At 43.3% G+C, this 60,948-nt stretch overlaps 1 protein-coding gene across 1 annotated transcript; it reads right to left on the bottom strand.

Moving 5' to 3' along the window:
• Window positions 1-10,902: 10,902 nt before the first annotated feature.
• Window positions 10,903-53,981, bottom strand: GCSAML (germinal center associated signaling and motility like; the record flags this gene model as incomplete). Its single annotated transcript, XM_080672806.1, has 4 exons — window positions 10,903-11,145; window positions 12,054-12,082; window positions 36,708-36,757; window positions 53,953-53,981. The coding sequence occupies 4 exons, from the start codon at window positions 53,979-53,981 to the stop codon at window positions 10,903-10,905; spliced, it is 351 nt and encodes a 116-aa protein (XP_080528932.1).
• Window positions 53,982-60,948: the final 6,967 nt, after the last annotated feature.

Raw genomic sequence — 60,948 nt, forward strand, 5'->3', positions numbered from 1 at the left:
TTGGAAACCGGTATTATTGAATTTATGCAAAGAAATGTATTGCCATGATTTATTTATTAAGTATTGCCAAATTTCGGAGGAATTGTATAAGGAGAAAAATACACTGACCTGCTTTAAGATAGAATTTTCCTTGCCAGTCCTTTTTATGGACTTTCCAAAGTAATATTTTCTGAATAAACAGTAACTGTTAGATTTCTTTTTTTTTTAAAATAAATCTTTATTCAGATTATTACAATTATTTCTCCTTTTTCCCCCCATAGCTCCCCTCCACCCCTTTCCCACCCCACCTTCTGCCCTTACCTCCCCCCCACTGTCCTCATCCATAGGTGTATGATTTTTGTCCATTCTCTTCATGAACCCCCCATACCCCTTTCCCCCTGAGAATTATCAGTCCACTCCCTTTCTATGCCCCTGATTCTATTATATTCACCAGATTATTCTGCTCCTCAGGTTTTTAATTCGCTTGATTTTTAGGTTTGCTTGTTGATAGATATGTATTTGTTGTTCATAATTTTTATCTTTACTTTTTTCTTCTTCCTCTTCTTTAAGAATACCTTTCAGCATTTCATATAATACTGGTTTGGTGGTGATGAACTCCTTCAGCTTTTTCTTATCTGTGAAGCTCTTTATCTGCCCTTCAATTCTGAATGATAGCTTTGCTGGGTAGAGTAATCTTGGTTGTAGGTTCTTGCTATTCATCACATTGAAAATTTCTTGCCACTCCCGTCTGGCCTGCATAGTTTCTGTTGAGAAGTCAGCTGACAGTCGTATGGGTGCTCCCTTGTAGGTAATTAACTGTTTTTCTCTTGCTGCTTTTAATATTCTCTCTTTGTCTTTTGCTCTTGGCATTTTAATTATGATGTGTCTTGGTGTGGTCCTCTTTGGATTCCTTTTGTTTGGGGTTCTGTGGGCTTCCTGGACTTGTAAGTCTATTTCTTTCACCAGGTGGGGGAAGTTTTCGGTCATTATTTCTTCAAATAGGTTTTCAGTATCTTGCTCTCTCTCTTCTTCTGGCACCCCCATAATTCTGATGTTGGTACGCTTGAAGTTGTCCCAGAGTCTTCTTACATTATCTTCAACTTTTTGGATTTTTTTTTTTTGCTTTTTGCTTTTTCGGTTGAGTGTTTTTTGCTTCTTTGTATTTCAATTCTTTGACTTGATTCTTGTGTTCCTCTATTCTGTTTCTGGGTCTCTGTATAATATTTTTTATTTCAGTCAGTGTATGTTTAATTTCTAGTTGGTCCTTTTTCATATCTTCGAGGGTCTCGTTATATTTATCGGCCTTTTCTAGGATATTCTTAAAAAGTCTTATAACTGTGGTTTTGAATTCTATATCCAGTCGTTTGTTTTCCTCCATTTCTTTCGTTTGTGATCTGATTCTTTGACCCCGCATTTTCACTGATTCCCTGAGTTGGTAAGGTAGATATTTGTGCTAGGTTTCCAATATGGCCCAGTGGGTCTGCTTCCCCAGTTAACCTGAGGTGGACACTCTTGGTGCACCCCTTTGTGGACTGTGTGTACAGCCTTGTTGTAATTAAGTCTTTATTGTTGTTGATATCACTGGGAAGAATTGACCTCCGGGTCAGCTGGCTGTAAGGATCAGCTGTGTCTATGCTGGGAGAAGCCCGGTGCTGGAGACAGTCCTATAGGATTAGACTTGCCAAATTGCAATAGCCTCTGTGCTCAGCTTGGATGGGGTGGAGCCTCAGTCTTGGCTTCCTGTCAGCCCCGCCCCTGCGCGCACCTGCGCTTTCAGTCCTCCGCCTTCCCCAGCTCGAGTCTCCGCCTGAGAGTCCAGACTCCCCCCACAAGAGCGTGGGTCCCCAGGGGCTCGCCTGGAACCGGGGTTCACTGCAGTCAGAACTGGGGCACAGTGCCGTCAGGAGCCTCTGACTCCCCTCCACCAGGGAAAGCCCGCGGCAACCTCCGCAGCCCTTGTGCGCACCGGCGCGGGCGCGCTTTCAGTCCTCTGTCTTCCCTGGCTCCCGAGTCTCCGCCCGAGAGTCCAGACTCCCCCCACAAGAGCGTGGGTCCCCAGGGGCTCGCCTGGAACTGGGGCTCACTGCAGTCAGAACTGGGGCTCAGTGCAGTCAGAATCCTCTGACTCCCCTCCACTAGGGAAAGCCTGTGGCAACCCCCGCAGCCTTTGTGCGCACCGGCGCTCGCGCGCGTGTGCACTTTCAGTCCTCCGCCTTCCCCGGCTCCCGAGTCTCCGCCCGAGAGTCCAGACTCCCCCCACAAGAGTGTGGGTCCCCAGGGGTTCGCCCGGAACTGGGGTTCAGTGCAGTCAGAACTAGGGTTCAGTGCGGTCGGAGGCTTCCTTCCCCCTTCCGCCAGAGGAAGTCAGCCAGGCTCTCAGCCGCCCTTCCTCTCTGTGCGCACAAAGCCCCTTTGCCGTACCTCCAATTCTCTGTGAGCTTTTCTCCTTCCTTCTAGTTGTAGAATTTTCACTCAGCAAGCTTTCCTGTGGTTCTGGATGGTGTCCGTTCTGTCTTTTAGTTGTAGTTTTGAAATTGTTGTGCGAGGCAGCAGTTTAGGTGTTTACCTATGCCGCCATCTTGGTTTTTCCTGTTAGATTTCTTTTATCAGTCCCTCCCTAAGTACTTTGGCATAACTATTTACCCTCTGTTTAGGGAGGCAGAATGTAACTTATTTACTCTTCCTGGCTTACTGGCCTGTATTATTTGATTTCCTTTCAACATTTGTCTTCTCCTTCTTATTACATACACAACCTTTATAAATTTTACACATCCAAATTAGCCTTCAAACCTTCTTTCTATGCCCTTTAAAAATGCATAACCATGCCTCAGACCTTCTACTCAGTATTCTTTATTCTTTGAAACCTCAATCCTTTAATGATTCATAAAAAGTAAACAGCCAGAATTTCTTAGATTAACATTTATGACTTAGACCTTCTGTGATAAAACTAAGAGTAGGTAAAAATATTTCTTTTTGAGAGACAGAGATTTTTACAACTTAAACTAGTTGTAACATTAAAGATATTACATCTTAAAGTTCCTTTGCTGAATATTCCACCACCGCCCAAGAAGTACCCAGTAACCCAGCCCTGCCAGGCTCGGACAATGAGATTTTTCTTTATGTGTATTGGAAGGGTTAAAAAGAATAAAATGGGCAGAGGAAGATCCACTGTGTTTTGTAGAAAGCCTTGAGTCTAGCATAGTTCAGATAAGCAAGAAACCAAGGATGCCAGCAGAGCAGGTTGTAGCCAGCAAAATCAACAAAAACCTATCTCTCCCTGCTCTCCCAGCCGATGCCTCCCCCACCTTTCTGCATTAACCATTTACTCTGTCCTTAGCAGGGGAAATAAGGCAAGCAGTCTGAGATCCTGTATAACCAGGCTTTTTACACTTAAGGAACAGCTGCTCTCCCTCCCAGATTTTCCTTCCTTACTCCAAGGCGCCAGAAGATCTCAACCTTCACCACTTCTGATATCTCCAACCATCCCCTGTCCCCCAGCCTAGGGCTCCTCTATCTCAGCAGGCTGAGAGTGAATTCCACTACCTCTACCCTTTCTCACACCTGTTCCAGAGCAGTTTTCAGCTCTTTTCCTCCCCCAGAGACCCACTGTAAATCTATCAGGAAGGGCAGGCAGGTCAGAGTTCTCAGGACCACATGATTCTCTGTTTGCTAACAGGGCTGAAAAAGGCAGCCTACAAAGCAGTTAATTATGACTAATCTTAACCCAACAAGCCTTTGTTTAAACTTCTCTGGATTGGCAACCTTCACAAATTTTATACCCTTAAATTAACCCTAGAATTCCAAAATTTTAAACTAATCCGAATGATGGGGTCTATACTCAGTTCCACTGTGGGTGAGGGGCGGACTCATTGGGCCTTCAGGGGGACCCACAATTGGGGCAGATGGATACGGGGGAGGTTCCGTCAAGAGGGGGTCCTCTGGGGGTGGTGGAAGGACAGGAGGCTGTTTCTCAGTCTTGGGGCGGGGCAGCGGCTCGGACCTCCAGGCCAGCATGTGGCGGCGCTCCTGCACCAGCACTTCTCTGTTCCCATCCCACACCTCCACCCCCTCACTCACTCCTTCCCGCCCTCCCCGCAGCACTGGCGCAGCTGGCTTCCCCTCAGTCTCTCTGGGAGGAGGTTTAGTGATGGGAGGTTTAGTGAGGAGGATAGTCCGTCTCCGTCTCTGTCCCAATTTTTCCTTCTTCTGGGGAGGTTTTTGTCAGTCCTGGAACCACTTGGGATTGTCAGTCAAGTTGTCTATCCAAATTTGGATATAAGGAATTTGGTCCGGGTGGCCAGGATTGTCAAAAACGGCATGTTGGTCGTTATATGCCAGCCCTAGATTGGTAGACCCCTTCGGGGGCCACTCACTGAGATATAGGAAAGTTGGCCATTCCTGCTCACAAAACTTCTGTAAATCAAAAGCGTTAATGGAGGCTCCGTAGTCATCCGCTCGCCGCTTGATTTCTTGAAAATTTTTCAAAAAACATTGCAGGGGAGTACAGACAGAACATGAAGCAGACTGACTCATTCTAATGATAGAGACAATTAGACCACAATAATACAGAATAACAAAGACAATGACAGCCAACTGAGGATCACCGGGCACTGTCGTGCGCCGGGATCTGGTCTCGGAAGTAGCGCTGCATCCAGCCTTCCAGAGACCCTAGATGGGCACCTACAGAACCAGAAATAAGTTTCTTACCGGTAAGAACCAGATCCAGGCGGCTCCGATCAGAGTCAATCAGGAAATTTAGCAGGAGGGGTCTCTGACCTTACCAGTCCCGGGGCTGAGGAACGTCTCTCAGAGATCTCCCCCTGGGTCGGAGAGTCCGGGGATCCCAGTGGGCTCCGGTCACAGGACCAGTCAAAGGCTGGTTATCTCGCTGGGGCCTCCAAATGTTGTGGAGCAAACACAAGTGAACAACCACTGGAGTCCAGACCAAATTAAAATTTAGGGAGCCTTTATTAGCCATCCGGCGACTGCTTTGCCTTTCTCCACACAGGGAGTCCAGAGAGCAGCCCCGACCCTTTGTGCAGGACCACTTTTAAGCACATTTACCACATCTTGTTTTTGCAGAGCAAGTAATTTAAGACAAAACAGTTTTTCTTAAGTAATGTCAGGGTCATGTTATTGATGACCATGTTATTTACAGGGTCATCCTGTTCTTCAGAAAACTGACAGTGTTCTATCTTGCAAGGCTATTTTGTGAGGTGCAGCTGGGATTCAAGACTAAGTCGACTAGGAGGAAGCATGCTCAAAAATTTCTACTCTTTAACAAGGGAAAGCTTCCTCCATGTTTTTGCTCAGGATTTGGAGAAAAATAGACTCCCTGAGTCCTGCACCCGAAATGTCTGGAAATAAATGGTTTTTTCCTGTGCTTCCGGTACTCCTGCGTGTTTTTCAGTCGCCTGGTAAATTCTGTAACACCCCCATCCTGCCTCTAACCATTACACAGGAGTTCAGTCCTGCACTGGGACAGTCCAGGGCACACTGGGAAGGAGGGGACCCTGACTTCATAGCACTGCGTCTTTGCTTAGGAAGTGCCAAATTTTTATTCATACATGCAATATCTCCCTGATTTGAATAATCCCCTTAACACTAACAAACAAACAAACATATTTACTCTTGTTCCAAGAACTTTGTAGGCATTGCCTAATTTAATCCTCACACTGGCCCTGCCAGGTGGTTACTGTGATTGCCCCCCATTTACAGATAAATGCACAAATGAGGCTTAGAGAGGTTGAGGAGTAGGCTCAAGCCACACAGCTCTCCAGTGGCAGAGCTGAGATTTGAACCAGGAGGTCAGGACAGAGCTTAGGCTTCATGGCTGGGTGAAGCCGCATCTCCTGAAGCAAGGGTGTGGCCCTCACCCTGCTCGCTTCTCCAGGACGGTAGCCACTAGGTCCAGCTGTCCCGGAGATCAGCATTTAGGTAAGCCCTTTGCTCTGGCTGACTGCCTTGGCTGCCTCCCAACAGACTCCCTCTGTCTCCAAATATTCCTGACCCTGGATCAGATCCTGGAGGCAGGAGGGGAATAGGTAAGAGGGAAGAAAAGGCGCTTCTGGAGCCCAATCGAAGTCCACCCTGGGGCATTCGAGTATGAAATGGAAACATTGTCTGTAATGCTGCCACTGCCCCTCCTGCTCCCCCTCTGCTCAGCCACCTCTTTCCACAGACACACCTCATCTGCCCTTGCTTTGATTCCTGAGTGGGAGTGGAACTGGAGCAGAACAGGGTGGGGACACTAAGAGGCTGTCTCAAGGAAGGAAAGGGGATGCATCTGAGGAAAGCAGGAGATGGCAGACAAGGATGACCTCAAGTGACGTGTGGCCAGGCACTGGCACTCTTGGTATCGCCGAGTCTGACTATGGGTCCTGGGGGCTCGGCTGGGGTTGGAGTGTAGCTGAGGTAGTGGGGGTGAGGGTAGGCAGACAACAGATGCTGAGCCTATGGGTTCAATGGACCAGAGGGGAGAGTTGGAGGACAGAGCTTTTTCTCCAAAAGACCCTGCGCCCTCTCCTTTGCTTCCTCCTGCCTCTAATCTATCACCAATGGATTTCATGTAACCCACCTACGTCTCCTCCTCTGATTGTAATGTATAAAAATAGGTGAAAAGCTGCCATTCTCTGGAGCATTATCCCAATCCTTTGAGATTCTACTACAAGGTTGGCAAAATGATGCAGAATGCATAAGATGAACATTGCATGATCATTTTAGTGTCTTTGTGTATTTATTTATTTAAATATATTTTATTGATTTCAAACAGGAAGGTAGAGGGAAAGAGAGAGAAAAACATCAATGATGAGAGAGAATCATTGATAAGCTGCCTCCTACATGCCCCCTACTGAGCATCTAGAAACCTGGCCATGTGCCCCTGACTGGAATTGAACCCAGGACCCTTCAGTCCGCAGTCCCAACACTCTATCCACTGAGCCAAACCAGCTAGGGCTCTTTGTGTTTTTTAAAAAATCATTGCAAAATTATTGAACTACTAGAGGCCCACTGCATGAAGATTTGTGCAATAGGTCTTCCTTCCCCTGGCTGCCGGCACCGGTTTTCCTCCAGCACCCAGAACCCAGGCCTTCTCCGCTCTGGCCACAGTGAGGCTTGGCTTCTCCACTCTGGCTGCAGTGGAGAAGCCAAGCCTCTTCAGTCTTCAGTCTTCAGCTGTCTTCAGTCTTCAGTCTTCACTTAGCTGGAGCCTTCAGTCTTCGCTCCGTGCCTGCATATACAAATTAACCCACCATTTTTTTTGTTGGGTTAATTTGCATACACGTTCCTGATTGGCTGGTGTCACGCAGATGTATGGTAAAATTTGCATATTTCTCTTTTAGTAGTGTAGATCAAGCTACCCAGTCATGTGGGCATTGACATTCAAAGATCACTGTAATTAGTTTCGTTAGAGCACAGAGCTTAGCTAATCAGCCATTATTTTTCATTTCTTTTGTTCAAAGAGTATGAAAATCAGTTTAGTTTAAATGTCTTTCACTTTCTGTTATGCCTTTCTTACAATGAAGAGATGATTCCTCTAGTTTAATGTTAAAAGTTTTTGAAGTGTTTCAAAAATATTTTACTTACCGTAAACCTAAAATTATTGTCTTTTGGTTTATGAAGTATGTAACTTCTGATATTTGCCTATTTCTTTTTAATGGGGTCAATAATGGACTTTCCAGTTTAAGGTGTTTGATGGATTTAGCCATTTTTGCTGCTAAAGAAATTGTCTGCCCTTTCCCCCTCACCTCCTCCATATATGTAAGATTGAGATTAGAGGGAAACCATTTTCTATACCAATTGTGTTTAAAGCTTTCAAGCAAGTGATTTAGCTAACTTAGGGTTTAACAAAACTTTTTTTAAACAATGCCAAGGGCTAATGCTATTTTGAGATTCTAAAATTAGATGAAAAACTTATTTCAGAAATGCATTTAATGCTTTTTTTCTTGTGAGTTATGCAAATTAGCTTGAGTTAATTTTATCATGAAGCCACAAATCCTCCTATATAATAAAGAGGTAATATGCAAATTGACTGTCATGCCCTCACAAGATGGCTGCCTATGACAAGGCTGACAGGGGGGTTAGTGAGGGATGACCAAACAACTGAACAAGCAGGCTGCATGGGGCGACCAGGCCGGCAGGGGGGTTAGTGAGAGATGACCAAGCAACTGAACAAGCAGGCTGCATGTGGAAACCAGGCCAGCAGGGCGACCATGAGGGGTGACCAGGCTGGCAGGGGAGGCAGTTGGGGGCAACCAGACCAGCAGTGAGGGGGCAGTAAGAGGTGACCAGGCTGGTGGGGGGGCAGTTAGGGGTGACCAGGCCGGCTGGGGGGGGTGCAGTTGGGGGTGACCAGGCTGGCAGAGGGGGTCAGTAAGGGGTGACCAGGCTTGTGGGGGGGGGGAGTTAGGAGCAACCAGGCCAGCAGGGAGGGCCAGTTGGAGGTGACCTGGCCATCAGCGGGGGCAATTAGGCCCAACCAGGCTGGCACACAGAGGCAGTGAGGAGTGATCAGGCTGGCAGGGGGGGACAGTTAGGGGCAACCAGGCAGGTAGGCAAGTGAGCGATTAGGAGCCAGTGGTCCAGGATTGTGAGAGGGATGTCCAACTGCCAGTCGGACATCCCTCTAGGGGTCCCGGATTGGAGAGGGTGCAGGCTGGGCTGAGGGGACCCCCCCCCATGCATGAATTTCATGCACCGGGCCTCTAGTCTATATATATAAAAGCCAGAGTGACCGAGTGACCAAGCAGCTGAGCCACTGAACGACCGAACAACCAGTCGACTGGTCACTATGATGCACACTGACCACCATGGGGCAGACGCTCAACGCAGGAGCTGCCCCCTGGTGGTCAGTGTGCTCCCACAGCGGCAGTGCCGCTCAGCGAGCTTACCAAGCAGCAGCAGCTGCAGGTTCAGTAGGGCCGGGATGAGTGGAGCAGTGCTGGCTCTTCCCCAGCTACCTGTCTCTTCGTGTACTACTACCTCCCTCAGGGGATGTCGGTTTTGGCCCAGTCCCAGATTGTGAGAGGGCACAGGCCAGGCTGAGGGACCTCACCAGTGCACAAATCCATGCACCATGCCTCTAGTGTATTATAACAAGGCAAACTGTAATCTATAATAATAAAAGCATGATATGCTAATTAGACTGGACATCCTTCCGGACATCCTTCCAGATGACCTTCCAGATGAAGCCGGGGCTGCGAGGGAAGCCCTGGTCTTGGGTGCTGAGGGAAGCCAGTGCTAGCAGCCGGGGGAAGGAAGGCCTATTCTTGCATGATTTTCATGCATCGGGCCTCTAGTATATATATAATCCTGAACTCATGACCATGTCTCAGTTGATTTTTTTTCTTGGATTGAAAAGTACTGAAATTCAATGTGACATTAAGATGAAAAATTTCTTATTTATTTGAGTAGAAAATCACTTACCAGTGAGTCATATATTATTTTAAAATACTTTCTTTAAAAATTGTGGTTCTTAACTGGTTGTAAATTAGATAAGCTGGGAGTACATAAAGTGTGCAGTTACAATCTAAATTTTTTCCACTTCGTATGCATCATACGCATGTTTATAATATTTTTAAAAATACAATTACTGATGCTACAGGGATTTCAAGCCTATGGTGAATGTTAGTATTTACTATAGGGAGTGGATTGGGTTATGGGTTTATCGATTGAGTTCTGCTTATTATACTCCAGTGGAATTTTTCCTCACATACTCCCTGCAGATGTCTGGGCCTGGAAATGTTTTTTTTTTTTTTTAAATATCACTTTTATTATGCACAATAAAATATTTCATTAGCTTGAAAAAAAATGGAGGATAGTTATCCACAAGGATGGCAGGGCTTTGTCAATTATAGCCTTTGTGTCGTTATTAGGATGTTGGCATGTCATTTAAAAATTCCCTGGGAATGAAAATAAAAATAAATGGATTATTTATCAGTGTACCTAAAATTTAAAATCAGAGCCCACTCATTCTTCATTAGTAGAAGCTACTAATCATAGGTAATCACCTAGTACAGTGATTGGCAAACTCATTAGTCAACAGAGCCAAATATCAACAGTACAACGATTGAAATTTCTTTGGAGAGCCAAATTTTTTAAACTTAAACTTCTTCTAATGCCAATTCTTCAAAATAGACTCGCCCAGGCCATGGTATTTTGTGGAAGAGCCACACTCAAGGGGCCAAAGAGCCGCATATGGCTTTCGAGCCGCGGTTTGCCAACCACTGATCCTAGTATGTTGTGAACAGAGCTATCGGCACAGGTTTACTTTTTTTTTTTTTGCTAATATTTGAACAAAATTATCCTATTTACTATTGGAAAGAAAGACAATGGGCAACTATGCTTGATGCATTTATTCTTTTATAATTAATGGCATACTCAGCTTCTCCTCTCAGAAAATCCAATATTAATAACTTGATTCTTAAAACACTATCACAAGTAAAATTTAAAACACATAGAAAAGACAAAATTGAAGTAAGTATCAGGTTATTAAAAGGTCTCATTACTAGTCTTACATTTTAAACGTTTATTGAGTAGTTTATATATGAAAAATAAAATGCATAATTAGAAATAAAAATATCGGCATTTGAAATTTGGAGAGCATGGTTGGAATTGAATGTTTTAGGTCATATATTTTAGGTCATGTTTATTGTCCTAGGAAGGTTTCCCCACCATCTCCATATCTTCAAACCTTACAAACAAAAAGATGTAGAATACTTTATATCATCATGCCAATATATACGGCTTCATACAAATCACAGAGATACCATGTTTAAGAGTTTCCCAAGGCAATATATTAAAAGGACTTCATTTCTAAACTCTGGACAGAAATGAATGTTTTATGAACTGCTGAGAGACAAACTTCCCCAGAGGGCATCACTCTGTACCGTCTTTGTTACTGGAAGACAAAGAGGCATGAAGTGTCTAGTGGGGAAGCACAAGTTCATAATCATGCTCCGGGATGCAGTGCGAAGGCCTGGTGATGCATGCCATCCTGAGGAGGGCATATTCTGTTTCTGATCCTTCTTTAAACGATTTCACTCTCTTTGTGGTGGAGTCAATGTTCTCATAGCCGTTGTCATTGGAACTCACGGAGGGCTTGTGATGAGAGCGGGGACTAATGACTGTGTAGCACACTTCTTCGGAACCACTGACATCCTCATTTTCCTGCCAAGCACAAAGAAGAAAGAAATCAAGGATCCAGCCATCCATCAAATTTGAACTCAATCCCTCACCCCTCCTCCTTTCTTCTCTGAAGATCTTGCACTTCAGGTGTCCCAAGACCGTGCTGCAGGCCCTGATGTCTTAGAGACCTCATTGAGCAATGCATGTTATGCTCTGAGTTGCTACTCACTCTGCTTTCACTTCACCTCATACAATAAAAGAAAAAGGAAGCACAATGCTATCCCTCAGAAGACCTACAGAAAAGCAGTGGTATCCTTTACGTCTCACATGTTGAAATAGAATATATGCAACAATCAACACTCAGCAGGTAATCAATCAAGTTATGTAACTATAAATATCTGTAAGATAAAATACAATTAATAAAATTTAGATTTTTAAATAAACTTTCAATTGCATAGACTATGAAATAAAAATGTAAAAATTAAGATACTACATAATAAAGTTAATAAAATGCTTGCGATGTAGAATTAAAAGGAATAAACTTTTTTAGGAGCCTGTTGCTATCCACCATGTTCGTAAATATGAATGTTAATTCATGGACATAAAGATTAGAAACAAATGGATAGTTAAAAAGAATGGATGTTTTATGGTGGTCAGATTATATATGTGTATTTATTTGATTAACTTATTTTTGATATATTAGTTTTAAAAATTAAAATAAGGCTTCAGTAGAATTATAACCAGAAATTTCTAATCATCTAAATCAAAGCATTTAAAATTTTTTAAATTTATTTTTGTTTCTGCATTAAAATTATCAAGAATATTATTTAAAATTTGAAAGACATGATCAATGCATTTAGAAATTTCAAGTAAAGGCAGACCTACAAACATGCTTATATAAAGGCATCTGGATTTTGACATTTATCAGACAAAGGTAATGTTTTTATTACCTGATTAGAGGTGGATAAAACTTCATTACCTAGAGGATAAAAAATAAAAAGAAACCAACCTAAGAATTTTGGACCATCACACTTTGGGGTTGGGGGCGGTTAAAAGGGTAGAATGCAATGGTAAACTGTAAAGCCACCTGACGTTGAGCCTTATCATTATAGAGCTTTTCAAGGCTCTAGGACAAGATCACGAAAGAACATATGCTCTGAAGCAGCATCCATACTATGTTTCTGTGTAAATGATACACAACAAAGCTGCTGAAGAACAGTGGAATTTGGAATTGGGTAACACAATTTTGCCCACAAACATGTTATGAAAACAGAGTATGGCAAGTATGAAGGAAGAATGATTATAGTTATAAATGTAAGATATAACTTCTATAAAAGTATCACAGGAAAATCATATTTTTTAAGATGAATAATCATTATAGAGATAGGTACTGAAATAAGAGTAAGTTCTTCAGATTAAATACAGACCATTACAAAAAGAATGCGGAATGTAGACACTGACCTGGGATCCAATTGCTCCTGGAGTACATAAGCAGAGAATATGATACATTCATTCCTTTAAAGTTGTGATTCAATAAATAAGGCATAGTTCTAATAAGTAGACATTGATTTTTAAATGTTATTTTCACAACCAGAATCTAAAGTTGTAGTATTTTTTAATTTTAAGAAGATTTTCCATATGAAGAAACAAAAATTTAAAGAATGTAAGTAACTTGCCTCAAAGGGCCTGTCACAGGGAGTGCCATATATATGACAAAGAACTTTGGTAAAATCCACAGCGCAGAAATAACAGACACTGGCACTTTAAAGATGTGGTGGAGTCGGTAGATCTGGCTCTCAGCTCCTCCCAGAACCAAATTGGAAATACAACTAAATTGGGGAACAATCACCCTGAATTACTACCTAAAAACTATCTGAAGAGGAGACTTATTTATTTATTTATTTTTTAAAATATATTTTTATTGGTTTCAGAGAGGAAGGGAGAAAAAGAGATAGAAACATCAATGATGAGAGAGAGTCATTGATTGGCTGCCTCCTGTACACGCCACACTGGGGATTGAGCCTGTAACGCAGGCATGTGCCCTGACCTGGAATCGAACCATGACCTCCTGGTTCATAGGTTGATGCTCAACCACTGACTGGGCTGAGAAGGAGACTTTTAAACAAGGACTGACGGAAGAAGCCACCTCGAGGATGGTAGGAAGGGTGGAGATGTGACAGGGGCTGGCCCTGCTCCCACAAGCAGTGGCTGAGGTTATGGAGGGATATCTCAGCAGCAAGAGGTTCCCCTGAGAGGCATGAAGGCTAAACACCAAGCCAGGCTACCCAGCCCAGAGCGCCAGAGCTGGGAACAGGTGCCCATATAGCATCCAGCTGTAAAAGGTGGCAGGGTTTCTGTATGCCAAGGAGCGGTGCAGCCCATTTGAGACAAGGGCACCCCCTTAAAGGGCCAACTCACAAAATTTTGTTTGCAGCCACTCACCGTGGACTCAGGTGACTCATGTCTGTCACCCGAGGAGAATCTGGGGCTGTGGCTTTGGGGAACTTGTGGGGGAACAGCCACCAGGATCCCTGTACTGAGTCATCCTCCAATACCGCAGCAGCCATCTTTCTGGGGCAGAGAGGTCCTCTCTGAGCGGTATCAGCCTGGGGAAAAGCAATTAACCCACCCTCTGGAATCCTGCTCCCCACAGAGCAAATATTAACCCTGCTGAGGAGTCAGTGGCACCAGCTGGGACATAGCAGTCTGGGAAGACTCAGGGGGTGTCAGTGTCCAGCTGTGGGATTAGGTCATTCCCTCCAATTTCCCCTGAACCTGACTGGTGCTTCCCTTTCATGGGGATCTGATAGAAACACCCTCCCAACTCCAGAGGCCCCACCCACCTGACTACTAGGGGCCCTGCTCTGCCAAGGTCAGGGAAAAATCCGAGACAGACTCAGATGTGTTTTTATGGAAGGGGACTCCTCTTCCAAACAATAACATCCCTCCATTCCTCCATCCCATTTCTCCATGTTCAGTCATTAATAGCTCTCAACATTAAAGGCAAGTTCTAGTATGTACATACACTTTCATTTTTTACTGTAGCTTTTATTTCCTTTTTGTAAAATTTTCATTTCCATTTTATGTGTTTTTTTAAAGTGTTTATAGATTAAACAGTACATTAGACATGCACTGTATACAAGAAAGGTTAAAACAGGGAGCCATTTGGGGGTCTGGAAGGATTAATTCAAATTTACATTATTTCTAATGGGAAAAAATGATTCTGTTTTTTAACAAATTGCTTCTTAAACAGCTTTCTGGAATGAATTAAGTTCAAGAACCGAGGTTGCACTGTAGAACAATCAACTGAATAACCAATCAAAGACTAGTTGAACAGAAGTCTTATAACCAAGGATCTACAGAGGAAGCCACGTCATGAGTGGTAGGAAGGGTGGAGGTGTGAAAGGGCTGGCCTTGCTCCCATGGGTGGTGGCTGGGATCCCAGAGAGATATCTCAGCTGCAAAGGTTCCCCTGGTAGTTTTTAAACAGGTTGCTCAGGGCCTGTCACAGGGAGTGCCAGACATTGACCTGCACCGGAGTCCCTCTCCAAAGGCCCCAGAATAGACAGAACCAGTGCTAAGGAGCTTAGTAAGAACTTAAACAGCATGAAGAGGACATAAAAGGACCCCAAAAAGAACCAGTCAGAAATGAAGAACACAATATCTGAAATAAAGAATACACAGGAAGGAATAAACAGTAGGGTGGATGAAGCCAAAGATTGAACCAGCAATTTGGAAGACAAGGTAGCAGAAAACACTCAATTAGAGTAGCAAAAATTTAATTTAAAGAAATGAGGATGGTGTAAGGGACCTTTGGGACAACATCAAGCATAACAACATCCAAATCATATGGGTACCATAGGAGAAGAGAGAATGCAGACTGGTGGAAATGCAGACTTGTAACTGAACAACCAAGGGGTCCAGACTGCCTGTCACTACTTCAGCCAATTAAGCAGAGACAGGGTTGAATCATATATGAGCGTTTATTCCAATAATGCCAGCAGTATGGGAGAGAAGCAGGTCATCCACAAAAATCTGCTCTGCCTCTCCCCATAAGCCAGCTGCTTATATTGGGTAGAAGGACAAAGATTATGTGGAAAAGTAAGAATTACAGGCATGAAAAAGTAGGCACGGAATTATCATCATGTGGGCTTGGGGAGGAGGGTTGCAGGAGGATAGGCACCTCTGTGCACCCCGGGACCAGATTACAGGCAATAGGGGCTGGGATTGTAAAGAGCAGATGCCTCCTGAACTAGATTGTTTCAGCCATGAAGATGTAACTCTTTCCATAATGATAGGCAATTCTCAGAAGGAGGATGTTAGCTCCCATGTCCCAGGGTGTACAACTCTCATTGAGTTTAGGATGTGCTTTTTCTAACCAGAACAGAACCGCCATGGTTAATATTTCTTATAATTGCCACTGGTCCCCAATATTCTATTTCTGCCCCCAACAGACTTGTACAGCCACTGTGGAAAGCAGTATAGAGTTTTCTCATAAAATTAAAAATGGAACTGTCATAACCCAGTTATCCCACTGATGTGAAAGAATATATGCACCCATATGTTCATTAAAACATTATTTTCGATGGCCAAAATTTGGAAGCAGCCCAGTTGCCCATCTACACTAATAAAAGAGAAAGATGCAAATTGACCATACCTTCACGACGTCCACCAGCCAATCAGGAGTGAATATACAAATTAACCCAACAAAGATGGCGGGTTAATTTGCATACGCAAGCACCGAGTGGCCAGGGGCAGGCGTTTCACACTGCCCCAGCCGCTCCAGGCCTCTGGGCATTGTGGGAAGGCAGAAAGGTGGCTCCAGGACGGAGCGAAGGCTGTGCCGTCAGCCAGGGGAAGAAAGGCCCATTCTTGCATGAATCTTCATGCATCAGGCCTCTAGTCAGTAGATAAAAGGATAAAAAAGCTGTGGTACAGGTCTAGCCGATTTGGCTCAGTGGATAGAGCATTGGCCTGTGGACTGAGGTTCCTGGTTCAATTCCGCTCAAAGGCACATGCCTGGGTTGTGGGCTCAGTACCCAGTAGGGGGCATGCAAGAGGCAGCTGATCAAATGATTCTCTCTCATCATTGATGTTTCTATCTCTCTCTCCCTCGCCCTACCTCTCTGAAATCAATAAAAATCCTATCCTATATAATAAAAGGGTAATATGCAAATCAACCGAATGGCAGAACAACCGGTTGCTATGACATGCACTGACCACCAAGGGCCAGATGCTCAATGCAGGAGCTGCCCCCTGGTGGTCAGTGCACTCCTACAGGGAGTGCCGCTCAGCCAGAAGCCACCTGAGGGCTGGCTAGCACAGCAGAGGTGGGAGCTGCGGTGGCGGGATCCTCTCCCGCCTCCACAGCAGCGCTAAGGATGTCCAACTGCAGTTTAGGCCTGCTCCCTAAGCTGTCAATCGGACATTCCCCGAGGGCTCCCAGACTGCGAAAGGGCAGAGGCTGGGCTGAGGGACTCCCCCACCCCCACCCCCCAAGTGCACAAATGTTGTGCACTGGGCCTCTAGTATATGTATATATTTTTTAAAAAGCCGTGGTACATTCACATAATGGAATAGTAATCCACTGTAAAAAAGGAAATCTTACATTTTGCAATTGCATGGGTAAAACTGGAGTGTATTATGCTAAGTGAAATAAGCCAATCAGAGAAAGACAAATACAATATGGTTTCACTTATATGTGGAACCTAAGGAAAAAATAAACTAACAAAATAGAAACAAACTCATAGAGCCCAGCTGGAGTGGCTCAGTTGGTTAAGTGTTGTCCTGTTGGACCAAAGGGTTGCCAGTTCAATTCTCCGCACATACCTGGGTTGCAGGCTTGATCTCTGTAGGAGACAGGCCTCTGTGATCCATCTTCAGCATGGTCAACTTTTAGAAAACAAACAGCATGTGGCCAGTGGGTTACTGAATTTCCCCAGGGTACTGGGGGGAGAGGGTATAAGAACAAAGAACTGTGCATGTGACCAGGAGCACATTTTCCAGGACCATCCGCCTAGACAAAGGGAGGTGGGGACAACTACAAAAGGCCTCAGCCCATTTTTAAAAATAACCCAATAGGAGACAATAAGACCGAGGTGACTCGGGGAAGAGACTGTTAACTCCATAGTACTCAGCCAGTGATGACCCAGAGGGACTCTCACACCATAAGGTTAAATTGCCTGTGATTGCTGCTCTGTGTGTGCCTGCCCGCAGACAGCCGCTCTCAAGAACGTATTAAAGGTCTGGTTTTGCCATCCTTCATGTCTCCGAGTCCCTCATTTGAATTCAGACAGATGAGAATTTCTCACAATCTCCAATTGGGGAGGATATGGAAGGCAACGGGTCAATGTTTCTCTCATATCAATGTTTCTCTATCTTTCTCCCTTCCTCACTCTAAGTATGTCCTTGGGTGAGGATTTAAAAATGTTTTTTACAAAGGAACAGACTCATAGGTGCAGAGAACAAACTGCCCGTTATCAGAGAGGAAGGGGTTGGGTGAAAAAGGTAAAGGGACTAAGAAAAAAAGTGAGAGGCAAGATGGCTACAGACTAGCTGGATGCTCTTGTTATATTGTAAATCAGAAGATGCCTTAATCAATAAGCCAAATTTATTTGGAGTCCTGTTTCGCTAGCACTAGAGGACCCAGAGGAAATCTTGCTTCTCAAATTCTGGGCCCAATATGGTGGAAGTCTCCCTTATTTATGCGTTTTTCAGCTCTTTGTCTCCCAAATTTGGAATGAGACTTCTGGACCTTCTGAGAAAAAGTCCTATGTGCTGGGACTGGGCTGTGAGACCACATCTCAAGGCCTGGACTGGCGCCAGCACTGACAACACTGTCTGGGGCATAGCTTATGGCCTCTCTGGAATGGGGACTAGTCTTATTTTCCCTATTATTTAAGCAAGCAAGCATTTACAGAAGCCAGAATAGCAGGGTTAAATTTTAAACAGCAGTTTTTACCCAAGATGGAGGTTACTATGCTTCACTGTGTCACCTTGCTCCCAGCCAGGGCACAGATCTACAGTGAAACTACAGCACAATCAATTGGAAAAACCAAGTGAAGTGCAGCTGACCAGAAGTATTGTATCCAGGGAGCACAGAAGGAGCCACATGGAGACTTACAGGAGGACTGTAGTTGTGGAAAGGGAGGACCCACCTCCATGCCAGCATGTGTGGCTGCTGAGAGGCAGAAGGGATATCATGGCTGCAAAGCTCCTTCCCTCTGGGGATGTGAGGTCTCAACCCCACACAGGAGTCCCACACCCAGAGCAGCAGAGATGGGAAGGGCCTGCATAGTACTGGGCACAGGGAACCGGGGCTCTGTCTGCCTGGGAGCCTTGGTCTGCGCCTTCCCAGGGGAGGAGTTCTTGTGTCAGTGGCCCAGCCTGAGAACTTGGCTCCCGGACTGATGCTGGAGGGGCTTCACTGCCATGACTCCATCTGGAAGAGGAGTCTGCGGGCTGCACCCAGCAGTGGCTTTGAGGGATCCTCTACTTTTTTTAAAAATTTCTTTATTGATTAAGGTATTACATATGTGTCCTTATTCCCCCATTACCCCCCACCTCCCATTAATGCCCCCACCCCCCTGTTGTCTGTGTCCATTGATAGGCTTATATGCATGCATATAAGTCCTTTGGTTGATCTCTCCTCCTTAACCCCACTGTCCCCTACCTTCCCTGAGGTTTGACGTTCTGAATGATGTTTCTCTGTCTCTGGATCTATTTTTGTTCATCAGTTTATGTTGTTCATTATATTCCACAAATGAGTGATATTTATCTTTCTCTGCCTGGCTTATTTCACTTAGCATAATGCTCTCCATCTCCATCCATGTTGTTGCAAATGGTAAGCACTCCTTCTTTTTTTCCGCAGCATAGCATTCCATTGATGTACCACAGGTTTTTAATCCACTCATCTGCTGATGGGCACTTAGGCTGTTTCCAAATCTTAGCTATGGTGAATTGTGCTGCTATGAACATAGGGGTGCATATATCCTTTCTGATTGGTGTTTCTAGTTTCTTGGGATATATTCCTAGAAGTGGGATCACTAGGTCAAATGGGAGTTCCATTTTTAGTTTTTTGAGGAAACTGCATACTGTTCTCCACAGTGGCTGCACCAGTCTGCATTCCCACCAGCAGTGCACAGGGTTCCTTTTTCTCCGCATCCTCGCCAGCACTTGTCATTTGTTGACTTGTTGATAATAGCCATTCTGACAGGTGTGAGATGGTACCTCATTGTTTTGATTTGCATCTCTCTGATGATTAGTGACTTTGAGCAGGTTTTCATATGTCTCTTGGCCTTCCCTCTGTCTTCTTTCGAAAAGTGTCTATTTAGATAAGTTGCCCATTTGTTGATTGGGTTGTTTATCTTCTTTTTGTTAAGCTGCATGAGTTCCCTGTAAATATTGGAGATTAAACCCTTATCGTTGATATCATTGGCAAATATGTTCTCCCATGCAGTGGGCTTTCTTGTTGTTTTATTGATGGTTTCCTTTGCTGTGCAAAAGCTTTTTATTTTGATGTGGTCCCATTTGTTTATTTTCTCTTTAGTTTCCATTGCCCTAGGAGCAGTATCAGTGAAGAAATTGCTTTGGCATATGTCAGAGATTTTTCTGCCTATGGATTCCTCTAGTATTTTTATGGTTTCCCATTGTATGTTTAAGTCCTTGATCCATTTTGAGTTTATTTTTGTGTATGGTGTAAGTTGGTGGTCTAGTTTCATTTTTGTGCATGTATCTGTCCAATTTTCCCAACACTATTTATTGAAGAGACTATCTTGACTCCATTGTATGTTCATGCCTCCTTGGTCAAATATTAATTGAGCGTAGTGATTTGGGTCGATTTGTGGGTTCTCTATTCTATTCCATTGGTCTATATGTCTGTTCTTGTGCCAATACCAGGCAGTTTTGAGAACAGTGGCTTTGTAATACAGCTTGATATCTGGTATTGAGATCCCACCTACTTTGTTCTTCTTTCTCAGGATTGTTGCAGCTATTCGGGGTCTTTTTTTATTCCAGATAAATTTTTGGAACGTTCGTTCTAGGTCAGTGAAATATGCCGTTGGTATTTTAATGGGAAGTGCATTGAATCTATAGATTGCTTTGGGTAGTATGGACATTTTGATGATGTTGATTCTACCAATCCATGAACACGGTATGTTCTTCAATCTGCTTATGTCTTCCTCTGTCTCTCTTTTCAGTGTCTTGTAGTTTTCCTCCTATAGGTCTTTTACCTCCTTAGTTAAGTTTATTCCTAGGTATCTTAATTTTTTTGGTGCGATGGTAAATGGGATTGCTTTTTTAGTCTCTCTTTCTGTAAGTTCATTATTGGTGTATAGAAATGCCATAGATTTCTTGACATTAATTTTGTATCCTGCTACATTGCCGAATTCATTTATTAAGTCTAATAATTTTTTGATGGAGTCTTTAGGGTTTTCTATGTACAGTATCATGTCATCTGCAAATAAGGACAGTTTTACTTCTTCTTTTCCAATTTGGATGCCTTTTATTTCTTCTTCTTGTCTGATTGCAATGGCTAGTACTTTCAGCACTATGTTGAACAGGAGTGGTGAGAGTGGGCATCCCTGTCTTGTTCCTGTTCTTAGGGGAAATGGTTTTAGTTTTTGCCTATTGAGTATGACGTTGGCTTTGGGTTTGTCATATATGGCTTTTATTATGTTGAGGTATGATGCTTATATTCCCACCTTGCTGAGAATTTTTATCAAGAAAGGGTGTTGGATTTTGTCAAATGCCTTTTCTGCATCAATTGATATGACTATGTGAATTTTATCTCTCAATTTGTTTATGTGATGTATCACATTTATTGATTTGCGGATATTGTACCATCCTTGCATCCTTGGGATAAATCCTACTTGATCATGGTGTATGATCTTTCTGAGGTACTGCTGGATCCGATTTACTAGAATTTTGTTGAGGATTTTGGCATCTATGTTCATGAGGGATATTGGTCTGTAATTCTCTTTCATTGTGTTATCTTTATCTGGTTTTGGTATTAGGGTGATGCTGGCTTCATAGAAGGAGCTTGGAAGTGTTCCTTCCTCTTGAATTTTCTGGAATAGTCTGAGGAGGATAGGTTTTAGTTCTTCCTTGAATGTTTGGTAAAACTCCTGGCCCCGGGCTTTTGTTTGCTGGAAGCTTTTTGATGACTGCTTCAATTTCTTCCATAGTTATCAGCCTATTGAGATTTTTAGTATCTTCCTGAGTAAGTTTTGGAAGGTTGTATTTTTCTAGGAATGTGTCCATTTCCTCCAGGTTGCCTAGTTTGTTGGAGTAGAGTTGTTCATAGTATTTTTTTAACAATCCTTTGTATTTCTGTGGGGTCTGTTGTTATTTCTCCTCTTTCATTTCTGATTTTGTTTATTTGGGTCCTCTCTCTTTGCTTCTTGGTGAGCCTGGCTAGAGGTTCATCAATCTTGTTTATCCTTTCAAAGAATCAGCTCTTGGTTTCATTGATCTTTTTTTTTTTTTTTTTTTTTTTTTTTTGGTCTCTATGTCATTTATTTCTGCTCTGATCTTTATTATCTCCTTCCTTCTGCTCACTCTGGGCTTTTCTTGTTGCTCTCTTTCTAATTCTTTAAGTTGTAGAGTTAGATGACTTACTACCATTTTTTCTAGTTTTTTGAGGTAGGCCTGTAGAGCTATAAACTTCCCTCTCAGGACTGCTTTCATGCATCCCATAGTATTTGCATTGCTGTGTTTTTATTGTCATTGGTCTCCAGGATGTTTTTAATTTCTTCTTTGATCTCAATGGTAACCCAATCATTATTTAATAGCATGCTATTTAGCTTCCAAGTGTTTGAATTTTTTGGAATGTTTTTATTGTAGTTTATTTCTAATATTATGCCATTGTGGTCTGAGAAAATGCTTGGTATGATTTCAATCTTTTTTAATTTGGGGAGACTTTGCTTTTGACCCAATATGTGGTCTATTTTTGAAAATGTCCCATATGCACTTGAGAAGAATGTATATTCCGTGGCTTTGGGGTGAAATGTTCTGAAGATGTCAATTAGGTCCATCTGATCTAGTGAGTCATTTAGAATTGCTGTTTCTTTGCTGAATTTTTGTCCAGAGGATTTATCCAGTGATGTCAGTGGTGTATTAAAGTCCCCTACTATGATTGTATTGTTGTCGATCTCTCCCTTGATATCTTCCAGAAGGTTTTTTTTATGTATTTGGGTGCTCCTGCATTGGGTGCATATATGTTTATCAGGCTTATATCCTCTTGTTGTATCAATCCCTTTAGTATTATGAAGTGGCCTTCCTTATCTCTTGTTATGGTCTTTACTTTGTCAGAAATAAGTACTGCTACCCCAGCTTTTTTTTCATTTCCATTTGCCTGAAAGATGTTTTTTTATCCCTTCACTTTCAGAGTGTATGAGTCCCTTTTTCTGAGGTTGGTCTTTTGTAGACAGCATATATATGGGTCGTGTTTTTTTTATCCATTCAGCCACTCGATGTCTTTTGATTCGAGCATTTAGTCCATTTATGTTTAAAGTTATTATTGAAAGGAACTTATTTGTAGCCATTTTTATTTTTTGTGTCTGTGTTCCTTCTTACCTTTTAATTTCTTCTTTTCACACCAGTCCCGTTAGCATTTCTTGCATTGCTGGCTTGGTAATGATAAACTCCCTTAGCATTTTTTTTTTTTTTTGTCTCTGAAGCTCCTTATTTCCCCTTCAATTTTGAATGATAACCTTGCTGGATAGAGTATTCTTGGATTCAGTCCCTTGGTTTGCATCACTTTGTAAATTTCCTTCCATTCTTTTCTGACCTGATGTGTTTCTGTTGAGAAATCATTTGATAATGTAATGGGAGCTCCCTTGTATGTAACTTTCTGTCTCTCTCTTGCAGCCTTTAAGATTCTCTCTTTGTCCTGAATATTTGCCATCATAATTATGATGTGTCTTGGTGTGGGTTTTTTCGGGTTCATCCTGTTTGGGACTCTCTGTGCTTGTGTGACTTTTTCTTTGCCACATCAGGGAAGTTATCCGACATTATTTCTTCAAATAGTTCTTCCAACCCTTGTTCCTCTTCCTGTTGTTCTGGCACCCCTGTTATTCGTATGTTGCTTCGTTTCATGTTGTCCCATAGCTTCCTTAGGCTCTCCTCCTGTCTTTTAATTTTTTTCTCCAGTTGCAATTCAGTTTGGCTGTGTTTTGCTTCCCTGTCTTCTAGTTCACTAATTCGGTCCTCCACTTCTCCTAGTCTACTGTTGAAACTTTCCATGGTGTTTTTTATTGCAGCTATATCACTCTTCATTTCTTCTTGATTCTTACATAAATTGTTGATTTTTTTCTTCCATCCGGTTTATGAACTCTACGACCCTTATTCTGAATTCATTTTCTGACATATTGCATGCCTCTGTTTCACTTATCTGCTCTTCTGGTGATTCCTCCTTTTCTTTCCTTTGGGGGTATCTTTGTCTACCCATTTTTGGTCTCACCAACTGATCTAGATGTCGAGCTGTGCAGGGGCTGCTCCTTGGGTGACAGTGGCTTCTCTGGCTGCAGTTGCTCCTCGGGTGGTTACGATAGCAGCTGCTTCTCAGTTGGCAGCGGCTCCTCTGGTGGGGTGCTGTTTGCAGCAGTGGTGCCTCCTCTGGCTGATGGGGGAGCCTGCTTGTATAGCTGCTGTTCCTTGGATGGGGGTGGGCTGATTATGAGGTTGCTGCTCCTCAGATGGGGACGGGTTGCTCATGTCCGCTGCTCCTTGTATGGGGGCCAGCTGCTCACGTGGCTGCTGCTCCTCGGATAGGGGCGGACTGCTTGTGTGGCTGCTGTTCTTTAGATGGGGGCTGGCTGCGTGCTGCTGCTGCTCCTCAGATGGGATGTGATGCCACCGCTCCTTGGACAGGGGCAGGTTGCTTGCAGGTCTGCTGCTCCTTGTACGGGTGTGGGTTGCTCGTGCAGCTGCTTCTCCTCGGATGGGGGGCAGTCTGCTCATGCAACTGCTGCTCCTCAGATGGGGGGAGGCTGCTCGTGCGTCTGTTGCTCCTCAGAAGGGGGTGGGCTGCTCACACAGGTGCTGCTCCTTGGATGGGGGCAGGTGGCTCACACAACTGCTGCTCCTCGGATGGGGGCAGGTAGTTCATACAGCTGCTGCTCCTTGGAAAGGGATGGTCTACTCACACAGCTGCTGCTCCTTGGAAGGTGGCTGGCTGCTCATGCGGCACAGCTGCTGCTCTTTGGACAGGTGCAGGGTGTGGGCTGTGAGCAGCTGCTGCTCCTCAGTGGGGGGACGGCTGTGTGGGGCTGCTGCTCCTCAGTAGTGGGTGGGCTGCTCAAGCGGCTGCTGCTCCTCAGGTGGGGTGAGCTGCTCGCGTGGTTGCTGCTCATCAGACAGGGGAACTGGCTGCTCACACAGCTGCTGCTCCTTGGACAGGGGCAGGCCATGTGAAGCTGCTGCTCTTAGGCCTGTGGCGGGTTGCTCGCAGGGCTGCTGCTCCTTGGACAGGAGTGAGCTGCTCACGAGTCTGCTGTTCACGTGGTTGCAGTGCCCTGGGCTAAAGCGTTGGGCCAGTCAGAGGGGATCCTGCTTCCGAACTCACAGAAGCCTGCGCCCAGCGTAGCTGGAGCTTCGTTGACCGTGGGATCACAACCTAGGTAGCATGTCCCTGGCAGGGATGGCTGTAGAGTCCCAGGTGTTATCTGAGGGCACTCTGGGTGGAGTTGAGGCTGGGAACCCAATTACAGCAGCTCTCCCCTTCAAAAAGGCTAGGCCTCTAAGGACAAGCTGGCCTCCCGGTACTGTTTGCAATGGTAGCAGAACCTGCCTAGTTAGGCGAGCCTGATTAGCCTGCCCCTGCAGGTCCTGTGGGATCTAACTGTGCCTCACTCACTCTCGCTCACACACACACACACACACACACACACACACACACACACACCACCTGACCACATGCTCCTCTTTTACTCCCTCACTCACTCATGCTCTTTCCCTCACTGCCACATTCTTCCAGCCTCTATAGTTGGGTCTGGGGTGTTATTGACCCATTCGTGGATGGAGTTTCCTCTCTAGGTGTCTGGTTATGTGGCTTGCTCTCAAGCCCCTTGACCAGACAGGATAAAATTCACCTCAACAAGACACAACACAGAGGGAACTAAGCACAAATGTACACACGATACCAATTACCCCAATATAAGTGACCACCTGAGCAAAGAGAGTTAGGGCAGAGAAAAGAGAGCACAAATGCTATCGAAGAGAGAGAAAAGATAAGGGATAAAAGACAAAGGAATAAAAAGGAGAATATATATAAGACAACACAGAACCAATAGATAAACAAACAAACAAAAAAAATACAAACACCACACACCCAGCAAAAAGGATTGGGGCAGAATCTGTAGAGGCTGAGCTTATATAGTGAAAATAAGATTAAGAATTGAATGAATATGGGGAGGCCCTCAATTTAGTATTGAGGAAGTAGAAAGGGAATAAGTGGATGAGAAGAAAGAGAATGAGAAGAAAAAATAATAAATTTACAAAAAAAGTGATTTCAAAAATGGTATAAAAAATTTTAAATAGCAAATAAAAAATAGTGATGGAAAAATAATGTGAAAAGAAATAGAAAAAAAAGCAACAAACAAAAACAGGAAAACAAAGAAGAAAGGAAGGAAAAAAAGAAGAAAAAAAAAGAAAAAAGGGATAATAAAAAAAATGAAAATAAAAGTGAAAAAAGTGGAGTGTCGTTCCTTTGGCTGGCTTATGATTCCAGTCATCTGTACTGTACTGTTTCTCAGTTTCCAGTTGCTGGGGCTAAAGATTTCTCTTTAGGTCTGTTCCTATGACCTCTGGGAGTATTCAGATTCCTTTGTATTATTCAGGGTGTGATCTGGGTGTGGCTATATTGTTGCCTGGAGACTGGAGGGAGGGGCTATCTCTCAGGAGAAAATGGTGACTGGGGCTTAAATATGACTTAGCACCAGACTTGCTACCACCTCTCCTGGACCACCGCCTACTCTCCCCAGATTCCACAAGTCCACACCTTCTCCCCCACCTCAGCCACTGGTAAGTGTCTGTATCCGAAAGGTCCTACGAACTAGGTTCATTGGAGAAAGTCACAGGCCCCAGCGCGAGGAGGGACTGTGTCTCTGCAAGCTCCTCTCTTGCCGGCACTGTGCGGTCCGGCCAGTCCTTCAGGGCTGCCTCTGAGCTCAGATCCAAAATCCAGACTCCAAGGTCCAAAATCCCCTACCTCCTGCAGTCCCGTGGTCCTTTTTTTCACAGTCAGACACTTTGCCTGTCCTCAGGGACGTGGCTTAGCACCCTGTAGTTTCTCCCTGACCCTCTGGGCACAGAGGTCCGGTAGACTCTCTTGCCTAGATCCTTGATTCCACCTTTATCCAGGGGACCTCTGCCCTTCCCGGCTGCAAACTGTCTCACCAGCTGTGTCTCCTTCGCCAATTCGGACTGAATTCCCCTTGTTTCAGCCGTTCACTCTATTTGCTCCGGGACAAGGTTCTGGACACGTCCATCTATTACGCCACCATTTTGTCTCCTTCCTTCCCTCTACTTTCTTGAAAGGCATGTGCAGAGCCCATCAGTGACCAACCTGTGTGGCTGGGGGAAAGGGCAAAGTGTCTCCCGTTGCAAACCCTCCCCCACTGTGGGGCCTCAGGGCCTGACGTCCTGCGGGGCTGGCAGCAGGAGGAGCAGATTTGGGGCCTGCACTGAGGACTTCAGCACCTGAGCAGAGCCTGGAATTTTGGCTGAGATCAGTGGTGTGGAGAGATTGGTGTCCCACTGGGGGCTGAGTTTCTACCTCTTCCTGTTGGCTGGTGGTGTGGGGGCCCTTGTGCCACACAGAGCCTGGGTGTATGGACTGCATCCCCTGTGGAGGCTCCTGTCGGGGACACAGATGGTGAGTACTGAGCTCTGCGACTACATTGTGGGGAGGCTGATTCACGCTCCTGTTGTGAGAATAAACAACCCATCTTTTCTGTCAAAGAACAGTTTAGACAGCTGCCATTTTGGACTGTGCGACTACAGGGTGCCAAGCCACGTCCCTGAGGACAGGCAAAGCGTCTGACTGTGAAAAAAAGGACCACGGGACTGCAGGAGGTAGGGGATTTTGGACCTTGGAGTCTGAATTTTGGATCTGAGCTCAGAGGCAGCCCTGAAGGACTGGCCGGACTGCACAGTGCCGGCAAGAGAGGAGCTTGCAGAGACACAGTCCCTCCTTGCAGCTCCCCTGGAGGCCGCCATCTTGAAACAGCAAAGGCCAACCCCTCCCTTTGAATTAGCCAATCCTGAAAGACTGTGTGCCTGAGCTCCAATCAAGAGTGAGAGACGGGTCACCTGGGTCAGGATTAAAAAGCCGAGCAGACTGCCTGCTCAGTGTGCTTGTGTTCCCAGACCATGTGTGCACACCCTTCTGCACAGGAGGAAAGATATTTGCCTTGCTGCCTGGCTCCCAAGTGTGCTTTGTGTTCTACCAGGACCCTTGAATTTGGGGGGTCGCCTTATTTCTTACACTGTGAGTTCTGCCAGGCATCCCTGCGAAAGAGAGGTAGACCATCTACGCCCCACCCCTCAAGGCTGCAGGCATCCCCCACTCTCAAGAGACTGTTTTGCTTCAGTTCTATGAAGTCCAGGATAGCCCCACTGGGTGCAGTTCTGTGGGGTACAGGAGAGCAGCTCAGAGTGGGACATTTAAAGTGTGAGACCCTCAGAGGCTATTGTCTAGGACCAGGAGGAAGTGCTTAGCCCCCTCGTGTGGGCTGGGCCGGCAATATCTTCAACCTGGGAGTCTTTTGATTTATCCCCCTGAGCGCAGGGCAGCTGAACCTGCTCCATAAGAGGAGACTGCAGGCTATACTCAACCTGAACCTGCAGCAACCCTCGGGGGGAACTAGAGTTGGAGCCTCTGGTAGAGGCTGAGGAGTTCGGCTTTGAAACAGAGACTAACTTCCCCCTATTGAGTGCCTGGCTGCCTCATCTCCAAGCAGGGGGCCCACTAGCCTGAGTTAGCCTAGCTGGGGCTCATCCTACAGACTCTCTTTGAAGACTCTGTAGGGAGACCAGGCAACCTCAGGGGGAGGAGGAGTAGGTGACAGGTGGAGGCGGACTTCAGAGAACCTTGGTCTAAACACAGATCTCAAAGCTAAAAGAAGCTGACCCATTTACACAGATTGGTCCCTCCCATGCACACACAGGTCTGGTAGATGCAGAGACCAACAGTGAACAGAGTGGTAACTACACAAAGGCAGACTAAGGCCTGTTACACACAACATCTGCATCTGAAACCCACCCAAAAGGACCCAGAACCAACACAGCAAGTGGTGGGCCTTAGACCACACCAGAGATCAACCCAACTAGACACACAAATAGCACACACAAAAGTAGATCCCAGCAGGCGCCAGACCCTACTGGGATCACTCCTGTTTTGGGGGAAGCCCCTGCACAGCGTCTCATGCATGGTGATAAAGCTTTACCTTTATAGATACCCAGCCCGAAGAGTTACTGGTTGTGCCACTGAGCCCATCAAGACACCTCGAGACTACCTGCATAGCAGGTTTGCACACCATTTACTATTGCAACAAAAAATAAGGTGTCTAGGAATAAATTTAAGCAAGGAGATAAAAGACCTATACTCAGGCCCTGACCGGTTTGGCTCAGTGGATAGAGCGTCGGCCTGCGGACTGAAGGGTCCCGGGTTCGATTCCGGTTAAGGGCATGTACCTGGGTTGCGGGCACATCCCCAGTAGGAGGTGTGCAGGAGGCAGCTGATCGATGTTTCTCTCTCATCGATGTTTCTAACTATCTATCCTCTCCCTTTCCTCTCTGTAAGAAATCAATAAAATATAAAAAAAAAAAAAGACCTATACTCAGAAAACAATAGGACATTGAAGAAAGAAATTCAGAAAGATACAAATAAATGGAAGCATATACTATGTTCACAGACCGAAAGAATTAACATCATTAAGTGTCCATACTACCCAAAGCAATCTATAGATTCAATGCAATCCTGATTAAAATACCAACAGCATATTTCACAGATCTAGAACAAATTCCAAAATTTTATATGGAACAAAAAAGGACCCAAAAATCCTCAGCAATCTTGAGAAAGAACGAAGTTGGAGGGATCACAATATCGGATATCAAACTATACTACAAAGCCATTATAATCAAAACAGCATGGTAATGGCATAAGAACAGGCATATAGATCAATGGAACAGAGACCCTACAAATTAACACACATTTATATAGTCAATAAATATTTGACAAAGGAGGCAAGAGCATAGAATGGAGTAAAGACAGTCTCTTTAATAAATGGTGTTGGGAAAATTGGACAGGGAGATGCAGAAAAATGAAATTAGACCACCAACTTACACCATACATAAGAATAAACTCAAAATGGATAAAAGACTTAAATGTAAGTTGCAAAACCATAAAAATCCCAGAAGAAAACATAGGCAATAAAATCTCTGACATTTTCCATAGCAATATGTTTGCTGATATGTCTCCAAGGGCTAGGAAAATTCATGAAAGATAAACAAATGGGTCTATATCAAAATTAAAAGCTTCTGCATAGCAAAAGAAACCATTAACACAATGAAAAGAGAATCCACTATATGAGAGAACATATTCACCAATGATACATTTGATAAGGGGTTAATTTCCAAAATATATAAAGAATTTATATAACTTAATGTAAGGGAGACAAACAATCTAATTTAAAAATGGCCAATGGACATGAAAAAAATGCTCAACATCACTAATCATCAGAGAGATGCAAAGTAAAACTATACAATGAGGTATCACCTCACACCTGCTGGAATGGCTACCATCAATAGCTCAACAAACAACACATGCTGGTGAGGATGGGGAGAAAGGGGAACCCTAGTGCACTGTTGGTGAGAATGCAGACTGGTGCAGCCACTGTCAGAAAGAGTATGGAGTTTCCTCAAAACATTAAAAATGGAACTGCCTTTTGACCCAGTGATTTCACTTCAGGGAATACATCCTAAAAATCCCAAAATACCAATCAGAAAGAGTACAGGTACTCCTACGTTCATAGCATCTTTATTTACAATAGCCAAGATCTGGATACAGCTCAAGTGCCCATCAGCAGATGAGTGGATAAAAAAGCTGTGGTAGAGCCCTGACCGGTTTGGCTCAGTTGGTTGAACATCATCCCATGCACTGAGAAGTTGCTAGTTCTATTCCTGGTCAGGCATATGCTTGGGTTGCAGGCTCAATCCGCAGTAGGGAGTGTGCAGGAGATATTTGAGGGGGAGTTGGGGTGGAGTGGGGAAACTGTTATATTTACACAATGCAACACTATGCAGCTGAAAAATAGAAGGAACTCTTACCCTTTGTGACAGCATGGATGGACCTGGAGAGTATCATGCTAAGTGAAATAAGCCAGTCAGAGATAGGCAAATACTATTCAGGGGTCCTCAAACTACGGCCCGCGGCCCACATGCGGCCCGCCGAGGACATTTATCTGGCCCACCGGGTGCCACTGCCTGTCCTACTTAGCAGCCGACTTGTCCCGGGCCTGCAGTGCGCATAGGAATTTGTTCATAGTTGTTTTTTTTTAACTATAGTCCGGCCCTCCAACGGTCTTAGGGACAGTGAACTGGCCCCCTGTTTAAAAAGTTTGAGGACCCCTGTATGATCTCACTAATATGTGGAATCTAATAAACAAAATAAACTGATGAACAAATTGGAACCAGAAGCATGGCTACATAGGACAGAATGGCGGGTGCCAGAGGGGAGTAGAGTGGGGCCACTGGATAAAGAAAGTGAAGGGTTAGCATATACCATGGACATGGACAATAGTGTGGTGAAGGCCAAGGGAGGGGGGTGTGGGGATGGGTGCAGGTGGGCAAAGAGGGAGGAAATGGGGGACATCTGCAATAGTGTCAACATTAACATTTTGTAAATGAAAAAAAAATTACTAAAATAAATAAATAAGAAAAAGTAATAAAAAATAATAATAATACCTCGTGGACACAGACAACAGTATAATGATGACCAGAGGGAAAGGAGAGTGGGGGGAGGAGGTAGATGTGGGTAAAATGGATAAATGTGATGGAAAGATACTGACTTTTGGTGGTGAACACACAATATAATATACACATAATGTATTGCAGAATTGTATACTTGAAACCTATATAATTTTATTAACCACTCTAATAAATTCATTAAAAATTTTTTAAATAAAAAAATAAAAGTAGTGGGAAAAGGCATATTTAAGTAACCCAAAGACAGTATTAAAGAAGGAACACAGGAATAGGAAATAGAATGGATAAGCAAAAAATGAATTATAGGCTTGAATAATCTCAAAATCATTGTGCTGAGTGAAAGAAGTCAGTCACAAAATAGTGCCTATTGGATGATTTCATTTATATGAATTTCTAGAAAATGACACCTAATATATAATGACAAAAAATAGATCAGTAGTTGTCAGGGACTAGAGGTGGGGTGGTGATGGACAACAGAATGGCATGGGGTGATGAAATGTTCTGTGTTGATTGTCGTGGTGGTTCCATGGGTATATACATTTGCCAAAACACATTCTAAATGGATACAGTTTTTTGTAGATGATTTTTATCTCACTAATGTTGTTTTTAAAACAAAAAAGATGGTGTTGGAAAAATTGGACAGGTACATGCAAAAAATGAAACTAGACCACCTTCTTACACCAATACTAGAATAAACTCAAAATGGAGTAAAGACTTAACGAAACCATAAAGCTCCTAGAAGAAAACATATGCAGTAAACCCTGTGACATCACTCTAAGTAATAGTTATTTGGATATGTCTCCTCAGTTAAGGAAAACAAAAGATAGATAAACCAGCTGGATTACAACAAACTAAAAAGTTTCTGTGCAGGAAAGGAAATCATCAACCATACGAAAAGGGAGAAGATATTCACCAATGGGACATCCAATGAGGGGTTAATATCCAAAATATATAAGGAAGATATTCAATTTAACACCAAAATAATCCCAATAAAAAGTGGGCAGAGGATATGAATAGACATTTCTCCAAAGAGGACATCAGATGACCAATAGACATGTGAAATAATGTTCAACATTCTAATCATCAGAGAAATGCAAATTAAAACCTCACACCTTTCAGAAAGGGTATCATCAATAAATTAACAAATGAGAGTTGGTGAAAATGTGGAGAAAATGAAATCCTCATGCACTGTAGGTGGGGTTGTAAATTGGTGTAGCCCCTATGCAAAATAGTGTGACGATTCCAAAAAATAAAAATAAAAAATAGAACAACACATGACCCAGCAATCTCAGTTCTGGATATTTATCCAAAGAAATCCAAAACATTAATTTGAAAAGATATATGCACCCCAATGTTTATTGCAGCACTCTTTACAATAGCCAAGACATGACAGATCTCAGAGGGGAGGCTTGTGGGGCGATGGGAAGGGATTAAACAAAGAATTTACCATATATGCATAGCCCAAGGACACAGACAATAGTGTGGTGAAGGCCTGAGGCAGGGCAGGGGTTAGGTGGAGGGAGGAAGTGAGGGGGAGGGGGAATAGGGGACATTTATAATAATGTCAACAATAAAAAATAAATTTTAAAAAAAGATAAGAAAGCATCTTAAGTGTCCACTGATAGACAATTGGATAAAGAAGAAGTTGTAGCCTGGTTTGGCTCAGTGGATGAAGCATTGGCCTGAGGACTAAAGGGTCCTGGGTTCAATTCCAGCCAAGGGCACATGCCTGGGTTGCAGGCTCAATCCCCCCAGTAGGGGGCAAGCAGGAGGCAGCCAATCAATGATTCTCTGTCATCATTGATGTTTCTATCTCTCTATTGCTCTTCCTTCCTTTCTGAAATCAATCAAAAAAATTTTAAATAAAAAATGAAGGTGTACATTTATGCAGTGGAATATTACTCTACTGTAAAAAAGAATAAAATCTTACCATTTGTGACACTATGGATGGACTTATAGGGTATTATGCTAAGTGAAATAAGTCATACAGATAAAGAAAAATACCATATGGTTTCACTTATATATTCACAATCTAAAAAATCAAAATATATGAAATAAAACAGAAAGAATCTCATAAATACAGAGAACAATTTGATGTTTGCCAAGTGGGAGCGATTCTAGGGGGCTGGGGGCTGGTGAAGGGATTAAGAAGTACAAATTGCCTGTTACAAAAACAGTCAAAGGAATACAAAGTACAGCATGGGGAAAATAGTCAATAATCCTATATAATAAAAGGCTAATATGCAAATCAACCAAATGGCAGAACGACTGGTCGCTATGATGTGCACAGACCACCAAGGGGCAGATGCTCAATGCAGGAACTACCCCCTGGTGGTCAGTGCACTCCCACAGGGGGAGCACCGCTCAGCCAGAAGCCAGGCTCATGGCTGGCTAGCATAGCGGCAGTGGCAGGAGCCTCTCCTGCCTCCACAGCAGGGCTAAGGACAACTATATACAAGCCATCAGTCAGATATCCCCCAAGGGCTCCCAGAGTACAAGAGGGCGCAGGCTTGGCTGAGGGACCACCCCTCCCCGCCCCTGAATGCATGAATTTTGTGCACCGGGCCTCTAGTATTATAATAACTATATATGGTGTCAGGTGGATACTATACTTATGGGGTGATCATTTGTAAGGTATATAAATGTCTAATCATTACATTGTACACCAGAAACTAATATAGTACTACCAGTATATGTCAACTGTAATTAAAATTTTAAAAATTATAATAAAACTAGAGGCCCGGTGCATGAAAATTCATGCACTGGAGGGGGTGTCCCTCAGCCCAACCTGCCCCCTCTCACAGTCTGGGAGCCCTCAGGGGCAGGAGGCAACCTGGTGATCAGGGGAAGGCGACGCCCCCATCAGACTTCTGCTACTGACACTGCTGGCAGCGCAAGCCTTAGCTGGCCCTGGTTACCTGAGCCTCAGGAGGCCCTGGACAGCTGGGAAGCCACCATCTGAGGCTTGCCTGCAACTCGGGCATCAGCTGGGCAGCCGCCATCCAAGGCTTGCCTGCGCCTCGGGCCGGCCCTAGGCGGCTTGGGGCTGAAGGGATTGGGGGACTCCAGAGGCAGGCGTGTGGAGTGCCACGTGCCTGCCACCCCGGCGGGGTTGAGGGGACCAGGCATTGCCATCTTGTGGGTGGGGCAGTCAATTACCATATTCCCTCCTTATTGGCTGTGGGCACTACCATCTTTGTGAGGGTGTGACAGTCAATTAGCATATTCCCTCTTTATTAGATAGGACTAGAGGCCTGGTGCACGAAATTCATGCACTTGGGGGGGGTCCCTCAGCCTGGCCTGCGCCCTCTCACAGTCTGAGAGCCCTGGGGGGATGTCTGACTGATGGCTTAGGCCCACTAAGCCAACAGTCAGACATCCTTAGCATTGCCATGGAGCCGGGAGAGGCTCCCACCACTGCCGCTGTGCTTGCCAGCCATGAGCCCAGCTTCTGGCTGAGCGGCGCTCCCCCTGTGGGAGCACACTGACCACCAGGGGGCGGGTCCTGCATTAAGTGTCTGCCCCCTGGTGGCCAGTGTGCATCATAGTGACCAGTCATTCCACCATTCAGTCATTTGCATATTAGCCTTTTATTATATAGGATACATATAAGCATATTATGACCAATTTTAAGCTTAGGACTTTGACATTTTAATGAAAAAGGACAAATTTGGTAAGAACAATGTATATTACAAAGCTTACATAATTAAACAGAAAATGTGAATACTCTATAACTTCCACCAAATATTAGGAGACATAAGGTCAACCATACACCAACTCTTCAAGAGAGTAAAACAAGTTCCAAGACTGGACCACTGAGGAGCACCAGCATTTTAGATGTGCTCAGGAAAGGGTAATGTTAGGTGGTGGAGAAGTGGCTGTGAGTGAGGACGCAAACAGTAGCGTGTGGTGTCAAATGGAGGAAGGAGTGATTTCAGGAAAGAGATAAAGTGGAGGAAGGAGCGATTTCAGGAGGGAGTTGTTGAGCAGCATTTGTAAGTGCTGGAGATAAAGTGATTGAGATTAAGGTTGAACATTGCACTTTAATGTCTGTAATAGTTACCTTTGAGGAGGGGCATTTGGCTTTTTTTAACATGACCAATGCTAGTACAACTAAATACAATCAAATAATTGTTTCATCAGGAAGGACAAGAGCCTTATGATTTCACTCATATGTAGGATATAAAACAAAAAGTAACAAATGAACAAACAACTCACAGACAAAGACAAACATAATGGTGGTTACCAAAGGAGAAGGAGGTGGAAGGAGGATGAAGCAGGTATAGGGAGTCAAATACATGGTGATGAAGGGAAACTAGATTTTGGGTGGTGAGCACACAATGCAATATACAGTTGAATTGTAAACTTGAACATATAATATTATTAACCAAGTTACTTCAATAAATTTAATTATAAAAACTGTCTCATATCACAATTTTATGTGCAATACACTATGATTTTTTTAAAGTATGTTATTCTATTTATTGTAATGATGATATTGGAAAAATATTTATTTCATTGCCCTAGCCCAGTGGTTGCAAACTGCGGCTCGCAAGCCGCATGCAGCTCGCGAGCCGCAGTTTGCCACTCTGTTGACTAATGAGTTTGCTGACCACTGACCTAGACTCTCAATTCCAATAATTACAAGCTGTTGTTGTTCCTTGTGATTAAGCCCCTATCCAAGTGGTCGGCAAATTCATTAGTCAACAGAGCGGCAAACCGCGGCTCATGAGCCACATGTGGCTCCTGAGTCGCAGTTTGCCGACCACTGCCCTAGCCAGTTTGGCTCAGTGGATAGAGCTTTGGCTTGTGGACCTAAGGGTCCCAAGTTTGATTCTGGTCAAGGGCACATACCTCAGTTGTAGGTTCCACCCTGGCCCAGGCCCTGGTCGGGGCATGTTCAGGAGGCAACCAATTGATGTGCTTCTCTCACATCAATATTTCTCTCTGTCTTTCCCTCTCTCTTTTACTCTCTCTAAAAATCAATGAAAAAATATCCTTGGGTGAGGATTGTATATATACATATAATTTCATAGACTATCAAGTACACTCAGTGGAGCTGAGAGATTGGAAAGTGAAAATTTCCAAATGACATGGCTAGGTAATTCTTTGAAGAAGTTTGACTGTAAGAGGAGAAGACAGTTGAAGCAACAGTAATGAGAAAAGTTAGTTTCCTTCAGATATGCCTGTCCCAAGGTACTAAACATTGTTATTTATAGTTGTCCATTTTAAAGTAATCACATGATTACTACACATAGATACTAAATCAAACAGAGTAAATGCATGAGCAAAAAAGATGCACTTAACACCAACCAATATTCCAAATAGCCCTATTTTAAAATAACAATATAGAAATTAAAATCCATAGGGTTTTGATTAATTGCTTCCTACAGAAGTTTACAAAGTGTTGCTTGAAAGAAATTATGTATAGATACTACTATAATACAAAGAAAAATTAAATCAGTTTTGTGAGGCAAAAAATGAAGGGCTAAGACATTTCTGTGAAGACTCCAAGCCACGTTTCCTCCAATCCTGATAGAGTATCAGAATCTCAGCTAATTTGGATGTTTAATTTACAGTTTCCCTAGTAAAACAAATATTGTGAAGCAATGACTTACTTTCCTTCTCTTGACCTCGATTTTCTTTCTCAAGTGCAGTCATTTCCTGCCTACAAGAGAAAGAGATAATGTGAGACACTGCAGTTTTCCAAAGCTGAAATTGTACTTGAAAGAAATGTTTCATTTCTCTTAACCTAAGGCCATTGCTAGATTGACAACTTAAAAGTTAAATAAAATTGAAAGCCTGCTTACCCTGTTTCTTAAAAATATGTTTTTGTTGAGTTTTTAAAGAGAGAGAAAGGGAGAGGGAGAGAGAGATGGAAACATCAATGAGAGAGCAACATAGATTGGCTGCCTCCTGCATGCCCCCTACTGGGGGTAGAACCCACAATCCAGGCATGTGCCCTGACCTGGAATGGAACTGGTGACCTCTTGGTGCATGGGAGGATACACAACCAACTGAGCCACACCGGCTAGGCATACTTACCCTGTTTTGTTTTTTCTTTCTGAAAAACCATGAAATATAGCTGATAACACTGTATTGTATAATATAAATTAGCTGAGAGTAGAATTTAAATGCTCTCACCAAAACAAACAAAAAACAAAAAAAGGTAAAAATGTGAGGTGGTGAATGTGTTAATTAACTCAATGGAGGGGATCTTTCACAATGTATACATATATCAAATCACAATGTACACTTTAAATATATTTTTATTTTTTGGTGGGGTAAGTACCTGTAGTTCTTTTCTAGTTATTTGGTCTGTCACAGTGATATATATATTAGGGCCCAGTGCATGAATTCATGCACCTTGAAAGGAACTGTGGGCCATGAGGCTGCAGTGGGCACAGGGCCGGGTCTCGGCCCATCCTCCGCAACCCTGCCCAGCCCCTCCTGCCGTGGCCCCCGGTCCCCTGTGTGCCAGCAGGCCCACTCCTGTCACAGCTCCCACACACTGATGGCACAGAGCAATTGAGGCAGGCGCCAGCAATGGGTGCAAGCGGCGGCTGCTTCCCTGATTGCCCCTCAGAAGCAGGGGGAAGTGGAGAAGCCCTCAGGGGTGATCGGAGCCGGCAACCACCACCCGCACTCACTGATGGCGCCGAGCGATCGGGGCTGGTGCCAGGCATGGGAACTAGCAGTGGGTATGAGCAGCAGCTCTGGCACTGGCAGCAGGTGCAAGCGCCAGCAGGACCATGGCACATGGGAGCAAAGAATTTTCAGTAACCACCAAATGCTCGCCCTAATGAGTGACTGGCACCGCGCCTTGGTATGGTGCCCTCGCTCTCCTGCTCCATTATCCTGCTGTGGCCAACACCCGCCATGTTCTGCACGCACCCCCTGGTGGTCAGCACACATCATAGCAACCAGTTGTTTGGTTGTTCCGCCATTTGGTCTATTTGCATATTAGCCTTTTATTATATAGTATATATTTTTTTAATTAAAAATTTTAATGTTGAGATTCCAGAATGGTTGTGGAGTAAGTAGAAGCCACACTGACATGTTCCCAGGACCAAACTGAAATTACAACTAAATACAGAAAAGCCATCCTGAATGACCAACAGAAGACTAGCTGGAGAGAACCCTGATAACCAAGAACAAAAAGTAGAGACTGAATAAAGACTGGCAGGAAGTGTGGAGGCGTGAAAGGGCTGTCTGAGCTTCCATAGACAGCAGCTGAAGTTCCAGAGGGATATCTCAGCTATGGGGGGTTACCACCGAGACTCTGGGGTCTAAACCCAAAGCTGGGCTCCCCAGTCCAGAGTACCAGAACTGAGAAAGGTGTCCACATAACATAGGGCTGTGAAAAGCAGCAGAGTGGCTATCTGCCAGGGAGAGATGGCTGAAAATGCAGGCACCCTCTTAAAGGGCCAATGCACAAAATTTTGTGTGCAGCCACTCACCTTGGGCTCCAGCAGAGGGAAGACTGAGTGGACTGGAGCTGTGTGAGCAGAAGTCAGAATTGGGGGCTCAGGGCTTAAGAGCTTAGAGGGCAGAAACCCCTGTTTCCTGTGCTGAGTCATTCCTACGTACTGCAGAGGACATCTTTCTACAGCAGATCTTTATCATGTAGGCAGCTTTTGCCTGGCGGGGGGTGGGGTGGAGAGAATTGCCTCACCCTGTTGGAAAACCTCTCACTGCACCCTGTAATCCATAGTCTAAGGCTAATCAAGACTGAATAACAATCAGATTGCAGGCAGAGGCAGATCTCTAGAGACTTTAAGTCTTTGCCTGATCTAATTTGGAGCCCTGGGCTAGAAAAAGCAGACCCTAGTGCACATCTTGGTCCTTTCTAAAGGCACCCAGACCCAGCAGAGGGAGCCACAAGCTGTGAATTGCTGATAGCCCCAAACATGGTACTCAGCACCAGTCAGAAACAGCATCTGACACTGTCCTGCACTAGAGATTGGGAGTCATAGCAGTTCTACCTAATACATAGACACAAACCCAAATAGGCAACCAAAATGGGAAGACAAAAAAACAAGCCCCAAATGAAAGAACAAGAGAATTCTCCAGAAGAAGAGCTATATGAAATGGAGATAAGAAATTTATCAGATATAACATTCAGAATAATGATGGCAAGGATACTCAACATCATGAGAAAAGATATAGTAACTATGAAAAAAGACCAGTTGGAAATAAAGAATGATGTAGCACTAATAAAGAACACATTGCAAGGAATACATCGCAGATTAGGGGAAGCCGAGGATTGGGTCAGTGAATTAGAAGTCAGAGTAGAAAAAAAATCACTCAATCAGAGAACCAAAAAGAAAAAAACAACTAAAAAACAGGAGGACTGCTTAAGAGAGCTGTAGGACAACATGAAACATAACAATATTCACACAATAGATCTGACTGAAGGAGAAGAAAGTGAGCAAGGGATAGAGAAGGTGTTTAAAGAAATAATATCAGAAAACTTCCCTAACCTAGTGAAGGAGAAAGTCACACAAGTTCAGGAGGCACAGAGAACTCCAGTCAAGAAGAATCCAGACAGGTCCATGCACAGACACATCATAATTAAAATGCCAAAAATTAAAGACAAAGAGAGGATACTAAAAGCATCAAGAGAAAAGCAAACTGTTATCTACAAAGGAGCTCCCATAAGGCTGTCAGCTGATTTCTCATCAGAAGCTCTACAGGCCAGAAGGGAATGGCATGAAGTATTCAAGGATCTGAAACCAAGATTACTATATCTAGCAAGGCTATCATTAAAAATAGATGGTGAAATAAAGAGCTTCCCAGACAAAAAAAAAGGCTAAAGGATTTTACCACCACCAAATCAGCACTGCAAGAAATGCTAAAGGGACTGCTGTAATGAGGACAAGAAGAAAGAGAGAGAGAGAGAGAGAGAGAGAGAGAGAGAGAGAGAGAGAGAGAGAGAGAGAAACATAGGCATAGAGAATTACTAATAAAATGGCAATAAATAAGTACCTGTCAATAATAACCTTAAATGTAAATGGATTAAATGCTCCAATCAAAAGACATAGAGTAGCAGAAATGATACAAAAACATGACCCAACTATGTGCTGTCTACAAGAGACCCACCTCAGAACAAAAGACACAGGATGAAAATGAAGGAATAGGAAAAAATTTTCCATGCAAATGGAAATGAAAAAAAAGCTGGGGTAGCAATACTCATATCTGACAAAATAGACTTCAAAATGAAAGCCATCACAAGAGACAACAAAGGTCACTACATAATACTAAAGGGATCAATCCAACAAGAGGATATTACCCTGGTAAACATATATGCACCCAATATAAGAGCACCTAAATACATTTTAAAAAAAACTTCTAGAGGACTTTAAGGAACAGATCAAAGCAATATAATCATAGTAGGGGACTTTAACACCCTTCACTGATAGATCTCCCAGACAAAAAAAATTAATAAGGAAAGAGTGACTCTAAATGACACACTGGATCAAGTGGATTTAATTGACATTTATAGAGCATTTTACCCCAAAGATGCAGAATATGCATTCTTCTCAAGTGCTCATGGATCATTCTCAAATACTGACCACATGTTAGGACACAAAACATGTCTCTACAAGTTGAAGAAGATTGAAATCATATCAAGCATCTTCTCAGATCACAGTGGAATGAAATTAGAAATCAATTACAGTAAAAACACTCAAAAACATTCAAGCACATGGAGACTAAATAGCATGTTATTAAACAACTAGAGGCCTCGTGCACAAAATTGTGCACAGGTAGGGTCCCTAGGCCTGGTCAGCAATCAGGGCCAATCTATGAGGCACCCGAAGGGGCTATCAGTGGGCCCTGCTGGCACCCGCCTTGGCTGGCCTGGCACCGCCCACTCGCCAGCCCTGGCCCCTGCTGCCGCCACTGGTCACCTCCCTCTGCAGGGCAACCAGCAGGGTAATCAGGGAGACCTGCTGGCACCCGCCTTGGAGGCAACTGGCAGGGAGATCATGAGGGCAGTGCTACCCACTCACTGGCCGGCCCTGCCCCCTGATCACCCTGCTGCCCCCACTGGTCACCTCCCTCTGTGGGGTGATGGCAGGGCAATTGGGGGACCCCCACTGGCACCTGCCTTGGTTGGCCTGGGGCCTGTGGGCTGGGGGCATCTCCTGTATTGAGCACCTGCCCCCTGGTGGTCAGTGCGTGTCATAGTGACCAGTCGTTCCACCAGTCGTTCCGCCGTTCTGTCAATTTGCATATTGGGCTTTTATTATATAGGATGAATGGGTTACCAATGCACTCAAAAAAAGAAATCAAACAATGTCTGGAAACAAATGAACACACAACAACCCCAAATCTCTGGGACACAGAAAAGCAGTCTTGAGAGGAAAGTTTATAGCACTATAGGACTACCTCAAAAAACAAGAAAACTTAATAATAAATATTTAACCCTACAACTTAAAGAATTAGAAGGAGAACAACAAGAAAAGCCCAGAAGGAAGAAAATAATGAAGATTAGAACAGAAATAAATTACATAGAGACAAACAAAAAAACAAAAAACAAAAATCAATGAAACCAAGAGCTGGTTCTTTGAAAAGGTAAACAAGATTGATGAACCATTAGTCAGACTCATCAAGAAACAAAGAGAGAGAACCCAAATAAATAAAATCAGAAACAAAAGCGGAGATGTAACAACTGACACCACAGAAATACAAAAGATTGTAAGAAAATACTATGAACAGCTATATGTCAACAAGCTGGACAATGTGGATGAAACAGACAAATTTCTAGAAAAATACAATCTCCTAAAACTGAATCAGGAAGAATCAGAAAACCCAAATAGGCCAATAACAACTAAGGAAATAGAAGCAGTAATAAAAAAAAAACTCCCAGCAAACAAAAGCCCTGGTCCAGATGGCTTTACCAGGGTGTTTTACCAAACCTTCAAAGAATAAATTACACCTATACTCCTCAAACTATTCCAAAAAATCAAAGAGGAAGGAACACTTCCACTGGCTCTTTTTTTTGAGGCCAGTATGATCCTAATTCCAAAACCAGATAAAGACACTATAAAGAAAGAGAAGTACAGGTCAATATCCCTGAGGAACATATGCTAAAATCCCCAACAAAATATTAGCAAATAAGATCCAGCAATATATTAGAAATATCATACACTATGACCAAGTGGGATTTATTCCAGGGATGCAAGGCTAGTGCAATATTTGCAAATCAATAAATGTGATACAAGTAAACAAATTGAAAGACAAATATCACATGAGTATATCAATAGACACCAAAAAAGCATTCAACAAAATCCTATACCCATTTTTGATAAAATCTCTCAGCAAAGTGGGAATAGAGGGATCATACCTCAACATAATAAAGGCCATATATAACAAACCTACAGCCAACATTATACTCAATGGGCAAAAACTAAAACCATTTTTGCTTTCACCAGTCTTATTCAACATAGTACTGGACCTAGCCACAGCGATCAGACAATAAGAAAACATAAAAGGTATCCATATTGGAAAGGAGGATGTAAAATTCTCATTATTCGCAGATGACATAATATTGTACATAGAAAACCCTAAAGATGCCACCAAAAAACTACTAGACTTAATAAATGAGTTTGGCAATGTAGCAGGACACAAAATTGCACCCTGAAATTGATGGCATTTTTATACACCAATAATAAATTCTCATAAAAGAAACTAACAAACAATCCCATTTACCATTGTAATAAAAATATTAAAGTATTTAGAAATAAACTTAACCAAGGAGGTAAAAGACTTGCACTCAGAAAACTACAGGTCATTGAAATAAGAGATAGAGGAAGATATAAACAAGTGGGAGAACATACCATATTCATGGATTGGTAGAATCAACATCATTAAAATGTCCATACTACCCAAGGCAAACTATAGTTCAATGCAATCCCTATTAAAATAGCAATGGCATATTTCATAGCTCTAGAACAAATACTCCAAAAATTTATATGGAAGCAAAAAAGACCCCAAATAGCCACAACAATCTTGAGAAAGAAGAACAAAGTTGGAGAAATCACAATACCAGATTTTAAGTTTTACTATAAAGCCACCATAATCAAAACAGCCTTGTACTTGCACAAGACCAGGCATATAGATCAATGGAACAGAACAGAGAACCCAGAAATCAACCCAAGCCATTATGCTCAATTAATATTTGATAAAGGAGGCAAGAGCATACAATGGAGTCAAGACAGTCTCTTCAATAAATGGTGTTGGGAAAATTGTACAGATACATGCAAAAAAATGAAACGTGACCTCCAACTTACACCATACACAAGAATAAACTCAAAATGGATAAAAGACTTAAATGTAAGTCATGAAACCATAAGAATCCTAGAAGAAACCATAGGCAGCAAAATCTCAGACTTTTCTCGTAGCAATATGTTTATGGATACATCTCCTGGGGCAAAGGAAACTAAGGAGAAAATAAACAAATGGGACTGCATCAAAATAAAAAGCTTCTGCACAGCAAAAAACAAAACCATCTACAAAATGAAAAGGGAGCCCATTGTATGGGAGAACATATTTGGCAATGATACATCTGATAAAGGGTTAATATACAAAATAATTAAGGAACTCATATAACTTAACAAAAGGAAGACAAACAATCCAATTAAGAAATGGGCAAAGGACCTAAATAGACACTTCTCCAAAGGGGACATACAGATGGCCAAGAGACATATGAAAAAATGCTCAAAGTCACTGATCATCTGAGAGATGCAAATTAAAATGACAGTGACGTATCACTTCACACCTGCCAGAATGACTCCGATCAACAAAAAAGCAAATGACAAGTGCTGGCTAAGAAAAGGGAACCCTAGTACACTGCTGGTGGGAATGCAGACTGGGCAGCCGTTATGTAAAACAGTATGGAGTTTCCTTAAAAAATCAAATATGGAATCTCCATTTGTCCCAGTGATTCCACTTCTAGGAATATATCCTAAGAAACCCAAAACAGCAATCAGAAATGATGTATGCACCCCTATGTTTGTAGCAGCACAATTTACAATAGCTAAGATCTGGAAATAACCCAAGTGCCCATCAGTAGATGAGTGGATAAAAAACTGTGGTATATTTAGTACACCGTGGAATACTATGCAGTAGTAGAAATAAAGAATCTCTTACCCTTTGAGACAGCATAGAGGGACCTGGAGAGTATCATGCTAAGCAAAATAAGCCAGTCAGAGAAAGACAAATATCACATGATCTCACCCATATGTGGAATTTAATGAACAAAATAAACCAATGAGCAAAATAGATTCAGAGACATAAGACATGGAACAGATTGTCGAATCTCAGAGGGAGAGTGGGGGTGGGTGGGAAGAGATCAACCAATGAACTTGTATGCAGATATGCAAAACCCATGGACACAGACATGGGTGAAGAGCAGGGGTGGGGGGGGCAGGCTAGAAGGGGTTATTGGGTGGGGGGCAGGGAGGGAGGGGACATAGGTAATATTTTTTTAAAAAAGAAAAGTGACTCATAGGTTGGGTTGAGTCTGTTTCTTATCATTTTTGTTTCCTCCATCTGATAGTTTTGAAGGAGATTTGTTTGATAGCTGCAGGAGGAAGTTGGAAATTCCCAGTACCACCTTCTCCGAGATTTGTCACTCCCCTCCCAGTCTCAGCATCTCCTTCATCTTCCACGATTAGAGCATATTCTAAGATTCTCCAGTGATGAAGAGGTCCCCGAGAAAGGCCGGGAGTACACAACTTCATTGGCAGGGGGTGGGGGCGGGGAGGATAGATCGTTTTTAGGCTTCTCTCGCCATATCTGTGATCTAAATAACTGACAAGCACCAAAATGAATCATTGGTAGTGTGTTTTACGGAATCTTTTTTTCTCTCTTCCATTTTGATTGTTCCTGCAAATTTCAGCTCTTCACTATCTCTTGCTTGTTACATGTTAAGTTTCTTAACTTTGTCCATTATTCCCTGTCATTCCACCTTACACAGTGAGGACAGACATTCCTCCCTACAATATAAGCCACGTTACATCTTTCTCTAACTCATAAATGTCCACATACTTCCTATGTGCCTTTGAAGACTCTCCATTATCAAACACCAAACTGTATTTTTAGCTTCTCCTGTTGGACATGTCCTTGAACAATGTGCTCCAATTATCAGCAACTTAATTGTCATCCCTGAACCACCATACATTTCAAACTCATGTATTTTCACATGTTGTTCCTCCAATTTGGAAAATCTTTTCCTCCTCTTGGAAGCCTGCCTAACATGTTCATCCCAGTCCAAACAGTGGACTTCCTTCCCTCCACTCCAACCAGAACCCCATTCATTTCTTCCTCTTGTTTCTGAGGCTCAGGGTTTGTGCTTCTACCCAGAACACATTCACCTCTGCGCCCCTGCAAAAGGCACTGTTGGGGTGTAGTGGAAACAGCACAGACCTGACGTCGGAAATTAGACCCGAGGAATCTTCAGTGTAGCATGTATTAAATCACCACGTTGCACACTGAGGCTTCATTGGTCACCTTTTGGTTCTCTCTCAGCTATATAATCTCCAATTTTTAAAATGCTATTAATTACAGTGTTTTCTAAAGGGGCTTCTCAATGTTTAAAATTAGCATCCACTGGAATTTCTCCTCTATGTTTAATTTTTTTCTTGAGGCCAAAAATGCTGTTTCATACAGGTTTTCCATAAATATTAACCCTAAAGAGAGGGAAACATTTTTATCAGAGCACATGTTTGAACTCAACTCTTTGAGCACAGTTGTGTCTTCTGTCCTCCATCTCCCAAGAAGACATACAGGTAAGTGCCCAAAAGCCATATGAAAAGGTGCGTAACATCACTAATCCTCAGAAATGCAAATCAAAACCACAAGGCAGCAGCTCACACCTTGTAGGATGGCTATCATAAAAAAGACAAATAATAGTCAGTGTGGGCAAGGCATGGAGAAAGTGGAAAGTTTGTTCATAGGCATGCAAATGATGCCGGCACTATGAAAAACATATGGAGCATCCTTAAGAAATTAACACTACCATATGATCCAGCAAACCCACTTCTTAATATTTATCCAAAGAGATCATTATCAGGATCTCAAAGAGATTCTTGTGTCCTCACTGAAGCATTATGCACAATAGCCAAGATATGGAAACCATGCATACGTTCATTGACAATAAATAAAAGAAATGTGGTATATATACAATAAATTATTTTTCAGACTTAAAGAGCAAGGAAATCCTACCAGGCCAGCATGGCTCAGTGGCTGAGCATCAACCTATGAACTAGACAGGGGTGGGCAAACTTTTTGACTCAAGGGCCACAATGGGTTCTTAAACTGGACCTGAGGGCAGGAACAAAAGCATGGATGGAGTGTTTGTGTGAACTAATATAAATTCAAAGTAAAGGAGAGGAGGGGAGAGCAAGAGAACCGGATAGAACAGCCGGATCCAGCCCGCGGGCCGTAGTTTGCCCACGGCTGAACTAGGAGGTCACGGTTCAATTCCTAGTCAGGGCACATGCCCGGATTACAGACTCCATCCCCAGTGTGGGGTGTGCAGGAGGCAGCCAATCGATGAGTCTCTCTCATCATTGATGTTTCTATCTCTCCCTCTCCCTTCCTCTCTGAAATCAATAAAAATATATTTTTTTAAAAAGGAAGGAAATCCTGACACATGCTACAATATGGATGAACCTTGAAGTCACTATGCTAACTGAAATAAGCCAGTCACAGATAGCCGATTACTGTGTGATCTCACTTTTGTGATCAATTGAAAGTAGGCAAATTCACAGAAGCAGAGAGGAGAGTGTTGGTTGCCATGGGTTGGAGAAAGAGGAAAATGAGAAGTTATTGCTCAATAGATATAAAATATCCATTATGATACATGAATAGGTTCTGGAGATCTGCTAAACAACTTAGTACCTATACTTAATCCTATATAATAAAAGCCTAATATGCTAAGTGTCCAGTTGATCAGTTGGCTGTTCAACCAATCATAGTGTAATATGCTAATGATATGCTAAGGCCGCTCAACCACTCACTATGACATGCACTGACCACCAGGGGGCACACGCTCCAACCAGTAGGTTAGCTTGCTGCTGGGGTCTGGTCAGTTTGGGACTGAGCAAGATGGGCCAGACATGCCCTGGAGCCCTCCCACAGTCTCCCCCTGGCCCCAATCTTACACTGGTGGGGTTCCTCGGCCTGGCCTGAGCCTTCTCACAATCCGGGACCCCTCAAGGGATGTCAGATAGCCAGTTTTGGCCTGATCCCACAGGCCAGGCTGAGGGACCCCACTGGTGCACGAATTCGTGCACCGGGCCTCTAGTAGTATGATATTGTGCACTTTAAAACAGGTTAAGAGGATAGATCTCATGTTAAGTATTCTTAACATACAAAACCCACAAAAGAACATGAGGAAACTTTTGGAGGTGAGGGATATATTTAATGGGAGTTTGCCTATGTTTAAGCTCAAAATAATGTATACATTAAATATATGCAATTTTGGCATATCAAATATACCTCAAAAACACTTAGAAAAAAATTAATACCATCAGTTGTGGATGTGGAATAGTCATGTAGTGATGTCACTTGATGTCATTAAGCTCATGTTCCCCTCACCCTCACCATCCCACAACATACCTGCTCAGATCCTCCTCGGACCTGCACCTAAGGTCTCTCTGATCCCACAGATCTTTGTGTAACCTGTTCATTCTCAGTTATCCAGGTCTGTCCTCAGAGATCAGGTCTCCTTGACGTCACACTCCTCTCTGCTGTATTTCATTTGTAGCACTTGTTCCTACCCAAATTGCATGACTTACGTAATTGCCCGCTATCCCCGGCCCCTGCTAGAGTTCACTCCATGAGGTGGGTTTCTTCTGTCTCCTTTTCAGTTGTGTCTGAAGTGCTTTGGAGGAGGTTCCTCATGAACCAAATCATTCTGGAGGAGTTCACAGAAACACAGTGCACTATTGCTCGGGAGCCGGGGAACACATTTCTGGAGCCCGGAGCTAGTTCAATAGCAGCCAGCCCTGATACCACCTGTGTTCCCGCATTGTTTCCTCCTACCTTCACAATGAAACCTGGGATGCCAGAGTGTTCTTATCCTCGTCATAGACATGAAGACACAGCTTGGGAGAACAAGGAACTTGTCCAGGATTGCAAGGGAAGCATGACCAGGGCCAAATACAAGCTTCATCTGGCTTCATGATTTCCTGGATTAACTGTGCATCAGAAACCACGCATTCCCTTTCTCTGATTGTATGATCTCCAAGCAATGCTGCTAACCTGCCTTCCCAAGTTTACGCAGTACTCTACACAGAAATTACACAAATTTTACTTACCGGGAGTAAAATATCTCTCATCACCAATGAATAAATGTATCCAACGATGAGACCTGTTTTTATATTTACTATTGCACTTTTCCCAGCTCATACAGCAGTTAGGGAAAGTAACCAGATGGCTCTGTGAGCTCCCTGGCCCTGTGCTGGGCAGAAAGTGCACCGAGGCAAATATTATCCGTCATTACCGATACACGGTGACGACTCTGCTCAGCCTCATCAGTGTCTGAGTGCTGTTGGATCCGGCCACCTTGTGGTCTGTGGGCGTGGAGGACTAAGAAAAGACCAGGACTGTGGAGGCCTCATTCATAGAAGCAACTGTGAGACCTCCTGAGGCAATGTCTTCCTCTTTCTTCTTACATCTGCCTGGATTTTAAAGGAGAACTGGCCCTAGCTGGGTTGGCTCAGTGGACAGAGAGTCGGCCTACCGATGAAAGGGTCCTGGGTTTGATTCCAGTCAAGGGCAGGTACCTTGGTTGCAGGCTCCTCCCGGGCCCTGGTCAGGGCTCATGCAGGAGGCAACCAATTGATATGTTTCTCTCACATCAATATTTCTGTCTTTTCCTCTCTAAAAAAAAATTAAAAAATAAATCAATAGGGGGAAAAATATCCTTGGGTGAAGAAGAAAGAGGAGGAGGAGGAGGAGGAGGAGGAGGAGGAGGAGGAGGAGGAGGAAGGAGAAGAAGAAGAATCTTACTACTCTCTCTAAAATAGAACTAAAATCCAGCAAACAGGCTTCTCCAGAGAGTGAGCAGAGGACCCTAGCAGAGAGCAGCTTTGCAAGAGCAGAATGAGCTTCGAGTTCTCCCACCTCCCTGAGTCTGACATGGTTGGATTCCATCAGAATCCTCCTGCTGCTTTAAAGTTTATAAAGTAAGGGAACTTCATGGCTTGTTCTCGAGACCTTTCAGCCTCTAGCAATAGATATACGTGGAAAAACTTTAAAATCAGCACAGAGAGCAAAACTACTCAGAACAAGAAGTTTCTTGGGTCTCAGTGTCCCAAAGCAAACATGTGACCCTCTGCTGCCCGGGACTGAGGGTCCCACACGCTTCCTCATAGGAGCCAGGACGCATGCGTGGAGGGCCTTCTTTCTGCAGAGAGAGGGCACGGGTTTCAGGGTTTTTCAGAGTTTGAAGGCCTTGTCCTTGTGACCAAAGAATTATAATCTAAAAGACATACAGATGTGAGCGTGACACTAGACAGAATATGTGTAGTGTTGTCGATGTACATAAAGAGTTTATGAGTAATTTCTGGCAGAGATCAAGAAGGTGGAGCATTTGGCCAGGACATTGCACGTGAATGTTTTAACAAGTAACGACGGCTGAAATGGACTTTGGAGCGAGAGTTCTGGCAGCCAGGCACAGAGACTTGAAATCAAAAGAAGGGCAGGCCTGACAAGGCCACAAGGCCCATGCACCCTATTTAAGGCAGGGAGGGCAGAAGAGTGCGTGGAAGTAAACTAGCTAGGCCCACATTCTTTAAATGCCTGCTGTGCCGAGACCTGGAGGCATAGGGGCTGAAAAGAAACATTCAAAGCAGCAATTGCTTTGGAGCTGCCAGGAAGGAGTAATAATGAGAGGTGATTGCTAAGGAAGGCAGTGGAGGCAATGCCCAAATTCAGAAGAAAACAAGAAGGGTGAGTGATTAAACAGAATATACAGGACCTTACATTCCAAACAAGTGGTCTGCAGTTTACATGGTAGCTGGTGAGAAATGGATATACTCACTGGAACACAGGAGTAAAGTGATAGAGTGTTGCATGATCAGCTCTCTATAGTTGTGTTAAAAAAAACCACATCCAGATGGTCAACAGGTACATGAAAAGGTACTCAACATTACTAATCATCCTGAGGCCAGGGAGGAGGAACAAGAGGGAGGGGGCAATGGGTGAGAGGAGTGGGAAGACATCTGTAATACTCTCAATAATAAAAATAAATTTAAAAAAATTATCAGGGGCCCTAACTGGTTTGGCTCAGTGGATAGAGCATCGGCCTGTGGACTGGAAGATCCCAGGTTTGATTCTGGTCAAGGGCATGTACCTTGGTTGCGGGCACATCCCCAGTAGGAGGTGTGCAGGAGGCAGCTGATCGATGTTTCTCTCTCATTGATGTTTCTAGCTCTCTATCCCTCTCCCTTCCTCTCTGTAAAAAATCAATAAAACATATTTTTTAAAAATTATCAGGGAAATGCAAATCAAAAACACAATAAGATATGACCTCACACCTGTTAGGATGGCTACCATCAAGAAGACAGGAAAAAAAATACAAGAAATATCATATTGGCAAAGATGTAGATAAAATAAAACACTTGCACACTGTTGGCAGGAATATAAATTGGTTCAGCCACTATGGAAAACAATTTTTAAAAATTAAAAAAGGCCGTGGCCTGCATAGTCAATGGGTAGAGTGTCAGCCTGCACACCTGGCTGCAGGTTCAATCCCTGGCCCCGGTCGGGGCGCATCCTGGAGGCAACCAATCAATGTGTCTCTCTCACATCCATGCTTCTCTCTCTTTCTCTCCCCCTCCCCTCCTTCCTTCCACTCTCTTTAAAAATCAATGGAAAAAATATCCTCTGGTGAGTATTAACCAAAACAAAAATTAAAAAAAGAACTATCATGTGTTCCAGCAATCCCACTTCTAGGTATGCAGTCAAACCTCGCTTCTCAACCGTCTCCCAGTTCAAGCAATTCGGTTCTCAACCAAGTTGTTCACTGACAAAATGTCTCGGTCTCTGACCAATACTTCTGTTCTTGACATCAGCATGACAAAAAGTGTATCTCAGGCCACAGACACAGGAGAGATTGGAAGTCAGTTTACCGCTAAACCTCTCAGGGAGTTGTGCTATGAATGTTTTTGTGGTTTTTATTTTATTTTATTTTTTTGCTTTTGTTGCTGGTGAAATGGAGGCCATCAAGAGTGCTAATGTTGCTAAGGGTGTGAAAGAAACAATGATCATAGGCAATTGCAGAGGTAAAAAAAAACCTGTTGTTGATTTGGTAAAGGAAAAGCAGTTTGCTGGTGACAGCATTTCGGGGGCAATAACATGTGAAAGAGCAAAGATGCTGCGTGCTGTCCTGAAAGACAGCCCTGGGCCGAGTGCTGGAAGTGCTAGGAGGGGTGGTTCGATAATTTAAGAAAAGAAGTGTTTGCTAATAGATTAAATAGTACGTTATATGTGTACTGTATATAAGAAAGGTTAAAATAGGGAATCATTTGGGGGACTGGAATGAATTAATTAAATTTACATTTTTTCTAATGAGAAAAAATGATTTGGTTTTTAAAAATCTCTTCTTGAACAGCCTTTCAGAATGAATTAAGTTTGAGAACCAAGGTTCTGTTGTTTATTAAAAAGAAAACAGGATCTCAAAGAGATATCTGCACTCCCGAGTTCATCACACATTAGTCACAACCTAAGTATCTCTCAACAGATGAATAGATTAAGATGTGGCACATCTCTATCTCTACCTCATCCATATCTACATAACCCAGGGGTGGGGAACTTTATCCTGCCAATGGCCATTTGGATATTTATAACATCATTTGAGGACCATACAAAATTACCATCTTAAAAATTAGCCTGCTCAATTTGGTCAAACATTTAATAAACTCACCCCTAATGCCTTGGCAGGGCCAGACCAAAAGTTTTCTCAGGCCTTACACGGCTCACTGGCTGACGTTCCGCACCCCTGACATAATGGAATATTATTCAGCCGCAAGAAAGAAGGGAATCCTGCCCATTGTGACAACATGAATGGACCTTGAGGAAATTATGCAAAGTGAGATAAGTCAGACACAGAGAGACAAATACAGAATGCTCTCACTTAGATTTGAAATTTAAAGAAGGTGAACTTGTAGAAACAGAGAGAGAATGGTGGTTAAGAGAGAATGGACAAGGGGGAAATGGGGAGATGTTAAAGGTACAAAGTTGCAGCTCAAAGATAAGTCTGGGAGATCTCAGGTACAGTGTAGTGATTACAGACAACAGTACTGTATCATAAACTTCAAAGTTTCTAAGAAACTAGACCTTAATTGTTTGCAGCATGAAAAAATTATAATTATGTGATGTGATAGAGGTGTTTGCTAATGCCATGGTGATAACCATATTACAATATACAAATGTATCAAATTAACATACTGTATACCTTAAACTTATATAGTGTTATATATCAACTAGAGGCCCGGTGCATGAAATTCTTGCACAGGTAGGGTCCCTAGGCCTGGCTGATGATCAGAGCCAATCTGTGGGGCGACTAGCAGGGCGATTGGGGGGCCCCCACTGGCACCCACCTTGGCCAGCCTGGCACCACCCCCTCGCTGGCCCTGCCCCCCACTGCTGCCACCACTGGTTACCTCCCTCTGCTGGGCGACTGGCTGGGTGATTGGGGGACCCCCCGCTGGGGCCTGCAGGCTGGGGGCAGCTCCTGCATTGAGCATCTGCCTCCTGGTGGTCAGTGTGCATCATAGTGGCTCGTAGTTCTGGTGGTCGTTCCGCCATTCCATCAATTTGAGTATTAGGCTTTTATTATATAGGATTATATGTCAATTTAAAAAAAATAGTCTTTTAAAATAACAATATAACTAGACTCTTATAAGGATTAGGAACAGTGGATGGGGAATGGGGTGCTGTGAAAACAATTCTTTAAGGTTAAGAAAGATGTAAAAAGAATAATGCCTGTTATCCATATCTGTTCTACAACTTCAAAAGCATTTGAAAATGATAGAGGTAAAAGTCACCAATAAAGGGCACTACTTAAGCCCAGCCAATGTGGCTCAGTGGTTGAGCATCAGTCTTTGAACCAGAAGGTCATGGTTCCATTCCCATTCAGGGTTCATGCCTAGGTTGCGGCTCAATCTCCTCTGGGGGCATGCAGGAGGCAGCCAATCAATGATTCTCTCTCATCATTGATGTTACTATCTCTCTCTCCCTATCCCTTCCTCTCTGAAATCAATTTTAAAAAATATAGTCTTTAAAAGGCACTACTTAAATCAAAAGCATTTGAGTGCATTATTGTGCATCCATAATTCCCACAACCAGACTGCTTATTCTAATGCCGACTCGTTAACCCTGATGTATGGGAAGATAATCTCTATACCCAAATGAGAAAACAGAGGTGTAGGAAGGTTCAAGTGACCATGGTCTAGGGTTGCTAAATAGATTATAGGATACATAGTTAAATTTGAACTTCAGATAAACAATGATTTTTTTTTTTTTTTTTAGTATAAGTATGACCCATGCAATAATACTCCAAATAGTGCATGGGGCATGCTTATACAAAAGTATATTTATTTATTGGAAATTCAAATCTGCTTTGGCACCTTGTATTTTTATTTTCTAAATCTGGCAACCTACCGTGGTTCCAAGTAAGGCAAGAGAAGGAGTGGCGGGAGGGGGTTGCTGTGTGCTCTCAGAGGATGCTCTTCAGGTCCAGCCTTCTTAAGCACAAATGTCCCACCCCTCCCAGTGTGAGAGCCCAGCCTCCTCCTCCCGGTTCTCTTCCTCCCAAAGGGTGTGGTGCCCAGAGACAGGACTCACCTGAGTTCTCTCTGGAGACAATTTCCCATCCTCTCAGAGTGACTCGGTTCCTCAGCTCCTGAGTTTCACTCCACTTTGGTTAGTCTTGACCAAAGCAACAAGGGGTGCAACACGGGGCAGGATGTGACATCTGACCACTTGTGCTCCCACCCACCACCGCTGCCAGGGGATGGGCATGTTAGAGAAGGAAGGAACCGTTCTGAAGGGGAGGGGAGAAGAAAGGCATGCTTTTTTCATTGTGCGTGCGTGTGTGTGTGTGTGTGTGTGTGTGTGAAAACATCAGACTGAAGCATGGGAGAATAAGTCTAACATGCTAGAGTCACTTGGCTTTTAAGGCCATTCCAGGATTGCAGGATCATATTGGGTAGGGACTTTCCTATTCCCAAGAAATCTGATGTCAAGATTCCTAATATTTTATTCTCTTCCAAACACTCAAGAAGAAAGCCTTTTATAAGAAAACTAAAAACAAAAAGAGAATCTGTGTTCCTCCAGCCATAAAAACTCAATCATATGTAATATCTTTCCTCAGAGGTCTGACACTTCAAGAGACAAGACTACAAAGGAAGAGATGAGTGTGGCAATGGAAGGATCTTGATGTGGTTCAAGGTAGGCCACAGAACAATTGTTCTTCCTGTTTTTCCAAAGTTAAAGTCACAAGGGAAAGAACAGGGCCTGACAGACTCATCTGCCCATCTAGTCCCCACTTCCTCCCCTGCCCCACCCAGCAGAGCCACGGAGCACAAGCTGGCTGTAGAGATAAGGCAGGCGACTAGCTGGCTGCTGACTCTGAGCTGTTGCTGGTGGGGGAGTGAAATATCTCACTCATTATGTCTTCCACCCAATGGCGTGCAGAACAGGTGCCTGATTTTCTTCAGTTTGCATCCAACACAAAATTGACTTGCTGAATTCAGAAATGTTATGTTCATCTACTCCAATATTTTTTAATCCTCACCTGAGCGCATGTTTTTATTGATTTTAGAGAGAAAGAAAAGGAGAGAAAGAGAAACATCGATGGGAGAGAGAAACCTCAATTAGTTGCCTCCTGTATCATCCCAACTGGGGAACAAACCCACAACGTTTTGGTGTATGGGACAATGCTCAAACCAACTGAACCACACAGCCAGAGCAGTGCCAATTTTTAAAATATATTTATCAAATAAAGATTCCAAGGTTGATGAAATTTAAGTTACTGCTACCCATAGTCAGAGCTCAGAGGCCTCAAGTACTTAAATTTTAATCATAAGCTTGAGAAAAATTATATTTGAAGGAGGAGTTTCACACACATTATTCCTGGTTTTTGGTCCCAAAGCCCTGCTGCCCAGACTCTCACATCCACACTGATCATTTGAGGGTCCTGTTAAATAACTAGGTCAACATTCTGCCTTTCCAACCAGCTCGCGCTGATGCCTCTCCTGCTGGCCCTTCGACTAGCAAGGAGCTAGACCAGGGATTCTCTAAGCATGGCCCCAGGCCAACAGCAGGAGACACCTGACAACTGATTAGAAATGTGAATTCTCAGCCCTCAGCTCACACCTCCTGAATCAGAAACTCTGTGGGTTTGTTCTCCTTCTTGTCTGATAACATTTGAGAACCACGGCAATAAACCATTTACTAATCACAAAGAAACTCATCACTCCCCAAATGCTCAAGTAAGCGGGTCCCTATTGGGTCCCAGTCACTAAATACTAGAGGTGTGGTAACACCAAAGGTGTCCAGTTCCTTCAGCCTCGTTCCCTCCCGCTCTGTGCATACTGGCGTGAACCAATCTGGAAAAGAAGACTTCACTTTCACTAGTGAAGGCTCAGCAGTCAGTTTCCTGGACTGCACCCACTTCATCTGTGGAATGGATCAGATAAAAGCAAAAGTGAGATTTTGGTGAACTAGAATGCTTTGCAATGACAGTGTTGTGGCTGCTGATTGAACACAGCAGGGTTGCACCCTATACCACTTCAGCTGGAGTCTCGGTGCTGTGTGGAAGAGACGCTAGTCCTTCCAAAGGTGACGCCCCGGCATGCCCACCTGATGCAGGTCATTTCTCTCCTCTACAGGGGTCCTCTCTGTTGATGTTCTCTGCTCTCTTGCTCACATGTCTGTTCTTTCTACTTGGTCTCCTGCCTACCAACAAGTTTAGGATTTTCTCATCTGAAGTTTTCCTAAAAAGGACATACAATGCTTTCTATTTACTCTGATAGAGTATCATCATCTCACGTTGTGCTTTCAAAGTCAAACATTTAACCATATGTGGTTTTCTTATTGTTAAATTATTATGTGTTTGGTACTGAAAATCTAAAAGAGTGCAAATAAGATAACATAAAAACATTGAACTAACCCAGAATCCTACTACCCAGAAACAATTCTTATGTGTATTTTGATGTATATTTATAATCTGCTGTGGGAACACACACATGTACCCATTGGTTTAAAGAATTCAAAAAGGAGAGTACTCTGTGAACATGTCTTCTACACCATTAGATGGGTTTTCAAAGATCATTTTCTTTTTTTTTCAGCTTTTTTGAAGTATAATTCCTATACAAAAACTGAATGTAATTAATGTACACCATTTGATAAGTTTGAGCATATGTGTACATTCTTTTTTTTTTAAATATATTTTATTGATTTTTCACAGAGAGGAAGGGAGAGGGATAGAGAGCTAGAAACGTCGATGAGAGAGACACATCTATCAGCTGCCTCCTGCACACCTCCCAGTAGGGATGTGCCCGCAACCAAGGTACATGCCCCTGACCGGAATCGAACCCGGGACCCCTCAGTCCGCAAGCCGACGCTCTATCCACTGAGCCAAACCGGTTTCAGCTGTGTACATTCTTGTTACTGTAATATTATAAATCAGCGAGCTAAACAGAAGACGCCTTAATCAATAAGCCAAATTAATTTGGAGCCTTTATTATGCTAGAGGTCTCAGAGGAGTTGTCTCTCAAAGTCTGAGCAAAATAATATGGAGAAAATTTTCCCTTTATATCTTCCTAGCTTCTTTGTCTCCCAAATATGGAATGGGGCTTCCGGACCTTTCGCAGGCTTTGCAAAAACAAAAAAACTATGTGCTGGGATGGGACCGTGAGACTATATCTCAAGGCCTGGCCTGGTGCCAGTATTGATAACTCCGTCTGGGAGTTGTATGGTTTATGGCCTTTCCAAAATGGGAGCAGTGCTTAAGTAAACAGGTCTTGCAGGACCAGATAAGTGAGCTCATTTTCCCTAATATAAGAGCAAGCGTGTTTATAGAAGCCAAGAATAGCAAAGTTAATTTACAGAACAAAGGACCATTTTCGTAGAAATTTTCCAACAGTAGTTTTTACAACATAGAGGTTACTGGAACAAGATGGACTATGCTTCAATACCATCACCACAGTTAAGGTAATAATCATATTCATCACCTTCAACAGTTTTTTTGTGTCTTTTTGGTGTGTGTGTGTGTGTGTGTGTGTGTGTGTGTGTATAGAACACTTAACATGAGATTTACCCTCTAACAAATTTTTAAGTGAACAATATGGCAAATCAAATGGGGTTATTTTCCAAAACTTTTAAGGCATTCCTTTTGTGATTTAATAACAAAAGCAAAAATAACAAAACAAATAACCCAATTTGAAAATAGGCAAAATACTTGAAGAGACATTTCTCCAAAGAATACTTACAAATGGCCAACAGGTTCCCGGGATGGTGTTCACCATCACTAATCATCAGGGGAATGCAAACTAAAATCACATGACATATCAGCTCTGTTAAACTAAAAATCTTCACCTTTCATGACTGAAGTCTTTCTTAAATAAGGTTTTATTGAGCCAAAGACCCACTGGGGGCAGAATCTAAACCCCTACCAGCATGTCTAGGTATAAAAGACAACTTGTTCCTCATCCCAGAGTTTTGCAAGCATTTTTAGGTGAAGTAGAGGGGGGGAGGGGAAGCGAGAGGTAGTCTGAAAGAATTTACAGTAGCTATAGGCAAATGGGTGGGGGCAGACGAAGGGGGACCAGTTCTGGGCCAGCAGAGGCCACATAAGAAATGTCCACTCCTGTTGATGAGCTGGGAGTCCTGAAAGCCTTCATGTGAACAAGGAGGGCTCCTGGGCGCAGATGATGCCTGGCTAAAATAATCCATTACTAATGGATGTAAAGTATTTCACTGTATAATTATATAATTACTAGAGGCCTGGTGCACAGATTCGTGCACCAATGGGATCTCAGCCTGGCCTGTGCCCTCTCACAATCCAGAACCCCTCAGGGGATGTCAGACTGCTGGTTTCGGCCTGATCCCTGCAGGCCAGCAGAGGGAACCCACTGGTGCATGAATCCATGCACTGGGCTTTTAGTATGCATATATGATCTTTGGTTAATCTCATCCTGCCCTCCCCGCTGCCCCCTTCCCTCTGAGATTAATCAGTCTGTTCCATGTTTCCATGCCTGTGTGTTGAGTGTCTGCCCCCTGATGGTCAGTGCATGTCATAGCTACCGGTCGAATGGTCGAACAGTTGAATGGTCGGACACTTAGCATATTAGGCTTTTATATAGAGATTTTCAACATGTTTTTTGGTTACTTCCAGTTTTTCTATTAAAACAAATCTGCAATTAACATTCTTATAAATAAGTCTTGACATGGTATTGCCAATAATGTTTAAGATTTCTAATACTAGCTGCAAATATTCCACCATGAAAAGTATAGACATTTGAAACATGTCGGCATGCCCAAAGTGTGGGAAATTTGATCTCAGTTGCTTCCATGGGGCTTGGAGCTAGACTGAGCATGTAAGATGTAACACGGTTTCTGTTAATAGCTAGTTCCTGCTCATTTGCAGATAATATTGGAACCAAAATCAGTTCTTTACCCAAGTACAGGGTAGGGAAGCAGATTCTCAAGTCTGACTCAAATATTTTATTGGAAAAAACTGATGAATAAGATATTACGCATTGAAAAGTTAACATTCCAACAAATCAGGTATTTGGTTTCAAATATTTCCAATTTCATTTCTTTTTCTTTTTTTAAATATATTTTTATTGATTTCAGGTAGGAAGGGAGAGGGAGAGAGAGATGGAAACATCAATGATGGGAGAGAATCATTGACTGGCTGCCTCCTGCACGTCCCCTACTGGGGATCGAGCCCACAACCCAGGCATGTGCCCTTGACCGGAATCGAACCTGTACTTTCAGTACAGAGGCCGATGCTCTATCCACTGTGCAAAACCGGCTAGGACTCCAATGTCATTCCTTGAGTAAATTTAAATTTTATATATGTATGGTATAAAAAAAGAAATTATTTCAAAATTGGGAGAAAATAAAGCAATGATTATGTAGGAACACAAAATATGCCACAAAATGTGCCTGTGTGGCATAACAAAGACATTTGAAGATAGGAAAATGCAAGTGGAGGCTTTTTCTGAACCCCATTATCTGCTTAAAAACAGATCCTTTAAAAAAATCTCGATTGTCCTAAATCCTATCCATGCCCCTCCCCGACGCCCCGCCACCCCAGGAGTTTCATCCGCAGTGAAGATTGACTCATCACGGGTGAGAAGTTTGCACCACACCTAAACAGACATCACTAGCTCCCATCTCTCCCTCCTGTCCTCCTACAGGCCCACTTCTCTTTCCTAGGAAGCATGTGCTCCATTCTAAGTGGCTTTGTCCCCTCCTTTTCTCCTATCAAGACAGTATATAAACTCTTATCTCACTGCTCCTTTGGACGTTCATTTCTTTCTGTGATGCCCCTGTGCATGTAAAATTAACAATTAATAAATCCATATGCTTTTCCCCCTATTAATCTGTCTCTTGTCAGTTTAATTCACAGGCCTGCAGTCACTAAAATGCTTAAGAAGGTAGGTTTTTTTTTTCTCCCACAATTGTTTGGTTGGTGATGTTAACGTAAAAACATTCAAACCTGTAAAGAATTTTTGTGAGTTTATTTGAGCCAAACTGTCGACAATTGCCGGGAAGCAGAACCTCAGTGGATTGGGGTAATGCTCCAGAGAATGAGTGGTTCTCATCTATTTTTAGACATTGCAATCAAAGGAGGGCATGTAGGTGGGTCACATGAAATCCTTTGGTGATAGATTAGAGAGGCAGGAGAAAGCAAAGTGGAAAACCCCTGTGATTGGATAAAAAGTAAAATGATAGACACATACTTAGGTGGGTGCAGTATAATCAACAGTCAACAATTAACATGATAACAATAACAACGAAGGAATTTGTGGTATTTGTCCTGGCGCCCAGGCACATTAGGTTGTGCCTCAAGGGGTTCAGAAAAAGGGAAGTTACAAGTTACCCAGAGATTTCAAGAATATGTTATCATAGATGCAAAAAGACAGATAGGCTTAGTTAAGGTAAAGGTTGACCTTGTCAGGGAAGATACCAACTTAAGATGTAACTGCCCACCATAACTGCTTTAGTTAAAGTTTAATTTCAGACCATCCTTGGTGGTGACTTTAGGTCTCTGAGTTTGCAAGACTGCCCTGCAGGCCTTCCCTGAGCTTGTCGGGTTAGCATGTGGCCCTTTTCATCCACGATGATGATGATGATGATGATGATGATGATGATGATGATGGTACTGATACTGAGAAATTTTATGATTGGCCTAACAGATTCTCATCTGGAACTCTGGTATCTGAGCCACTGTGCTCCAGGGGAAGAACATCCCCCACACAGGATGCAGATAAAGAATCATGGGTCAACAGATAAAAGGATGCCAGGAAACTCGCAGGACTGCAGCTTTTATCTGATTAACCTTTTCCCTGAATTCCAAACCCCTTACCTCCTATTTTATGAGTTCCAAACCCCTTACCTACACTTTTCTTCTCCTTATAAAAAGGATTGACTTTGAGCCCTAACCGGTTTGGCTCAGTGGATAGAGCATCAGCCTGCAGACCGAAGGGTCCTGGGCTCCTCCCTGGCCCAGGCCCTGGTTGGGGCACGTGCAGGAGGCAATCATCGATGGGTTTCTCTCACATTAATATTTCTCTGTCTTTCCCACTCTCTTCTACTCTCTCTAAA

Source organism: Plecotus auritus, assembly GCF_963455305.1.
Source record: "Plecotus auritus genome assembly, chromosome: 6".
Lineage (NCBI taxonomy): Eukaryota > Metazoa > Chordata > Mammalia > Chiroptera > Vespertilionidae > Plecotus > Plecotus auritus.